The following is a 72089-nucleotide window of genomic DNA, read 5'->3' as shown; positions in this document are numbered from 1 at the left end:
AATAATTTATTCGTGATTTTGTAAATATGCTGATATTTTTTTATTAATTCATGATAGCTTTTATTCCTTTGATTTTTTTTGTTTTCAAACGTATTGTTACTTAAAACATTTTATTCAAAAACCATGAATATTTTAAAATTGAACACTATAAACTTTTGAAAATCTTACTAAATAGATTTGAATAACTTAAAATTGAACACTTTTGACTTTTGAAAATCTTACTAAATATATTCACATAGCTTAATTTATTCATTCTTATTATCAATATTGTATTATTATTATGCTTGTCTATATTTTTATGTTTTAATATCTCATTCGATTTATTTATATTTACAAATAGAGCGTGTATTTAAATTAGTTCCTCGAAAAATACTTTAAACTGAACATTTCACACATCGTCCTTCAAATAATACAAACATAATTTTGACTAACCTCAATCTGGCCGAACCCTTTTGTATGTACACTTGATTGTGAAATTGTATATTGTGTGTATACTTATACAATTAAAAATCAACTTAACTTAGCCAATTCACAGCAATAAAAACTTTTACAGATATGCTGGAGTTCATCTAATGTACTCAATAATAATGACCACACCCTTTCTCACATTTCAACATCGTTATTAAGCGCTAAATGAAAAACAAATGCAACACAGCGTCTTGATTGGGGAAAAGAGAAAATTCGGTTATATGAGGAAGAGTAACGCCGAGTAAAATATTGATCTTTCGTTGCGTTTTTGTTAGGGTCAAGGACAAAAATGGTGCTACTTTGTCCAGATTGGATCCGGTAATGACAGGATATTATAATAACGAAATCAATATTTTTGAAATATTTTCGAGTAATGTTCGAGTAATTTTCCCTTTGTAGAGTGTCCTTAAACTAACAAATATAAAAAATAAAGCTTCATTATCGACATAGTTGCTAATGGAAAAACAAAGGATATAATATTTAAACATGAGAACATTCACGCTTATTGAGATGTGAATTAATAAACAACACTCTTGAATTTACTTTTATAGTAATTGTCAACACACGCGTCTGCCGCTCTTTTTTCTTTATTTTTTCTAGAAGATCCAGACAGTATCGCAAATAACAACATACATTTTGCTTCTTTTATAATATGTTTATACTTCACCAATTAGTGAAATGGCACTGAACTCAAATGCATGGTTACAAGTACTTTTTGTTTTGACCTGAGACTGGTGTTTATTTGTCTGAAAGGCTTTTTTTAAATTGTAGCTCGGTACTCTATTATATGAAACGCTTGATTAGATAGTCCTTTTAACGTTCTTGAAAGGAACTATTTACAAACGAGTTCACGGCACTTTTTAAATGAATTTACGTTATAGAAACTACACTGTGTTAGTGCGCCATAAAACCAAACACACCAGACTGACAGATTATAAATCAAAAGAATATTGTCCAAAATATGTTTCATTGTGAATGAATAATCGTTAAGAAAAATGAGCATTGAAGTCACTATTTTTGTTACTTAAATATTACGTTGAGTTGAAGTGAAATGTTGCTGACTGATGTATCTTCTAAGTTTAATTTTCTTAAAGTTTAGTAAAACTCCCGATTAAAGATGATATTATTTTAAATCATTATTATATCTTTTACCTAGTTTTGATTAAGATGCGTTTCTTTTACGGAAAACAACGCATTTTAGTACCTGTTCGGCCATTGTACTCATCACCCAAAACAACTTTTTCGACTTTCAGGCCTAAACAGAGAGAGAGCTACAAAGTAACCAATAACAGAACAGTACGTGGTTTTTATACAGGGGTTTCGTGCGGCCTAGTTTTACATATAAATTTAACGTTAACTGTATGCTTACCTCAATTTCACTGCTTTTCCCGAGCGTTTAAGCCGCCATTTTATGAGTCAATTGTACGATCTTGGTCACGTCATCATCCGCATTGATAACTATAATTTGAAGAAATGCCCTGACCTGGGGCATTTAAGCTTTAGCTTAAACAGGGCCAATCAAATTAATAAGAGCAAACTTGATAAAAGACTACCTTAGAATGCTACAGACAAAGTTTGGTGATCATCCATCAATAAGTTCTGTAGAAGAAGATGTCTCAGGGTGTTTTTTTTCCAATTTTTAGCCCTAGAGACCCCTAAAAGTGGCCAATCAAATTAATATGAGCACACTTGATAAACGACTACCTAAGAATGCTACAGACAAAGTTTGGTGGTCATCCACTAATTAGTGCTGTAGAAGAAGACATTTAAGTTATTTCTATTTTTAGCTTAAGCGGCCCCTACAAGGGACCAATGAAATTAATATGAGCAAACTTGATAAAAGACTACCCAAGAATGTTACAGACAAAATTTGGTGATCATCCATCCATTACTTCTGTAGAAAGAGACGTTTAAAGGTATTTCTATTTTAAGCTTAAGCTGCCTCTAAAAGGGGCTAATCAAATAAATATGAGCAAACTTGATAAAAGACTACAAAAGAACGCTACAAACAAAGTTTAGTGATTTCAGTGATGATGTTTAAAGTTTTTTTCTATTTTTAACTGTGGAGGCCCCTAAAAGGGCAAACTTGATAAAAGACTACCTAAGACTGCTACAGACAAAGTTTGGTGAATTCAGTAAGAAATGATGTTCAAATCTTTTCCTATTTTTAGCTTTGGAGGCCCCTAAAAGGGGCCAATCAAATTAATATGAGCACACTTGATAAAAGACTACCTAAGAATGCTACATACAAAGTTTGGTGATCATCCATCTATTAGTTCTGTAGCAGAAGATGACTTAAGGTGTTTTTTTTTTCTATTTGTAGTCATAGAGACCCCTAAAAGGGGCCAATCAAATTAATATGAGCACAATTGATAAAGGACTACCTATTAATGCTACAGACAAAGTTTGGTGATCATCCACCAATTAGTGCTGTAGAAGAAGGCATGTAAAGGTGTTTTTTTTTCTATTTTTAGCATTAGCGGCCCCTAGAAGGGGCAAATGAAATTAATATGAGCAAACTTGATAAAAGACTACCCAAGAATGCTACAGACAAAGTTCGGTGATCATCCATCAATTAGTTCTGTAGAAGAACATGTCTAAATATTTTTCTATTTTTAGCTCTAGAGACCCCCAAAAGGGGCCAATGAAATTAATATGAGCAAATTTGATTAAAAAAGCTACCCAAGAAACTAACATTTGGTGATCATCCATCAATGAGTTTTGTAGAAGCAGATGTTTAAAAGTATTTCTATTATTAGCTATAGCGGCCCCTTAATATTAGCCAACGTGATAAAAGACTACCCAAGAATGTACAGACACAGTTTGGTGATCATCCATCAATTAGTTCTGTAGAAGATGTCTAAACGTTTTTTTTTTCTATTTTTAGCTCTGTTGATCCCTAAAAGGGGCCAATTGAAATGACATGAGCAAATTTAAGTGTGACTGCCACAGGGATGCTACAGACCAAATTTTAGGTAAATCTGCCCAGAAGTTTCAGAGAAGAAGACGATTGTTGACGCATGACAACGGACGAAGGACGCCGGGATATCCTTCTTTAAATTTACATTTAATCTTATAGGTTTGTGTTCTTACTTACCTATAATAATGTCAGTGACCGTTTAAATAATAAAATTCCAATTTGTAGGGATGACGTTAGCAGTCAAAGAAATAAGTCGTATGACTGCCTGAATGGACACTGTTATATTTATAATACCACTAAAATAAAGGGGTGTGTAACCGCTAAGTATTTTTACTAAAGGCCTGCATTATTTATGGTGACTTCTTAACATTATTAAAAACGTAATTTCTTGCTACTTTTTATGCCTAGTAAAAAGTACGGTAAAATTTCAAACAACAATTTTACATTTTTCAATTCAAACTGATTACTATGTAATGTAGCCACACATGGCAGGATCTAATTGGAGATTTCGTTCCGAGTATGTTTCTTTAATTTTCTGGCTAATCCTTGTTCTGACATTCATTTATGTTTCTACCATAATGTAAGACAAATAGTAAAGGCATCAGAACAAAGAGATCCGTCGGAAACACAGACATAGCAGCAAATATTTAAGACATATATATATATATATATATATATATATATATATATATATATATATATATATATATATATATATATATATATATATATATATATATATATATATATATATATGTTGTTATATCGACCATTACTCCCCTGTTGCGTACACATGTTTATGTGGTTTACTCGTACGTAATGAGTACAAACAATTACAATACTCAGTAACGCTTGGCCTTTAAGTCAATTTTAACTATATATTATAATATATAGGTCAAGAAGCAGGAGGCGTACATTTAAATTATGTTCATAATGAATTTGTACTGACTTTAGTTTAGTTGGAAAACTTTTTTGATAACGCCATTGTAATCATAAGAAACTTGCTGATCATTAGAAACTGAATATGTTGTTGTAATAAAAACTTCCAGTTACTTAACATAAACGTCTGTAACAATCAGTAAGAGAAACAAGAAAATATCCAAGATATTCGTTTCAAGTCAAAACAATTAAATAAAAAATGAGTGCCAGAAAATAATCTATATATCACAAATGTTTATTGAACTATATCATAATCTTTTTACAATGCAAAATGATACTCATATAGAGCGAATAGAGCGATTACAAGGAAACACGCTTGAGTTATCGATAAACCTACGAAATATTCTTGCCTGTGCCGTTTACTAAATATTTAATGAATTTTAGTTGTCTTAAATCTTTTTGTTTTCAGAATACTTTTACTTAATCATAAATAACCAGTTCCTGCTGATGTGTGAACTAAAATGTTAAGCCGAGAATAGAAAACATGTTGTTAACCACTATAAACATCAAATACAATTACTAAATTTATATGTACAGCTTTAAAACTATTTCACATGGCTTATTACTATATGTTTATCCTAAAATTAACTGTAACAATTATAACCAAGACGTAAACAAATAAAATATTATTACTCAAACAGCGTGCTGCTAAAAGAGTTATACTTTTTCCAAAATGTACTTTGTGATGCTGAGGTAACACAAGAAAATTAGATTATCTTGTTTATACAATTATATAATAAAGAAAAACTAACTTTTTAAAGAACGCCAAAACGGCAAAAGAAAATGTTGCAGGCTCAGTTTCACTGAGCATGTTCATGGACGGTATTGGAAATGCAAGTTACTGTCCACGCCCCCTAGCGCAAAGAAGGGTTGGCGATGAGGCCGGCAAAGTAATATACATATGTCTTGATGCACGTTAAATCTTTTAATAACACAGCAACTGGTGTTAACCGTAAAATGCACTGTAATATGAACATGTGTGCAATGAAATAAGGATTGATAAAGGTTATGATTTACATATCTGAATCATGGAAAGAACAAAACAATTACATACATCTATGAGTACAAAACGATTCATATGCAATAATATCGACTAGGTGCGAGTTTAAAAGCGATATAAATAAACACATAATTTTATTATATACACTTTCTATTTATTCATAGTTTGTGCATTGTGTCTATGGAAGTCATGCTCGGGTCGCTTTCGAAAAAAACCCAAAATAAACGTTTCTACGCTTCTTATTTAGGTTATTCATCACTATAAAATGATTATTCTATAAAAAAAAGCTAAGGAAAGACCTAAAATATTATTCAAGTGAAGACCTTTATGAAACAAGATATCTCTTAAAATCTTTTTCAAGTTCCTGGCCCTTCAATTGTTTGACGTCATTTAACTCCGATTACGATTAGAAAATAAATACATCAAGAATGTATCTATACTTGCAGCTCATTTGAACTTGTTCCATTTAGGGGATAACATTTCTAGGAAATTAGATACAGTCATATAAAAAAGAAAAACTAACTTTTTAAAAAAGGCCAAAAACGGCAGAAATGAAAATGTTGCAGGCTCAGTTTCAATGTGCACGGACGGTATTCGTTTATTCTATAGACATCAGATATATGCTTTGTTAATTATCCTTCAAATAATTTATCTGTCTAGTAGGAATTGCTGTGAGCTAGATGTGTAAAAATTGAAATAAATGTTACATTAAACAAGACTACACTTTGGTATTAAGATAAAGCATTATGTATCTATCTATGATCTTACGTTAATGAACACTGAGAAAAACTACTACTGGTGCTGAATTGGAGTAATTACATAATGATGTAATATTTCTTACGTAAATGTATTATGATGGCTTATCAACTCTTAAAAGATTTAAGATAGCGAAATATAAGTACGTCGTTACTGTTCGTACCCTTTATATCCATTCAGTATAATTTTTTGAGAGATTTGAGTAAAGACTTTGAGATAGAGAAAACACCAGGAAACAATTTCAGAAAAAAACTTAATACACGATCATTTAGAACAAAATTATGAATAAGATGATTTTTTATGAAAGTAACAAAATAAAATGTTCACCTTTTAGGACATGTTTTGTTGCTTTGTTTTTGTTGTTACAATTACCCGTCGCTTTTAATTGATTTTGAAAACATTAAGGTTCTCTAATGTAAAAGTCAGTTTCCTTATGTAATAGTGTTTGTTACCTTAAAATTCATTTCTGTTAAGTTCATCCGTTTTTTTTTTCTTGTTGAGGGCACTTTTTGAAAATTGAAGATTCAATGAAGACCGCCGTATTTTTTGGGGGGATTTTGAAAAAAAAATAAAAATGTCATTTTATTCACGTTTATATGCTGAATTCTGTTTTAGCTGGTGCTAGCGGGAGGGACGTAGCCTGCACTTACCAATACCGTCAATGAACAGGCTTGAGCAAACCGAATCTGCAATATTTTCAATTTTGTCGTTCTTGACGTTCTTTAAGGATTCTGTTTTTTTTCTCAATTTTATGTATTTTATGTATTTTTGTAAATTGTCTATGTACCAGTTTTAATAGTAATTGTTATATTGTTGAATTCTGGTCTGTCAGTAGATACGTGCCAAATAACACGGAAAACAATGATGTATTATCACATATTCTCTTATAGATAAACAACCCCTGAGAAGTCTCTGGAACAAAATGGCCTAATTTAAAATACAAGATCAAATGCTTCCTTCTTTTTAGGAAGGTTATATACCACTTAGAAACAACGGTATGAACTGATGTATCACACTTGTTGTAATAGTTTGTATTGCGAGAATATAGACTAAAATACATTTTCTGTAACATTTTATTGGTTTGAAAATAATTGCATTTCTCTTCTGTCACGTATGCCTATCGTCTTACAGCCCTCAACGCATCTAATAACATAAACAAGGTGAGAGATAGAAAAAGAATACACTTGTTTTAACTTGACAGGTTATGTGTAATTACAATTGCAATTGTGCAAAGCAAAGCATTTACATGGAATGAACGGAAATGTGCTATCATTTATTTATCATTTTATATAGTTTCTAGTTGACAATGATTACGCATTCTTTCAAGCGATCCTTGTTTTGTGACACTCTTTTACAAAAAGAAAACCAACATTTTTATTGAAATTTATGCAACATTTTTCATTAATATTTCTAATCGTAAGTACCTTTTGGATACAACAATATTGACTTCACAAAGTTAAACATATAGTTAGTCTAATTGAATAAATTTGACAAAGCATAATATGTTGTTATATATATTGTTCATTGACCAGTATTTAAGGGCAAGCTTCTGACGATAGATTTCTGGTCGAAGTAGACGCAGAATTTTACAGTCAATTTCAGATAAATTTTGTTATACTTTTGATGGCTAAGAAATTATTGATTTTGAAGCAAACGTTTTGTCAACTCAAAGTTTATTTGAAGTATTTAATATTTTCGTTATTGAGTATTATTGACATTCGTGGTAACTATCATTCGTAAATCGAAGCAACTGTCATTGTAGACATCAATGAATGTCAACGATGCTCGTGCTTATTATTCTATTTTGGTCAAAATTGTATAAATCTTTCACTTTGAAGAGTTGTTTGACATAACAACATGCTAACAACAATGTTGTGAAGTTTTATTCCATAAAATTTCTTCATAAAAATAACCGATCTGTTACATGTACACATTTAAAAAATAGTGGAATTTTACAAATTATCTTTTTTCAATGTTTATATTATAATATGTTATAGTTCTAAATGGAAAATACATTAATTAAGTCAGGTGTCGTTTCATGCTGATCAAAACAACTTAATTAACATCCCAAAATGGAGACGTTTTCATTTGCATATTTTTATAAAAATGACCCATGGATACATTTAGTCTAACAACTGCTGCATTACATGTTGTTGATAAGATACATTCCCTGTTAATTAATATTGAAGCAAATAAAATCGACAAAACACAACAAACAACTCTTCAACAAAATCAACAAGAAGATGTTCAGATATCAAGTATGTCAGGATTTGACTTTTTTTCCTGAACTCAAATGTAGTTCTATTATCATTGCACATAAGACAGTCATACAAAATCGTATTTCGTTGTGCACAATTTGTTTTCTTCATTTGTCCCCGAAAAACAAAGTATTGTGATTTTCGTGATTCATTCTTTGTTATATGAGTATTTCTGTCACGCACTTTTCTGACTTTCAATATTTTTATAATATTCATCACTATAAAATGATTATTCTATAAAAAAAAAGCTAAGGAAAGACCTAAAATATTATTCAAGTGAAGACCTTTATGAAACAAGATATCTCTTAAAATCTTTTTCAAGTTCCTGGCCCTTCAATTGTTTGACGTCATTTAACTCCGATTACGATTAGAAAATAAATACATCAAGAATGTATCTATACTTGCAGCTCATTTGAAACTTGTTCCATTTAGGGATAACATTTCTAGGAAATTAGATACAGTCATATAAAAAAGAAAAACTAACTTTTTAAAAAAGGCCAAAAACGGCAGAAATGAAAATGTTGCAGGCTCAGTTTCAATGTGCACGGACGGTATTTCGTTTATTCTATAGACATCAGATATATGCTTTGTTAATTATCCTTCAAATAATTTATCTGTCTAGTAGGAATTGCTGTGAGCTAGATGTGTAAAAATTGAAATAAATGTTACATTAAACAAGACTACACTTTGGTATTAAGATAAAGCATTATGTATCTATCTATGATCTTACGTTAATGAACACTGAGAAAAACTACTACTGGTGCTGAATTGGAGTAATTACATAATGATGTAATATTTCTTACGTAAATGTATTATGATGGCTTATCAACTCTTAAAAGATTTAAGATAGCGAAATATACTGTTACTGTTCGTATCCTTTATATCCATTCAGTATAATTTTTTGAGAGATTTGAGTAAAGACTTTGAGATAGAGAAAACACCAGGAAACAATTTCAGAAAAAAACTTAATACACGATCATTTAGAACAAAATTATGAATAAGATGATTTTTTATGAAAGTAACAAAATAAAATGTTCACCTTTTAGGACATGTTTTGTTGCTTTGTTTCTGTTGTTACAATTACCCGTCGCTTTTAATTGATTTTGAAAACATTAAGGTTCTCTAATGTAAAAGTCAGTTTCCTTATGTAATAGTGTTTGTTACCTTTAAAATTCATTTCTGTTAAGTTCATCCGTTTTTTTTTCTTGTTGAGGGCACTTTTTGAAAAATTGAAGATTCAATGAAGACCGCCGTATTTTTTTGGGGGGATTTTGAAAAAAAAATAAAAATGTCATTTTATTCACGTTTATATGCTGAATTCTGTTTTAGCTGGTGCTAGCGGGAGGGACGTAGCCTGCACTTACCAATACCGTCAATGAACAGGCTTGAGCAAACCGAATCTGCAATATTTTTCAATTTTGTCGTTCTTTGACGTTCTTTAAGGATTCTGTTTTTTTTCTCAATTTTATGTATTTTATGTATTTTGTAAATTGTCTATGTACCAGTTTTAATAGTAATTGTTTATATTGTTGAATTCTGGTCTGTCAGTAGATACGTGCCAAATAACACGGAAAACAATGATGTATTATCACATATTCTCTTATAGATAAACAACCCCTGAGAAGTCTCTGGAACAAAATGGCCTAATTTAAAATACAAGATCAAATGCTTCCTTCTTTTTAGGAAGGTTATATACCACTTAGAAACAACGGTATGAACTGATGTATCACACTTGTTGTAATAGTTTGTATTGCGAGAATATAGACTAAAATACATTTTCTGTAACATTTTATTGGTTTGAAAATAATTGCATTTCTCTTCTGTCACGTATGCCTAACGTCTTACAGCCCTCAACGCATCTAATAACATAAACAAGGTGAGAGATAGAAAAAGAATACACTTGTTTTAACTTGACAGGTTATGTGTAATTACAATTGCAATTGTGCAAAGCAAAGCATTTACATGGAATGAACGGAAATGTGCTATCATTTATTTATCATTTTATATAGTTTCTAGTTGACAATGATTACGCATTCTTTCAAGCGATCCTTGTTTTGTGACACTCTTTTACAAAAAGAAAACCAAGTTGCCTTTTTATTGAAATTTATGCAACATTTTTCATTAATATTTCTAATCGTAAGTACCTTTTGGATACAACAATATTGACTTCACAAAGTTAAACATATAGTTAGTCTAATTGAATAAATTTGACAAAGCATAATATGTTGTTATATATATTGTTCATTGACCAGTATTTAAGGGCAAGCTTCTGACGATAGATTTCTGGTCGAAGTAGGCGCAGAATTTTACAGTCAATTTCAGATAAATTTTGTTATACTTTTGATGGCTAAGAAATTATCGATTTTGAAGCAAACGTTTTGTCAACTCAAAGTTTATTTGAAGTATTTATTAATATTTTCTTTATTGAGTATTATTGACATTCGTGGTAACTATCATTCGTAAATCGAAGCAACTGTCATTGTAGACATCAATGAATGTCAACGATGCTCGTGCTTATTATTCTATTTTGGTCAAAATTGTATAAATCTTTCACTTTGAAGAGTTGTTTGACATAAAAACATGCTAACAACAATGTTGTGAAGTTTTATTCCATAAAATTTCTTCATAAAAATAACCGATCTGTTACATGTACACATTTAAAAAATAGTGGAATTTTACAAATTATCTTTTTTCAATGTTTATATTATAATATGTTAAAGTTCTAAATGGAAAATACATTAATTAAGTCAGGTGTCGTTTCATGCTGATCAAACAACTTAATTAACATCCCAAAATGGAGACGTTTTCATTTGCATATTTTTATAAAAATGACCCATGGATACATTTAGTCTAACAACTGCTGCATTACATGTAGTTGATAAGATACATTCCCTGTTAATTAATATTGAAGCAAATAAAATCGACAAAACACAACAAACAACTCTTCAACAAAATCAACAAGAAGATGTTCAGATATCAAGTATGTCAGGATTTGACTTTTTTTCCTGAACTCAAATGTAGTTCTATTATCATTGCACATAAGACAGTCATACAAAATCGTATTTCGTTGTGCACAATTTGTTTTCTTCATTTGTCCCCGAAAAACAAAGTATTGTGATTTTCGTGATTCATTCTTTGTTATATGAGTATTTCTGTCACGCACTTTTCTGACTTTGAATATTTTTATAATCTTTACAAAGGTCTTTAACGTGTACATACACTGTATCATAAAAAGGCTGGTATGTCAGTAAATCACGATATTGCACTAATTTACACATTTCTTCCAAACGAATTAAAACACTTCTTCATATTATATAAATGGTACATATTTGCTAGTTGGTTTAAAACATTACCAAGTTCTTGACATATAATGTCGAATGAAGTTGAAACTATGTTATATTTAAGTTTATATTTTCAGGTTCTGATAGCGATTTACAGAACCGTATGGTAATAAGCTTACTTTAAAGACAACAATATCTATTTTCTTATAGATAAATCGAGAACATCTATATTGATGTTAAAAACATAAAATAGGTAAAATGCTTTTATTACTCTCGTGAACTGGTCATTTATTAGGGTTTGTAATTCTTAATTTTGAATAATCAATGAAAAGTTTTTCATGAATGTTTCAATCTTTCAAAAGAAATGTTGAAAGTTTTTTTAGTATGGAATTTATAATTTAATTTATACTTGAAGACCAAGAATTATCAAATTTTCAATAGACATTAAACCATCAGATTTCTTTTCCTAAGCTATGCATAACGTTAACGTAAATAAAATACCTCTGACTTTTCCTTAAGAATACGTTTGATTGATACGTATAAAAACATATTATTGTTAATTTGCTTCAAAATGAAACACATTAAGACGTCTTGGCAGATTTAGGAAATCCACGAATTTCAAAGTATATTTAAATTTCCTTCATTTGCTTTAGATAAAATAAAGTGTAGTCATAGAAGCATTTTGTGCATGATAAAGAGAGATATTTGTATTATTGATTTTAACAATTTTGAAAAGTGTTCTATAAAATTCTATATTGTCTTTCTAGTTCGGGTTATTTTATCCTCACGAAAAAAAAAAACAAAAAAAAAAACTTAAATTATTAAAAAGAATTATTCAACTCATTTGACCTTTTCAACAGAAACTGTTTGCTTTTTAAAGTTTAATGTAAGATATTTAATTAGATATTATTAAGTACTTAAACATTATACGTTTTACGAGTTACTGTAACAAAAGATAAATTATAGCGAACTAAAGATTCAAACACATTATTTTTATAGTGTGTTTCAATCCGTTTCTATTTAGCTTTTAAAAAAGTCATAGTCACAAATTTGATGAGATAATTCTGTCCGATTATTGCATGATTAATAAAGATCACGAACATATAGACCATATGCAAGTATAACATTTGGCATGCAACAAGTTTTCGTCGTAAATGCTAGATAAATATTATAATAATTACATCAAATTAAACTGCGGTTATACAAATATAAACATCTGGTTTATGGGGAAATGCGGAAACAATATCACAGTATATCCTATGTGTTGATTTTATTTATCTGTTTAATTTACTTAATGAGTACATCAAACCACCTGAGTAAGTAAGCCGAGGAATGTTTTTCACGTTCAATAGGATCTTCCTTAAACATTAGGTTGTTGCAAACTAGACAAAACAACAACAACAAAACAAAGCAAAATAAAAACAAGAAAAAATTAACAACTAAAAAACAACGTTATCGTTATAACGATATGGAATAGACGATAATTTTTGGAAACGTTGGTTGATGTAAGTAATATTTATGCAAAAACTGCGATTTATTTTGATAATTTACGTTTGAAAAATATATTTATAAATATGAGTTTTGACTCCGCCCACTTTCATATTTATATTTCATATTTATTTTTAAAAAATATGAAATATATTTGACTGATATAGCACCATATTTCATGGGTAAAATTAAATAAATTTTAAAACTTATAATCAGATCATGTGCTGAGCTGAGATATTCTGTTTTGTAAATGCTACAAATTATGATGATTTCAAATTATTTTTACTTTAAAGTAATCATTTTGTTTGTCAAAATGTACATTTTCTGTCAATTAGAAAAAGAATTTGTCTGAATTGTCTTCTTTATACAAGTCGCTTAAATGTTATGAAACTATAAATCAAATAATTATGAAAAGCGAATTATGTGTTTGAAATTTGAAACACAGAACAACTGCTTACAATATAATAAATAGTTATATTGTTCTGATTCATTTGAATGAATCAACAATCCGAAACCAGTCTCAAAACATCAACCAGCAAGCAGCTAAGGATGTCTGAAAACGGATATTTTCTGTTAAATTGTTAAAATGGAAAACAAATATGATAAAAATGGTTGTTTAAAGAAGTTATGTTGTTATTGAAATTTGTTATATTAATATATGTGCGTATTTCAAATATTGCGATACAGTCATTGATTACAACTACAGATCTAATAAAATAATGGAACAAATAAATATGTTGTTTTCCTTCAGAATGTATCTGAATTAAACAAAAGACAAAGGTTCAAATAATATCAGAACAGAACAGAACAGAGTTCATTTCATAACTTGTACACACATAGGTACATCGTTATTACAAGCATTTTAAATATAATTATAGGTCACATATTTTACAATTACACATAAAGAAAAAACAAATCAATACAATACTGAGCAATGGGATATTTAATACATACAATGTGATACATTACATACACTGACAAAACTCCATTAATCAATTATATATTCATTTCTTTAAATTACTTCTGTAAATGAATAATGAAGAGTACTAAATTTAAGCGGAGAACAAACTATAACTTCGCTTTTAATCGAATTTGTTTGATAAATTATTTATATAATAATATACTGAAAGAACATCAAGGTATATATAATCAAAACTGCATCATAATACTATAATTGAAGATTTCTGAAGTAATCATTTCGTTTGATGTTTGCCTTTTTTAAATAATAACATAAGTTTGTAAGTACTTTATGACTTTTAGATTGTAGTAGTTCTATTAATTTGGCCATACTAGGCCTAATATCATCAATCACCCAAAACAGAAACAATCAAAAAGTTATGACTAATTGAATTTGTAAAATGTTTCATAAATCCAATTTGAAGTTCAAAATTCAATTCAGTCGTATTTGCCTTTTTTTTAGAAAATTATCTGACAAATTAAATACTGAAATCTTCAACAGGCAAGCTTTATAGTACTATTTATTCTATTTAAACTTGTTTTGTATTTCTCATTGTATTATGAATAGTTTAAACCAATAAAGGGAAGAACCGTTTGCTGACGTTGTAAGAACTCGTGGTTCAACCCTTTTGCTACATTTGCATTTATATTATGATAATATTGTGCTATAAATGTGTAAAAGAAGAGCAATAAAATATGTTTAAATCACATAAAGCAAATTAAAATGTATGATCTTTATTTATGGAAAAAAATATACTGACAAATAGAATAATTTTAATGAAATACATGTCAAACGTAGTTTGCAATAATTATAGATTTGTTAAATATTTTCGTTTAACGAATGAAATACATGTACCATTTATAGCTGCTGGTGTGTTAAAATGTTCTTGACAATTACATGTATTATATATTCGTGATTTTGTCACTATACACAAAGAAGAATTAAAACGGTGTTAAACTGCCAAAAATCACAGGCTAGGGACTAATTGTATATGCGGCTGCTATGTTTTCTCCCTCAATTGTCGTTTTGATTTGGTCAATTCTTACGCATCAAAACTTTAAACCGGTGTTAAATAGCCGATAAACACCGCTAAGACCGATATTATTTCTTAAATAAAATACTAAAATAGTACAAATTTAACATTTTGTATAATTATATAATATCTTCAAATGAAAGGTTAGCATCAAATTGCATTGTTTGTAAACGTTTACCTGTATGCATCAATACTAAGTATTTATAATGCTGTTATATTTTACCATTGCATCTTCAAAAATAATGACATGTTATTGATTTCAATTTATTTGATTTGTTCATTGATTGTTTTCTTTTCTTTGTCTTGTCAAAAGAGTACCTAACGAAACGGCTTCCAAAAACAAATAGACAGCGGCTTACGTCAAGGGCAAGTACTAACCGTTTATCAGACAAGCTGATAGAATATCCATTTTAACAAAGCTAATATTTTGTTTCTGGTTTCTTTGAAAACATACTTTTTTCAAACACTGATGATTATACAGTAGGATGAACGTTTCAGTTTACACACAAACGCACGTTTTGGAAAAAACGCACGCACGTTACACGCTATACGAACGAACGTTATACGCACGCTATACGAAAAGAAATACGCAGACGCAAGCAAAACGATATACGCTAAACGAAATACGCTAAACGATATACGCACGCTAAAACGCAGCAAAATGAAAACGTTTCTAAACATTTATTAAAATATCGTAATCATATTTTAAGTTTTTAACAACTTTAGCTACATGTAGATCGTTTAGCGATTAATTTTGATTAAATGATAGCTAGAAATGTATTTTAAACGGGTTTCATATGGGGGTTGCGTTCATTGAACGCCGCCTTTCCTTGTTGATCTTCTTTATCATATTTTATGTTAGAGCTGAAATGCACTCAACCTAGCACCAAAATCAATTTTTGTCACAGCCTTTAAAAATATAAGCTATCATGCGCTAATATCGAAAGTAAAATAATTAAACGTGTTCCTTTTTATGCGCAATCGGATAAAAAACTATCCCTTGCATTCACTACGTAACTTCTACGTAATAGTCCAACATGGCCGACATGGAAAAATGCATTGCAAATTATCATAAATATACAGTGCTAACAATTAAATTCAGATGGATTTATGAGGCAAATCTATATATTAAGTGAGGCTGCATCATAAACAATCGACCATTAAAATCTTGAGTGTAAAATAAAGGAATTAACTATTTTGACAGAAGTCACGAAACAGATTAAAAGCACAGGATTCTACCGCGGATAACATTAAGGGAAATGTATAACATTAAGGGAAATGTATAACATTAAGGGATTAGCTTCCAGAATAAGGCAGGATTAAATTGCTGGCACAATACGTAGATTTAAGTTGATGTCCTGTATGTTTTATTAGGACACCGCATGATTTACTGTGTTGTCGCCAGTAAAAGCTTCTCAAAACGAAAGTGAAAGTAGAAAAAAATAAACTGAAATCCAGTGAAATCACAAAAAGGTAAAAGTTCTAGGGCACTACAAAATATATGAGTATATATAAATATTAAGATTGCACTTTTATTTTGGGTCTGAAACTGTAATTGAGAGAAAAAAAAATGAGAAAAATAAAGAATCAAGTCAACCTCATGCACCTCCATTAGTGCAAGATGGGGAAGAGTCAAGTGTGGGAATCCAAATTTGTGAATCATGTGTAAAAAATGTAAAGTTATTGGATTTACAAAGACAGCGCGACAGAAAATATTTTTCATATCAGTCACTTAAAATTGAAATTTATTGACATGCGCTTAATATGTATTTATATGTTATATTATTACTAAGCAACATTAAATGCCTATAGTGCCTTCCTTTTTATGTTACTGTCACAAGTTTAAAATAAAATGCTGCCTTACCGACTGGCGAGACTTGCACCCCGGACCCTTGGAAACTATTCTGCAGCTCAACCAACTGAACTATCAGGCTGCTAACACATCACCTCCCTAAATAGTGGACAGTTTGGAACCATGACATATATCCCTGCTTAATTAAAATTCGTCCTTGAATAAGTACAATTTAAATAGGACTTTTATACCGTCGTTTTATACCATCACAGTCCCCTGTGGAATAGGTGATAGTATAAAACTCCAAGTAAATTTCACATTGTTGTTGGAGAACTCTATATAGTTTCTGATTACACCCAGTAGAGGAAAATACCCCTGTGGTATTATAATAATCTAAATGATTAATCCTTACAGGCTATCCGAAAAAAGGCTTGCATGAACACTTTGAATACCATTCCGAAGCTCTACCAACTGAGCTATAAAGTTTTTTTTATTATAAATAGATATAGAATGGAATAATGGATATTTTGTGTGACTGGCTGTATAATATACTTTAGAGTTGATTTCAATTAGTCCATACCTAAAGATATCCTGCAACAGGATTCGTCCAATAATTTTTTTTTTTTTTATATTCAGATTGCTAATAAAATAAGCTATGGTGATAGACCGTAGCGTCACGTCCTCATGCTGATAACAGGCAATTTAAAGAACTTGAAGTGCTACTTTGGATAACTTTGTTAAGTGAAAACCAAGAATGGCCATTCATTGCTATTTCTTCTGAGGCGAGCTTTCCTGACTGCCCTCAACCTCTGTAGGCATTGTATGCACAGTTTTCCCAACTTCCTTCCCCTTTCCTTTCTATTGCAGTCCTCCCTCTTTTTACCAAATGACTGATGTAAATGTTGATAAGCAGTTTTATTGTGTCGCCTTGAAAAAGGCATCATATAGGGGTTACTTTTGTCGGCGTCGGCGTCGTTGTTGGCGTCCGTGTCGGCGTCGGCGTCCCCTTAAGCTTGTCCGGAGCAGAAGTCAGTCATTATATGTTGGATTGACTTGAAACAAGGTATGCATGCAACATTTTCAATTTTGCCGTGTTGGGCTTTCTTTAGGGATTCTATATTTATCTATTTTATGATCACATCCGTGTTATTTGTGCCGTGTGGCGGCTGTAAAAAGTCTCCCCGTACATTTAATCAATGATGTTATATTTTCGATCCTTGAAGATCGTTCAGCACGACATTATTGTTGTGCTTGTGGTATTTTTAGTTTCAACTTTTCGGCATTTTCTATATGGGTGGTTCCAATATTCCTACTTGAATAATGTTGAATCACCCTAAGGATATGTTGCCTGCTTTTTAAATTTGTCTTTTGACGTCTTATCTGTGATACGCAGGCTTCATAACCTCTGATCCCCTTTCAAAATTCCATTTTATTTAGTTCCGCCCATTGTTTTCTCGTTTAGGGCACACGCTTTTTATTACTTGGGACCATACGCCGCTTTTCATGGAATGGCACGGAAGTGTCACATTGAAGGTTCCATGATTACCGCCGTATGAAACATCTGCGGATGTTTCTAAATTCAAAATTTTACTATTTCACGTTTAAATGTTGAATTCTGCTTAAGCCGGTGCTAGGGGGCGTGGACGGTAATTTGCACTTTCCAGTACCGTCCATGAACAGGCTCAATCAAACCGAGCCTGCAACATTTTCAATTTTGCCGTGTTGGGCTTTCTTTAGGGATTCTATATTTATCTATTTTCTTATAATGACCCGAAGTGCAGTGCACAAGAACTGCACTTCTTAATTTTTGAGTTATTGCCCTTTGTTAATTTTCATACTTTATTTTTGTCCGGGTTATTTCTCCTAATATATAAAAGCTTTGGACTTGAAACTTCATAGGATGATAGATCTCATTAAGAAGAAGTGCAGTGCCTAAAAACCGGTACTCTGCATTTCTTATTTTTGAGTTATTGCCCTTTGTTAATTTTCATACTTTACTTTTGTCCGGGCTATTTCTCCTAAAGTATAAAAGCTATGGACTTGAAACTTCATAGGATGATAGATCTCATTAAGAAAAAGTGCAGTGTACAAAAACCGGTACTCTGCACTTCTTTCTTTTAAGTTATTACCCTTTATTAATTTTCATACTTTATTTTTGTCAAGGCCATTTCTCATAAATTATAAAAGCTATGGACTTGAAACTTCATAGGATGATAGATCTTATTGATAACAAGTGCAGTGCACAGAAACTGCTGTTCTGCACTCCTTTTTTTTGAGTTATTGCCATTTGTTAATTTTCATATTTCATTTTTGTCCTAGCCATTTCTCCTAAACTATATTGTTCACAAGGCGACACATCCGACTCGCGGAGTTCTAGTTTTAATAAACTTGAACAGGGACGCTTTGGCTCATTACCGGGGCGTCCCCGGGACAATACCGGCATCACCCGTAGCTCAACCGTGGTGAAATCAGTGATAGTCAGGTTGGAGGACGGTGATGAAAACTGTGTGTAGACGGGTCTCCAAGGGATCAACCGGAATACACCTGGTTAGCATCAGCAATTACCCGTATATAGCTGGTTGTTATATTGGGTACTAAAAACAGGAATGCACCTGGCCTGGGCTTTGTCGGAGATGTGTAAACGCAATTTGATTTTTCAGAAAAACACCACAGAACACTCCGGTTCAACGGTTTAAGACACCGTAGCAATACTGTGGCCATTACTGGGACAAGTAAATGGAGCTTTAATGGCTTAATTTGACAGCCAAATTATAAGTTTAAACCAAGTCTGAACTGGCTTATATTTTTTCTATTATAGAGTAATGAGAATATTGTTAAGGTTGGCTAAGCCTGTATGTTGTGATTAAATGTCTAACTTTGGGACGGATTTACTTAATGAATTTATTTATGTCTTAATTATATAATATTAGAGCGACACTGGTGTCAATGTTCAGTTCTAGAATTAATCCCACTACAGACTTTTAATAGAGTAGGTGTTTCCTTGCACTCTTGAATAAGTTTACTTAATTTTATTGTGGCTGAGCTGGTAATGGGACATTTTAGACAATAGACATTTCTTACCAGACAAATCAAACCAGATTTTGGGACACTTCAGAACAGTTTTCGGGACATTTCGAACCGGATATTTGGACACTTCAGCCCATACATTGGACACTTTCGACCAATCATTTAGACACTTTAAACCTTTCTATGGGATGTATCGGGCCAGTTTAAAATTTATATTTTTGTTATATTCATGTATATCATTATTTTTGTGAAGACATGGAAAAACAACAAAGTGCCATGGGCGCCGGGCAAAAATACAACCAAACTACTTAAATTTTTTGAGTTTTTGTCTGGTGCCTACCAAAGCAAAAGTACAACATGGCACAAATCAGCCACCGTAGAATTATGTACTATTTTATTTGTACAAAAATATAGAAATGGTACAATGTATTCGTTAAGTTTTAACTATACATGTATAAATAATGGAACTGTCAATAAACGTCTCATCCCATTTCGGTTAAAAATTATATATTATATAATACTCGTAATATAATTGTAATTGTAAATTTTGTCAAAAGAATGTGTGCATGTAAATTGTTTTGTTTTTTTAAATGCGTGTTAATTGAGAATTAATTTACCTCTTTTGTAAAGCTATCATGGGTAAGAGGTGTTCACTTTTAAGCACATAAAAGGTGTAAGCGGCCGGACAGCTCAGTCGGTAGAGACGCGGTACAGTAATCTGAGGGTCACGAGTTCGGGTCCCTTTGACTGCCATGTATATGGCCCAGAGTTTAATTCACATTGCTCTGTAACCCTGGGAAATTCAAGAAAATATTTGCATGAGGGAAGTATTTTACGGTTTAGAACTGTTCAGTATTTAGGGGATTAAAGTGTAAGCGGCCGAACACCTCAGCGGGAAGAGCCGCGGAATGGCAAATGTACATGTATTCCGAGTGTCAGGGCTTCGAGTCCCTGCCAGGCTGTTACATATAAATAAAAATTTGTAAATAGGAAAAAGAAACATGAAAAATGGTAAGGAATTGTCTTAATTTAATATCACTCTAAATAGGATTTGGATCAACTGTGAAAAAAAAAATCAGAAGATGAACTGGTAAAGGGGGAAGGGCGCGGACTAGTCTGATTACCATCATATAATGTCTGATGAACCTGATATCGGATATATTGGTACGCATATAGACACATGTTTGCTGAATTGAACATCAAACATGTTGCAATTAAATAGTGATTAAATCCTAAGCGTATGTAAAATAGGATTTAAACTAAACTTCGGCGTAAATTTACGCACGTCGAAATCCGGTATTCACCATGAGGTCACAAACTTTTAAAAATGAAAATATCACCATTTCTCTATATAATATTTTTATTCTTCGAAAGAGACACTGAACATCTTTTAGAAACCCGAAATTTACAAAACAGATCTGTTTAAGATATTTTTTAAGTTCTGAATAGTAACAGATACAAAACACTTTTTAATTGGTTGTATCTGGTGATCGGTGGCTCTTAAAATAGGTTTACTTAGTACGTTATTCAAAAACAAATTGAAATGGAACACTTTTATCAAGCTTTTAACATCTGTTTAAGACATGGTAATTGTTTCTCCTGAATTTGACATATATTTAACATGTACATTAATTCGGTAAAGAAGAACTTATTATGTATAACAACACAGGACCGTTGTGTCTTTCTATGAGAAACAAAATAGAGAAAAACAGAATCTCTAAAGAAAGCCCAACACGACAAAATTGAAAATGTTGCAGGCGACATTATTGTTGTGCTTGTGATAATTTAGTTCTTTCTATTCGGCTATTTTCTTGTTGGGTGGTTCCAGTATTCCTCACTTGAATACTGTTAAATCACCCTTAGGATATGTGGCCTGCTTTTTAGTCCCCTACCGGACTGGAGGGGACTTTAGGTTTACCCTCCGTCCGTCTGTCCGTCCGTCCGTCTGTCCATCCGTCAGTCCGTCCGTCCACAAAACTGGATCCCGCGATAACGCATAAAGTACTGAAAATATTTTTATGAAACTTGATACATGGATAGATGGCAGTATGGAAATTATGCACGTCTTTTTCTTTTCTTCCTATGTTGAAAATTCTGGTTGCTATGGCATCAAATAGACTGAAAATATGGCAAATTTTACACATAACATGGATCTAGTGATAATGCAAACAGTACTGAAAATATTTTTATGAAACTTGACATATCATATGGGTAGATGGCAGTATGGAAATTATGCACATCCTTTTCTTATCTTCCTATGTTGAAAATTCTGGTTGCTATGGCAACAAATAGACTGAATGTCAAGATTTCTGATTCTAGTTTTTAAGTTTTTTCACTATAAGTTCTTTATTTCTTAAGGTATTTTCTTCAAACTTTACATATAAGTTGCTTGTCATCAACCACATCATATGTGACAAGGTTTACAACTCTAGCACAAAATTTATCAGAATTACCTCCCTTGAACTTAAAATTTTCATGAAAAAAACATTGTTTTTTTTAATAACTTCTTTTTCTGAATGTATCTACTTCAAACTTCATAGAAATGTTTTTTATTATCACTCAACATTTGTGATTGTTCAATACTCTAGCAAGACTATTTCCAGAATTATGCCCCTTTTGAACTTAGACTTTTTTTTTGAGAAATTGGTAATTTTTACTCCAACTTCTTCAATCATAATAGGATTTTAAAAATGTTATATTTTGATAACAGGGATGTTTAAAAAATAACTTAAGAGTGTCCTTCAGTCCGTCTGTCTGTCTGTACATAAAAACTGTTTCCTGTGATCACTTTTAAAGAACTTTTTCAACAAATTTACTTAAAATATGAACATAAGTGAATGGCCAATGGCCCTTCAGAATGTTGCTTGGGCTCTTACCGGTAGGGGACTTATGGATTGCTTGCAATACTATGATAATTGCTTGTTAAATGTGTCTCTTGACTTCTTATCTGTGATATGCAGGCTTCATAACCTCTGATCCCCTATCAAAATTCCATTTTATTTAGTTCTGCCCACTGTTTTCTCGTTGAGGGCTCATGCATTATTTTACTTGGGGACCACATGCCGCTTTTCATAGAATGGCACTTGCGTGTCACATTGAAGGTTCCATGATAACCGCCATATGAACACATCTGCGGATGTTTCAAAATTCAAAATTGTACCAGCTCATGTTAAATGTTGAATTCTGCTTAAGCCAGTGCTAGGGGGCGTGGACGATAACTTGCACTTTCCATTACCGTCCATGAACAGGCTCAATCAAACCGAACCTGCAACTTTTTCAATTTTGTCTTGTTGGGCTTTCTTTAGGGATTCTTATTTTCTCTATTGGTTTGATTGAGCCTGTTCATTGACGATACTGTCAAATGCATACAACCGTCCACGCCCCCTAGCACCGGCGTATGTATCTAGTTGATCATACGTTATTGAGTAAAAGTCCAGTCTGATTATCAACTCTTCGAAATGCATTAATGCTTTGGAAGTATAAATCAAATTATCCTTTTTCAAGGCCGCTTTGCTTTTCGAAAAAGAAAACTTTTTTAAAAATATAAACCGTATTGCAAGACAACATACAAACAAACCATTTTCGCAATTTGATGTAAAAATAAAAATCATTTCTTGAGCACAATGGGATAGATTAATATGAAAACTTGAACTGTAAAAGAACAAATACTTTTTCAGAAAACGCTTTTTGCGAACTCACGATACTACTCGAAATTAGCTTAAATAATACAATATCGATTTTGCATGTTAACTTGACTGATTTGTGGAAAATTTGTCTTCCTCTCTGACAGTTTCTTTATCTTCGTTGAAATGCGAAACAATACTCAATTGATTTACACTTAATCTGTATCTAATATCAACAAGAAAAGGGTGAAGTGTTTACTAGATATAGCATTTATTAAACAAAACACAAATGATTAAAACACAAATGATGACACAAAATTGATTTTTTGCATTGATCATAGATATTATTTACAAACTATTGTCACATATCTGAAAAGAAATTAAAATTTAGTCAAAATGTTTAATTATGAATCATTTAGCAAAATATCGAAGACATTTATTTTCATTGTATGTATTTTATTTATTTATTCATGTATTTATTTTGGATAAAATTACTAGTCATATGATTATTTCTTTCTATTCTGCTTGAAAAATATTTTAACTTACTTTTGTAACACACAACAAATGCATATTAAAGGCTTATTCAAATACAAAATATGAAATTCTAATTTATGTACTCCTATGATACGCATTAATAACATATAAGCAACTACACTGAGTCATTCGTTTTGTCACTTGATATTATAATCTTATTCGAGGTAATAGTTTAGTGACTGTGAATAAAATGATAATAATGAATTAATTCAATTTGAGTAAGTATTACATGACAGGAAACGTGTAATTAGAATCAAGCTTTATTTTTTGTATATCCAAAATGTACTGGTTAATTAAATGACAGTGTCAAACACTATTTAGAACTATTTGACTCAATATTAAGAATTTTTTTTTTTTTTTTTTTTTTTTAAGAAAAATAATGGCTTACTGGCTTGTGGTGTAAATACGTTGTTTTCATTTTTTTCAGAAATCAGTCCTGCGTGCAAAATCAGGCTTAGACTTTTATCAGTTCTGCTTTTCTTAATATGCATCTGCGATTATAAAACCATGGTGTTGTTTATTTTTCATTGCACTTCATTACACGCACATATTTCCAAGGCCCTCTATTTCATATGTGCAAAACATATTAAGTGATTATTGATAGAAATGTAACGGTTTTATCTTGAATATCAAACATCTAAAGAGCATCTTAAAACCTACCGCATTTCATAAAATATAAAAAATAAATAGTCTCTATATAATGGTCTACCCATTTGAGGTTTATATTGAAACACTGTATGAATCGTTTGTTTGTTATTAATATGATTAATGAAATTACAATAAACTATAATATGTTACGAGTTTTAACATGATAGAGAAACGTGATTAAGTTTGCTTTATATCGTGAAATTTGGTGCATTCTTAAAAAAACTTCCGACTAAATTTATGTTGTTGTTGTTGTCAGGGTTTTCTTTTTTTAGGGGTTATAATCAGTTGTCGATTTGATCTCTTAAGATTACATTATACGTATATACATATTTTAGCTTTATAATTAACAAATTAATGATAAAGGCTTTAATCATTTTTTAAATGTTTATTATAAAATGTAATAGTTAAAGACAAGTAATGATGTTCGAAGTTGTTTTCTAACATAATGTAGTGCAACTGATTAATACAAGATAAATACATTAGCCTTATCTTTAAATGTACTTTTATCACTTTATATTCACCGTTAGAAGAATCTTTACAACTGCAAAACAAAAGAAAACGCAATAATCACAGCGGCTTTAGCTAAAAAATCATCTTCATGCATTAAATCATTATACTTTCTCATCAGTTTGTATCATAAAACATGTTTTATTATCTATGCTATTTATTCAAGATATTTAAGAGAGCATTTTCATCAAGGAAATGTTGCAGAACTATCAAATATTTCTTAAATAATTATCTAATAGTATGTTTGGCTTGCAGGTCTTTCATTTTGATATCATTATTTTTAGAAATGTACATCTCAGTAACTTTTAATATAAAAATGTTTTTATTATTTTTATTTTATTTTATTATTATTTAGTATTAAATTATAGTTTCCTGGTTCAAATACTGTCAGGTACTTTCGCTTCTTTCATATTAGAAGCAGAGTTGCCAGATTATGGAATGGCGGTGATTCTGCACATACCTTAAGTGATGCACGAATGTACTGTAAGTTACACATCTCCTGCAAAGCTGAACAATCGCTCTACGACCTTAACTGTGTAGGTTTTGACCTTAAAAGTAAAAGAAACAAAAATGTTTATGATTTAAAGATATCAATCTTATATAAATTATGGTTATTTTTTCTTCTTTTATTAAGCAGGAGTTGTTTGTATCATACAGTTTGAATTTTAAAGTGCTTCTGAAAAAGAAAATCACTGTTGCGGCTAAGATTTATTTAAATTAATTTTATATTTATGATTTACATAGCGTATAAAATGTCATATTACAAAACATTCACACAAAGTACAGTCAATTGTAAAAGGAAGTTAAATAAATAAAGGAACATTTGTAAGCCATACAAACGAATATAATATTCAAACACTAATTTTAAAACAAAGTACATAAAATATTTTAATTATTTGTGAGGATCACGTGAATTACAAAATAGACTAAACTTAATTTATTTAGGCTTCAAACAGACTTTTTGGAATTCCTTACTATTTCTCGGGAAGATTTATAATGAACGATTTTTGCTCCTGTCACCAATATTTTGTTAACATTATATTGATCTATATTATTACCCCTCACTTTTTTCGTAATGTTAATTTCCCGTAGGCCTCTGGAAGTTTTTCTTACTGTTAATGCAAGTGTACCACGTGACTAAGAATTTTGTACTGTTACATAGGTAACAGTTTTGTTTAACAGTATAAAATCTGGTCAGGTGGTCTATTTTCTAAATAAAATGGAATAAAATGGCCGCCATTTTTCTCTCGATTCATTCTTATTTTCGACGAAAGGGCCTAGGGCATCACCAAAGTAACTAGGACTTTCATGAAATTTAGTTTTTTGCACCCTACTGTAGAGTTCTTTTCGCGTATAAAATATCTTTTTGTTGAATAGTCATAAAGCAAACATCCGTTTTCAACGGAAGTAATTGTAATGTGAATAATTTGAACATGAAGACGATAAAAGCATGCAACAAAGGATTATTGAACAATTTTAACCAGTGAAACGTTACAGAGTTTGTGGACAGATATCTGTAGATTATCATCGTTATTTTGTAAATGCACTTTGTCAAAAACCATGCGAAGAATATTCTGGATACAGAAGGATCAGATTTCACAGATCATAACCTTATAAATGGGTTAGTGTTTTGTTTTCTAAATAAAACACAGCTTGTTGTATGTTAATGACTGGTAGATATCATCACTTGCTTAAAGAATTAAAGAAAACAGCTTCTTAGTACACTTAAAACTTGCAAGGTAAGGACAGTTTTGTTATTGCTTTTCTTGATTTATTTTTATAGATTTAGTTAACAAATTCAAATCATCACAGTATTTGTTCTGGGTGATAAAATAAATAACACATGGGTTTGCTACGCCTCGGTTAGCAGTCTTTCCCTCGGGATGATATTTTTACTGTTACCCACAAACCCATGTGTTATTTATATAAAAATACCGTGTTTTGTCTAGTACAGTACTCGTTTCTTATTAACAAGTGAAATCAGTCTTCTGCCAAGAAAACAGTAACGTGTTTAGAAACTATTTTATGCCAAAAAGAGTAAACAGATGAGAGACAAAAATAGTTATGTTTGTTTGTTTGGTTTTACGGCGAACCTACACAATGTAGCTCATATGGCGCCGAAACAGGAATAATGATTTTGGCTTACATCTTGTGTTACAAACTAAGCAATACTAGGGGTCAAAACCACCTCACCTGCTGGTGATAGGAGATGCATAGACTCCAGTAAAGTTATGTGGTGCAAGAAGTCATATCTTATTTATTTATTTATTTATTTATTTATTTATTGCATATTTGTTCCATTTGTCAACACCATTGAAACTATTTACCTGAATATTACATATGTCTCATGAGCATGATCAATGCATATGCAACAATGAATCACAATAACATATTTTATAATATCAAATTTAATTTAGCAACCTAATTTTATACCAATGTTTTACTATAGATAGATAAATATAGACCCTTCAATGTATCTACACTTCTACTAAACATTTTGAAATACGTTTAAAGATAACTCAAAGATTATTAAAATTACTAACGATATATGTTGTATAATGGTGCAACATGTTCATTATTAAGAAAAAAAAATGTTTTCTTGCAATCAATGTCATGATTGTTTACCTATCACACCTTTCCGATACAATGTATATTTTTGTTTGTATTAAAGTCGCACAGAGTACTAAGCAACTTGCAGTGCCATGACAATTATGTTAGATACCTAGACACGGTCTCTACAAATTTTCTGAATACAAAAATATCATAAGACATGCGTCCGCATTCGTCGTACGCCTTCTTGACAAGATGTTAATATGCGGAATGGTAACGCCGAGTACAATATTGAACTTTAGTGGCGTTTTTGTTAGCGTCTAGGAAAAAATGGCGCTATTTTGTCTAAATTGGATCCAGTAATGACAGGACATTATAATAACAAAATTCCGAAATATTTTCGAGAAGTGTTCTTTCTGAAAACTGAAATTTTGTCAAAATATTTTAATTAGTAGAATGTTTGCAACCAAACAAATATACAAAGATAAAACTTCATTATCGGTATAGTTGCTAATGGTAAAACAAATAATACAATATTTGAACAGTCGAACATTCACCCTTATTGAGATGTGAATTAATAAACAACACTCTTGAATTTATTTTTATAGTGATTGCCCTTAACTGACGTATTTGTTGCTCTTATTTCTTTTTCTTTTCTAGAAGATATACTTTTATAATCCAGACAGTATCGCAAAGAACAACATATATTTTGCTTCTTTAATAATATGTTTATATTTCTCCAATTAGAGAAGTGGCACGGAACTAAAATGCAAGGTAACACTTACATTAAGAGGAGTGTGCTTTGACCTGACACTGATGTTTATTTGTCTGAAATGGTCTTTTTTAAATTGTAGCTCGGTACTCTATAATATAAAACGCTTGATTAGATAGTCCTTTTAACGTTCTTGCAAAGAAGGAAAAAATACCAAAACTCTTTACAAACGGGTAAATGGCACTTGTTACAATCGTCAGATTTATTAATGCAACTGAAAAAAAAAATTTAATATCATTTCTGTAGATGCTTCGCTTTTTGAGAAAGGTTTTGGCTGGACTGAAAGAAGACTTCATTTGAATAAATTCTACACGTTTTTTTCCCCCGGTCAATATCAAAATTTTACTTCAAAATGAATTTACGTTATAGAACCTACACTGTGTAAGTGCGCCTTAAAACCAAACAAACCAGACTAAACGATTATAAACCAAAGAATATTGTCCAAAATATGTTTCGTTGTGAATGAATAATCGTTAAGAAAAATGAGTATTGAAGTCACTTTTTTAACTTAAATATTACGTTGTGTTTAATTTAAATATTGCTGACTGTTGTATCATCTAAGTTTACTTGTCATAAAAGTTAATAAAACTCACGGTTAAAGATGATATTATTTTAAAGCATATCTTTTACCCAGTTTTCATCAATATATATTACATATTATAGAACTTCTCAACCTGTGTTTGCCTAGATAATTTTAAAATGAATACTATTAGACATGACAACAAATTACCAATTTATTCAGAATTTAAGCGATAACGATACAATATATAATTATTAATACAGTATAGCTAATTAAATCATTTGATCACTTGTCCTAAAACTAAATTGGAATATCTAAATATTGAACTGTCACAAAAAATAACCGTTTGTAATAATATCTGAATAAATCTGCAGGGTTTTTCCAGTTATAGATATAATGTTCTATTAACCTCAATAGAAAACTTGTAAAATACCGTTGAAACAAAATCAGCGGAAAAACAAGTTCGAACACAGTTCGAACAACTAGAACACGTATTGCAATGAAATATATTAACCTAAAACAAAATTGCATCGGATGATCAATTTTTCTATATTATTGCCAGTAATGATTTTAATCTATACGAATCGTCATTTAATCTAAAAATTGACAAGGAGAATATTTAGCGTCACTGGTCTTATAAAAATATGTAAATATTGATGATGGTCTCGGTGGCGCCGGGTTAAACAAATGCGAAGATAACGGTTGCTTGAATGGTTTCATTATGCTTCAGTTAGCATTGTATTGGAAAGTTGTTTGACGCATGATGGTAAATATTCTTAAAACAACAATGTTTTAACTAATACTTTTGTCTATGCATCATCTATGATGTACGGTTGCTTGTTATTATATATAACATATTTTTTTTACTTTCTTAACTTCAATTTGTCGTTAAACACAAACTTTTTTTTCTATTTTTGATTCAGATGACAAGAAATGAACTTTTGATTTATACAATTTAATCAGTCATCTGGATAAAATTATTTTATTCAACACACACATTTCATTTTAACATTCAAAAATAAAGACATTTCAGGTTTTGTGATTTACTTATTTTCTTGGCAATAAAACAACTCACAATAGAGACGGACCTACAATTATTACAATTACCCAATTATACTGGTACTTTATGATTGATTTCAGAATACATCAATACCAGGTGGATTTAATCATGTCCAAATATCCATTTCCCTAATTTTCGAAACAGCGAAAAACAGAAATAGTGCGTCCCAAAAACGATAATAGCAACAGTTTATATTTTGTTAACTTGCATCTACAGCCGAATTGAATAGTTCATTAGAATTCCATTCTGTTCGTGGAATAAAAGCAATGTTTGTTTTGTTTTATAGTTGAACTGACAGCAAAACCTCATTTAACATCATATGCTAATATTTCAGACTACGTTAAGTGAAGTATAATCAAAGAAATGGAAATGCCAAATTAGTATCGCTTGTATTATGTTTAACCTAATCTAAACTGAGTGACACATATCTTTTTTGATAAACAAGATCTTGCTCAAATATGCAAGTCATCTGGTTGACAGGTGTTTGGGTGGTATATCAAGATGCTTATCTATCTAAGTAAAGCATCAATTGCACTTGCTCGAAACCAGAAATTAAAATAATCTTTTATAATAAAAAGACTATTCTGTATAACTGAATTATACATCTTTCAATGATGGACTAGCAATGAAAATTGATATCGTACGGTGGACAGATGTAACCTATAATTAAATAACCATAAAACCTACTAAAAATGCATGTTTTATGCAATTGTATGTCATGTTACAAAAGGACAACCAGCAGTTAATTTGTTGATGAGAAGTAATGCTCCATAATATTAAGTAAATAAACGGTCAACAATTTATCTTAACATTCCATGAACGGTGAAACTTGTATCGACTTAAAGTAATTTGTAACAAGTATGCAATTGAATATTAAACCTGATAGGTTTCTGTTTCTACTAACCTATGTTAATGTCAGTGACCGTTTAAATAATACAATTCCAAGGATTTTAATGATGACGTCAGCGGTCAAAGAAATAAGTATAATGGCTGTCTAAATGAACACTGTTATATTTATCATACCACTAAAATAAAGGAGTGTATAACTGCTAAGAATTTTTACTAAAAGCCTGCCTTATTTATGGTGACTACTGAACATTCTTAAAATGATCCTGATTAAGAAAAATATTTTTGCTATTATTTATGCCTAGTAAAACGTACGGAAGAATTACGAAGAACAATATTAAATTAGTCAATTCAAATATATAAATGTGTCATAAAGTCAGGCATGGCAGGACCAAATTGGAGATTTCGTTCTTTTCCTTCTCCTCACATACATAATGTTTTCAATTAAATGGTAAGACATATTCATGAAAAATCAGAGCAAAAGAGACTCCCTCGGAAGCAACAAAAAAAAAAAAAAAAAAAAACGGCAGTAAACCTTTAAGACTTGTATCGCAAAAGAAAGAGAAAGGTGCAGCATATATCACGCCTTTGAGTAAGTATTTTGTTTCATATTTATGTAGTTATATCGACCATTACTGCTCTGTTGCGTACACATGTTTATGTAGTATACTCGTACGTAAATGATTACTAACAAATAACAATACTCATTAACGCTTGGCCTATAAGTCATTTTTTAATTTTATATGTATAATATATAAGTCAAAAAGTAGAAAGCGTACATTTAAATTATGTTCATAATGAATTTGTACTGACTTTGACACCGTGTTGTTTGTGCCGTGTGGCGGCTGTAAAAAGTCTCCCCGTACATGCAATCAATGTTGTTATATTTTTATCCTCAAGGGATTGTTCGGCGTTCAGTGTCGGTGTCCCCCTCCATGTCCAGCCTTCATACACTAATGGTTTATATTTATTTGGTTCTTGTTGCTGGGTCATATGGGGGTTGCGTTCATTGAACGCCGCCTTTCCTTGTTGATTTCCTTGTATTTTTCGTTTTATTTTCCTACATTATTATAAGTTTCCTACATTATTATTATATTTTGTTCTTTACATATAAACGAATAAGTAAATCAATCATGTCTTGTAAGCTGAAGAGAACCTGCATTTCTTTTCAATCCTAATATACTAATCCTGTCTGTTTCATGGCTTTACCATTTCATGTTAAATATTGAATACTGCTTTAGCAGGTGCTGTGGGGGCGGGGGCGTGTGGGCAGAGACGGTAGTTTGAACTTTTCGGTACTGTACAATAACAAGCGGAAGTTCTTTCAAGAAGCTTTGTAGGTTAATGTCCGTAAGTTTACGTAATCGAAAAGTATTTAACAGGGTTTAATAATTTGAAATTAACAAAAAAGTTTAATGCTTTTTTTTTCATGAAAATGAAATGGCTCAAGTTTTAAAAAGACTATTAATTGAACATCAGGCATATGACGTATTGCCAATTCTTTTCCTGTTGAAAGGTAGATTGAACCATAAGAAGAGTTCTTTCTTATTTTGATGATAATCAATGCATCTATGAAATTTACTTGAACGGGTATTCGATGAAAAATATTATTTATAAGTGTGATGATAGATCGATTACCAAGTATAAACGAATAAGGTGTTTACCATACTATTTTATCATATTTTTTCCGTAAGCCGACGAAGTATATTCTTGTCTGTGCCGTTTACTAAACATCTTATGAACAGTAGTTGTCTAAAATAATCTCGATTTCAGAATAATGTTATTGCCTCATAAATAACATGCTAATGTGAGAACTAGAATGTTAAGCCGAGGCTAGAAAACATGCTGAATTTTAGTAAGTGTATTTTGATGTTTAGATCAGGTATTTCAGTGAACGCAACATGTTTTAAATCACCATAAACATAAAAAATAATTAGATTTATATGTATGGTCTTAAAACTATTTAAAGAAAAAAAAAGGATACATTGTTTATACAGTCATAGACTAACGAAAAAAACTGAATCTCTTCAGAACGCCCAAAACAACAAAATTGAAAATGTTACAGGCTCGGTTTCATTCAGCCTGTTCGTGGACGGTACTGGAAAATGCAATTTACTGTCCACGCCCCCCCCCCCCCGAAGGGGTAGTGATATGAGGCTGGCGAAGTGATGTACATAAACCTTGATGCATGCTAAATCTATTAATAACAGCAACTGCTGCGTCGACAGTAAAATGCACTGTAATAAGCGCATGTGTGCAAACCACTATCCCGGACATTCGTTAAATAACTGAGGCCTGGTATTCAAGATAATTATGTCTTAAATACAATGAAATAAATTGCTATTATAAATGGATAATGAAATAAGGATTGGTAAATGTTGTGATTTATATATCTGGATCATGGAAATAACGAAACAATTACACGAGATGTACAAAATTCATATACAATTATATCGACTAGATGAGAGTTTAAAAACGATTTACATTCAAAAAATACATACAATGTCTATTTATTATTTTTTGTGCATGGTGTCTTTTACGCTTTTTACTTAGCTATTCAACACTATAAAATGGTTATTCTATAAACAAAAGCTAGGGAAAGGTCTGAAATATTATTCAAGTGAATACCTTTATGAAGTAAGATATCTCGAAAAAACTTTTTCAAGTTCCTGGCTAAACCACTAAATTCAGCCCCTTCATTTTGTGACACCATTTAACTCCGTTATTCATGTTTATTGTTGTTTACATTTCTAGTAAATGACCACTCCTACAAGTTTGTTTCATTTAATAGACTTTGTACGCATGCTTGCATGCTTTATTTAATATCCTTTAAATGGTTGACCTGTCTAGGCATTGATGTGAGCTAGATGTGTACATAATAAAATAAATGTTATATTAAACTGGATTACCTTTGGTATTAAGATAATGCATTATGTATCTATCTATGATCTTATAATTACGCCAATGAACAAGAAAAATACTACCGCTGTTAATTTAAAGTAATTACATAATGATGTAATATTTAACGTAAATGCGTTATGATGGCTTATCAACTGTTAAAAGATTTAAGATACCGAAATATAAGTACGTCATTACTGTTCGTTCCCTAAAATAACCATCAGTATTATTCTCTGAGATATATGAGTAAATACCATGAGATCAACAACATCAGGAAACAATTTCAAAAAGGCTTAATTAACGATTATTTAGTCTAACAACAAAATGACGAATGGGGTTATTATGAATGAAAGAAACAACGGAAAAAATGTTCAACGTTAAGTACATCATTTTGTCCTTTCTGTGTTGTTGTTGTTACTGATCCTGTAGATTTTAAAGTTACTCATTTTAGAACATCAAAGTTCTCTTATGTGAAAATCAGTTCTCTTATGCAATAGTGTATGTAACTTTAAAATTCATTTCTATTTATTTCAGCCCATTATTATTTTCAGGGCACTTGGGGACTAACGGCGCTCATCGTGGACTGGTTCCTTTTTTTATTAAACATGCCACAATTTTCATGTTTAAATTGGGAATTCTGCCTGGGACATAGACGGTAGCTTGCACTTTCCAATACCGTCCATGAACAGGCTAAATCAAACCGAGTCGGGACGTCCTTTAACGATGCTGTTTCCCTCTATTATATGTATATTTGTAAATTGTCTATGTACCAGTTTTAAATTAATTGTTCGATTTTTTGAGGATGAATTGAACTTAGGCTATATGGTATGCGATTATATAAAATTGTATTCCTATTTACGATAGGAATGCAAACAATTACTCGTGTACATCAATATTACTCTTAAATATTAAATACTTGTTGACAAGCTATTTCTGTTTTATCACCATTACATTGAGTAGGGAATTCTGGTCTATCAGTAGATACGTGCCAAATGACACGTTAATCAACGATGTATTATCAAAGGATCTCTTATTGATAGACAACCCTTGAGAAGTCTCTGACACAAAGTGGTCTTATTAAAAATACCAGATAAAATGCTTCCTTCTTTGCCGACAAGTTATATTCCGCTAAGAAACAATGGTATAAAATGATGTATCACAATTAATGTAATTGTTTGTATTGCGAAAATATAGACATCTTGTGTTACAGTTATTGGTCTGGAAGTTAACTATATTACTCTTGTGTCACAGATGTATAATGTCTAATTGCCCCTTCATACCTTCTTGCATCTATGATAAACATACTATTTGCAACCCGAAGTAGACATGCATTTATAACCAACTGAGAAGCTAAATTAAATCGTAGTGACAACTCTGTGTCAGTCAGCGTCGAAACGATTATTCTTATTTTTAACACAATTCAGCTAATTCAAAAAATAAAGGTAACTTACAGTGCCAAGTTTCTTTCGAATAGTGCCGTTTTATTTTTTCATATCTAGCTAAATCTGTCCCAACAATCTTTTTTTCTTTCTTTTTTATGTGTGTTTTGCAAAAACAACTCGAGTAAGATACTGTACAATTAATTAACAATAATTATAAATGGTGTAAAACATTTTTTTATTATTTGATTATTTATTCTTTCCGCGTTCCTCGATGTATGTAAAAATCCACCAAGGTTTAACTGTAACGTTATTTACAAAATTATTGGATCTTTTTTTATAATTTAGGCAGATAATTATTTTATTCTGAACATTTTCGAATATTAACTGTAGATCAATCACCGTTTAAACAGTCATTCTTATTTTTTGAAATGTACCAAGCAGGGTAATGCCAAGACATATCAACATTAGAAAAAATATCTTATAGTTGTATTTCTCAATAAAAGGAACATATATTTATACCATAGCTTTAAACTGATCACACGCACACAAAATACCAGGTGGTGTGTTAATTTCACGTGATAGTCGTTTAATATTCGAATAGCGGGCTTTTGAAACAACAAATGCCCATCTGTTTTTGTAAGGAGATAAATTTTCAAAATAAATGATGAAGGGAAAGAAAATCAATTAAAAAACAATCAGTTGCATGTTATTTAAGGGAAAATGTTTCTAAAGTAATGGTTTAAATTAACTGTTCTTCAGGTTCCCTTTTTTATTCTAGTTATGCCTTTCGTAAATGGTCGAGGATTTTATACAAACGTATGAAAAAACAACACGTTTTCATGAAAATGTAATCTATTTGTTAGTGCCCAAGAAATAAATTTCTAGCCACCTACTCCTTTCTTGGTCCCATGGATTAGACTTCCGAACGAAAATAACCGTTAAAAACAATAATTAGTTTTTTGTTCGTATAGCGGGAACAAGTTAATTATTTGAAAGACCATAAATCTTTAATGATTATATTATAGATTTTGTCAACACAATTCGCTTTAGATCTTTAATTGATATTATCTTTTTGTGTGACAATTCTTTTACGCGTACTTATAATTGAAATGCCAAATGTATAAAGTATGCAGTTTGAAGAATTACCGATTGATGTTTGTAAAATATAAACCTGGAAGATAAAGTTTCGGAAGATATGCCTTTATAGGCTTTTTATCTGTGTTATTTGTGCCGTGTGGCGGCTGTAAAAAGTCTCCCCGTACATTTAATCAATGATGTTATATTTTTCGATCCTTGTAGATCGTTCAGCACGACATTATTGTTGTGTATACCATGTGTGATTGTGGGTACTTTTAGTTTTTTCTATTTGGCCTTTTTTTAACTTGGGTGGTTTCCAGTTTTTCCTACTTGAATACTGTATAATCACCCTGTAGGATATGTTGCCTGCCCCTTTTTAAATTTGTCTTTTTTGACGAGTTGGTCTGTGATACGCAGGGCTTCATAACCTCAGATCCCCTTTCAAAATTCGCATTTTATTTAGTTTCCGCCCATTGTTTGCCTGGTTTTAGGGCACACTCATTCTTTTACTTGGGAAACCATACGCCGCTTTTCATGGAAATGACAACTACTGTGTCACAATTTAAGGTTCCATGATAATCGCCGTATGAAGCACAAAATCTGGCGGATGTCTTTAATTGCAAAATTTTTCACCATTTTTTCGTGTTTAAATGTTGAATTCTGCTTAAGCCGGTGTGCTTACGGGCGTGGAAACGGTAACTTGCACTTTACAGTACCGTCCTTATGAACAGGCTCAATCAAACCGAGCCTGCAACATTTTAAATTTTGTCGTGTTTTGGGGGCCTTTCTTTAGGTATTCTGTATTGCTCTAATTTTATGACCCAGACATGAATGAAATTACATAATATTTGTTAGGGAACAGTATTTGAAATAGTAGTTTTAAAAATATTGGTTTGTCCGGAAGTGTAATTCTGATTACTTACAATGCGCACGTGGGTGTGTAAAATGATCGCAAACATTGTTTGTTTAAACTTGTTTAAGTATAAAGCAATATTAAATTAATCTTTAAAGGATATAGCTTTAAAACGAAATTATCTGAAACCGGAGGCCTGTGATGCATAAATAATTATGTTGTAGTTGTGAGATACACGATATATTTGTTAAATACATACAGTACAATCCAAAAGTCTGGAAAGAGTCTCAAAAGTAATATATATTTTTTCAGTAAAAAAGGTAGATATCATAATTCTTTTGAGTGTTTTCTTTTAAGTTAACTTTATTAGGTATTTATTACGTATGGTTTATTGGTGTTATTTAAAAGTTTTGACGAATGAATTAATATTATTTACAAATATTTATTGAAAAGACGTTTTCACCTGATACAAATGGTAAAAGTAACTGTGTCAAAATGTCTGAGTGTAACAAACAATATCAATCTTTTTACAGTAATAATGTTCTATATACATTGCTTAAACCCGCATAAATGAAAGAGCATATCCTATCTTGTGTTATTTGGTCGAATATTATACGTTTGCCTTAGGCAGAAAATAAGCCGTTCCTAACAAAATTTAGTGAAACTATACAATATTGAATTAGATTGGAATCTACAAGGCTTGGTATTACCATGTGCTTAACTAAGTTACGGAAACCTTATCTCAAATCATTACAAGATAAATAAAGAATTGCTGAGGTTTCATGAATGGACAATTAGATATAAAAGATATTGATGAAATTTGTAGCATAACACAAACAACTTCCTTAGATGGGATTATTTATCTGCTTTTAGAAAATAAAAAAGCACAAAGTGTAAAATTAAATGAACATGTTGAACGGCTGAAACAGGCGTTAAAACATAAGTTTTTGTTTTTGGCGTCACTTAGGGGGATTTTGTTTATCCTTTGTTTTAAAAGTTTGCATGAACATGTTGTATTATTCCGGGCCTGGATTATTTTCAATATTGCTGTGTTTGGATTTTTTACTTTTCTATTTCCTCTATTGTACAATTTTTACGTAAGCATACTATCTGCCTGGCAGTTTTAACTTTGTGCTTTGTGATTAAAGCAAACATCGAAATCCTTTCATATTTAGAAGCCTTGCGGTTGTGCCCTGTTTTATATCGTCCTGCTTGGCTCATTGCCGGTTGTCTAGTATTGCTGGGTGGTGTTGGGGGATGCATCATTCCTTGTTGACTTTTGTTTTTATATTGTATGTTTTCTTTCCTGACATAACTAAAGAGGAATATATTTTGCATAAAAGATGTCAATATAACAAAAACAGAAAAAGCATACGACACTGAAAATCTGCAAGAGTCGCTTTTCTTTAAACACCAAATATAAAAGTAAAATTGAACTTATATTTAGGTTTTAATTCGAAGTTTTGCAAGAAGCGAAGAACAACTATAAGTCAACAAGCGGGTGGTGGGTGAACTATAATTTAGAATAAAGACCCCGCACAGTGAACAACGATATAGTACATTGATTATAATTTCATGCTCTCGTGAATTTAAACTTTAATCAATTAATATGCCTCAAGATCGATGCGTTGCTAAAATCAAACGCGATTGCCATTTTAAATAGAATATGTTTGATAAATAAAACAACATTATCCTGGCTCGATCAACAGGAAAAGGCGTAGTATCTCCGTACAAGCTGAGTCTAATCGTCATTATTTTTGTCTCACATCGCCGATTTGGTATCGCTGTCTTAGGCTCCCAGTAGTATACACTTCCCTGGGACTAGGGAGCAAAACATCAAGATTTTCTTTTACTTCCTCCATGATTTCTGGTTATCTAGTGGGATGGTTTACATACGCTCTTAAGATAAGTAACGTCTCCTCTACTTATCTTGACAGATTTCCTTTTCTCTGAAGCAAACTACCTGAAATATGTGCGTAATTTGTGATAATAAGTTTTTTACCTTGTTTGCTTTGCTAGTGTATAATATACGAGTAATTGTATGGGAATACCCAAACCAAACAGCCTGTGGAAGGACAAATCTAAAGGCAGTGCTAACAAAACACAGTAAAGAATAATTTAATTAAACACACTGAAAGGTAAGCATTTTAGTACATCGAATTTTATTTAAACAAACTTACCTTTTTTGTTGTTATCCATTTTTATTCTCAAAGATATATAATTCTTTAAAAATGTAGCGTAAAATATTAGTGTAATGTACGGGCATTGCACGAAAACCACGTGCTCAATGTTTATGTTACCACGATATATGCAGGGGCGGACCTTGTCTTGGTAATTGCTTTGCTTTGGTAGCTCAAACATTTTCATTATGAACCACAATTTTTATGTGGTTGCTGATTTGGAACACTTTGTGCGTCGTGTTGTCGCTAACGACAGCACATCTTGTCGTTAACATAGCACAATAAACGGCGCGATGTCGTGCGACGTGTTGTCGCCATGTTACATTGTCGCTAGGCTCAAATCGAAGGATTGGCTATTTCTATATCGACAACGCAACACAGTGTACCAAATCAGACATCAAACTTGTGGCACATAAGCCAATAAACGATTTCAGTATTCGTTCGTGGCATTCGGTTTTGTCTACTTTTGTTCATCAATATTTCTTCTTTTTTTCTTTTTGCAGCAATGATAGGTGCATACTGTGTTTTTTACCAGCATTGGTGCAGCCACACGCGGTTCCAGTGAATTCGTTGATTTATTACGTATCATTTTCATTCTCTTACGATTGCCACCTGACCCTCTTTTAGACATTAGGCATCGCTTGTTCGGATCAGATGACGATATATATGGTGGCCGAAATCTCTTTCGTTCCTTTGCGCAGCATCGTTGGTGACATGCGAAACACCGGAGACGAGTTTGGATCTAATCGAACAGCTTGATATTGTATTCGATTGTTACTTCGTATACCGAAGTTCAGTTACGACTGATGAACGCATGACAATAGTTAAACAATAGTGAAAAAATGTCGAAAATTAAACAGGTATATTCGACAGTATCGTGTATGTGTTGAGCATGCCATTGCTAAAATTAAGAGTTACAAGTCAGTCGGAACGATATGGAGACATCGTCGAAAGGTTTTACCACGTGTTGTAACGATTTTTATTAATTTTTATTAAAATGTACAAAACAAAGTTACATTATTGCTCACGAAGTTAAAATCAAAACAACAACAACAACAAAAAATGGCCAGGAATTTTAAAATTCATTAGAGAAGTTCAGGCAATTACAACTTGATGTTTTCTACCTTTCATTCGTTTTGTTTTTACAATACTTGTGAAATACTCATACGAGTTTATACTTTATGTTCTTTAAAAACTTAAGTCATTATTAAATTGTAAGACAAAATAATTTACTTGAAACATAAACACATTTTTTTCTCTCTTTTTTTTTGCAATTTGTTGAATTTAACAAGTTGACTGCCAAACCCTAAGTTATTTTTTTTGCTAGTATATTCATTTCAAATTAATCAAATTTGAATAATTTAAGTGTTCATTTTATTATGCATTCTTTTTTATTATCTTTACTTTACCCGTCATGAAGTTTTTTTTTGTATCGTCAATGTACCATTTAATCATAGATTATATGATGTATTCACTGATTGTTTTTTTATGTCGTCAAAGGTGTGCGAGGACAAAAACAAAACATGTTTTAGACAAATGAACATAAGCCGTCACTAGAAAATAGTTCACAGTTTATGAGACAAACTGATGAAATATCCAATAAAGAAAATCTAATATCGCGTCTATGATCTACAAAATCAATCTTATTTATTAACTTGAAGGGTTGTTTTTGCTTCCTTTAACATTTTCATTGAATTGTAGATATAAATGTGTATAGCTCACTTATATACAACTTATTTACACATATTCCCTATTATAAGTTTATGTAACCTTTTTCATAATTGTCAGTGTATTTGATAAAACAGATGAATTTTAACATTGAACAGAAATTTTAAAGAACGGCAAGAACTTTGAATACAATTAAGAATTAAAGAATGCATTATAGACATGTAACTGATAAACAAAAATATACAAAATAGATAGGTAGAAAATAATATATAATTGAATTAAAATCATATATTGCACTGCCGCCCGTGATTTAACTTATAACGTGTTTTAAACATTCTACTCGTTTGTATATAATTTCTTTAAGATGCGTTTATGAATGACTTAAAATTTAAATATCTACAATTTTTCAAATAACAACAATCATGAAAAGGTATGATTCTGTAAGCCAAGTCAAGTATTACAAGGATTCAATATTTCAACTTTTTGTGTTTTCCTTAATTTTCTGTGTGTCTGCTTGTCTTTCATACATATTTCCTTGTATTTTATTATAAGACAGGGTATATATCATTTGTTCATTACAGTACTGAGATTTATTGACGGAAGGTTTCATTCTGTAACCTACTAGTAAGCAGTCAATCGATAGTTTGTTTAATTATAAGTCAATATATATTGAAAAAAGGGATTTCAATGATAAATAATATATATAACCATCACAACATAGGTCAGAATACTGTATTGATTTTCCAATAGACTTACATTTAATTTATAAGAAATGACCACTTAAACAACGTTTAACTTGAGTATTTATGCTGAAGGTGTGCTTTTGTCTAGAAGAATGACATGCTTGACGCTTAAAAATGATTTTTATATGTTGTTGGCCGACCAAACTTTTCGCAAAATGTCCCGAAAGATCATAACCCTCCCAGAACAAGACTGACATATACCTTTTTAAAGTGCAAACATCCAAATGAAAATATATTCTAGACACTTTATGAAACAGTTCATTTTCTTAAAAAATCAATGCAGTGTTAGTTTCTTAATTATTCTTTAAACTTGTAAACATTACATGTCCATCCGATCAACTGATGTCCCCCATTCAATTTTACGGGTTTCCCGGCAATTTTTGCAGCCATTCGCTGACCAAATTACAATACAGTTAACTGACTATACTGTAAAACTGTCATGGGGATCTGCATTTAATACAAAACGGCGATTGATTAAATAATCCGTGAGTTTCTACGATCTGAAAAATAGTCTCTGGAGTCAATAAAATCAAACACTACCAACAAATTTTGCCTCTGAGCAATGAAATATTGCTGAATGTGTTTTGAGTAAATGTTATTGTTTAAAATAATACACTTTCTGTAACACCCAATGAAAACAATTGTTTCTTTAATACTATACTTGTATATGGTTCCATTAGTAAAATAATACTACCATTCAAAAACACAAATGCATGGTTACACTTACGTTAACAGGATTTGGACCTTAACCTGGCAATTTGGTTGTATTTTATTATTTGTCTGAAAGGTTCTTTTAGACTTGCCGTGATACACATTTAAATGTGACGCTTGATTGCAAGAGGCCATTTGATTTTTTTCAAGAAAGGATAAACCACTTACTGTTTGCATACGAATAAAAAATTTCTCACTCATCTAGATATCTTGGCAAAAAAATTGATATAAGTTACTATTATCATTGCGTTGTCACATATCTTTATATTATAGGCATATTCAAGTTGCAAATATATATCTTCAATTGCTTTGGTTGACTCTTGTTATAAAACTCTGAAACAATTTTGGAAAATTCAGTGTTGGTAATGTATTGAAGTACTCTATCTTACTAAGTGACACATAATGTAATGACAATGTTTGGTCTGTTTATTTGAATATATGGCAATTTAGATGCAGTAATAAACAACTTTTAATACAGAGCAAACACAGTAATGCAACCTTCACGTCGTCAGTGGCGGTTTTTCATTATTTACAAGACAAAATGTTCTGAAAAAAGGGAAAAAATGGTAATTTCAAATGCGACATCATACTATTATAAGGCCTTTAAACGTATTATTCAGATTATGTATGGATCTGCAATTTAGCGAAAACGGCTTTAACATGTCTTTATTTATGTTTAAGATAAGAGTCAATTCAAATTGAATGTGTTATTTATAGATTATAATTTTCTAAATAGATTGATGTTTGTATTATCTGATCGTCTCCATTGGAGTTCATCAAACAGCTATAGAATAATGATTTCCATGGCGCCAATGTTTTCAAAAAATAAATGAATAAATAAGTATGGAACTTATTACTAATTACTTGATATAAAGCTGGTTTTATTTATTAAACTTCTCCCAGTGTTATTCGCTTCATTTAGCAATTAAGAAAACAAAAGTTAATTATCGAAAAGACCGACTTAGAAAAACTTTAACAGAAATCGACTTCATTATGCATATCTGCAATCTTGATTACAATTCATTTCTAGGTTATGCTAAAGCACTTATTTGTTTATAAGATTTGTTCAAAACTGTCAGTGTTGATCATAATGTATATAGGAAAACGACGTTTACAAGTGAATATTAAGTGAGTCTGGTCTAATATAAAAATGTTAATACTGCAGACGATCTTGAGAATTGAGTACAACAACTGTCGAATAAATGACGTCATTACAAATTAAATTGTCAATCAGCTTAGAGTTATATAGATGATTAAAATCAATCACATTGTTTGACATTTCTTCAGAAAATTCAAATCGGTATATGTAATATATTTACAAGTGGCGTGAGGTTAGCGTTTAATTGGTAATATCTTAGTTGTATATTTTTCAGTTAGCAAGTTTATGATCGGAATGACCACTCTAACAGTATAACCATCTATCGCCTTGTATTGTTATTTCGTCCATCATTAGCATTTGTCATTTATGCCATTATTGTAGTAAAGTAATAAATAAATTCATTTGTATTTTAATTGACATTATACATTAAATAACAATTTTTATTGTTTTCTTCGTGAAATAAAATTCATATTTGTTTTCCAATTTCAGTGTCACTGAGTAAGTTTGTTAAAGATAAATGCTTAACTTGTGAAGTGTTATATTACCGTAGATGATATAAGATGATTGAATTGAACTGATAACGACTTTGTATGTTTGTTTAAAAGAAAACGAATATGTCGTTGTTATTATTTATAGGGGATTAATTTGAATGCTTGACACATCAAGCATTTATATTCATATATTTGTCGTGTTTATTTCAGTCTTAAAATCATGGAGAAAGGCAAATACTGTAATTTAGCCTTAATGACGTCTGTGGCGGTTTTTCATTATTTACAAGACATACTTTCAGAAAACAACTTGGTAATTGCAAATGCGACATCATCCTTTTCATTGGCCTTTAATTGTATTATTAAGATTATCTATGGATTTGCAATTTAGCGATAAGGTATTAACATTTTTTATTAATGTTAAAATTAGGTTTAGAGTCAATTCAAATTGGAATTTGTTATTTATGGAACACAATTTTCTAAATAGATTGATGTTTGTATTATCTGATCGTCTTCATTAGATTTTATCAAATTGCAATAGAATCATGACTACCTTGGTGCCGATGATTTAAAAAAATAAAATAAATAAGTATGAAAGTAACTACTTATTATTCGATATAAAGCTGGGGAGTTTTTGTATCTATTAAACTACTCCTAGCGTTATTCATTCATGTTACAATTACGAAAGTAAAAGTAAGTAATTGGAAAGACCGATTTAGAAAACAAAGAAATAAAACATAAACAAACATTCATTATGCTTATTTTTAACTTGATTACTATTCATTGCCCGGTAATCCAATGGTACTCATTAGTTGATAAGATTTGTATTAAACTGTCAATAATGATCATAATGTATACAAGTAAATGTCATTTAACAAAACAAACTGACAAGGGAATATTTAGCGTGTCTGGTCTAGTATAAATATGTAAATACTACAGACGTTCTAGAGAAATGTGATAAATAAATTCTAAAACAACTGTCGTTTAAATGACGTCATTACACATAAAATGGCATTGGTAAATCAGCTTCTAGTTATATAGATGATTCAAATCAATCACTTTGTTTCACATTATTTCTTCAGAATATTCAAATTGGCATATGTATTATTAATATAAAGGTTGCAAGGTTAGCATTAAATTGTTAATATCTTAACTGTATATTTTCCCGTTAGCAACTTTATATGAATGACCACTCTACCACTATAACCAATTTTCTCCTTACACCGTCCATCATTAGCATGTGTTAATCATGCAGTTTGAATCAATTAAACTGTATTTAAATTGTCAATACACATTAAATGACATTTTCTTTTGTATGTTAACCAGTCAAATACCAGGTTAGCTGAATAAGTTTTCCCGGACCTTTTCTCGGCACGCTTTTTATTTTGTACGATTCAATAATTCAGAAAATCAAATGAATACAAAACTTTTTGAAATATTTATTAATTACAATTACATCTTTAACTATTTTTTATAAGATATTTTATTCTATGCTAACCAGTGAAATACTGGGCTCGATCCGTGAAATCAAATCCATATCACTCAAATTGTGATTGATATAATTTTTGTTTACGTGCATATAATTTTTGTATCATTTAAAATTTTGCCTTCTTGTCGTTTAATTTAAGCGTGGTCACTACACGAAAAAACAAAGAATATCCTCTATTCATTAACATTGTGCTATTGATCTCGTGAGCGATGATTCATCCTTTAAATCATTGTCAACATGGACGTACTCATACGCTTTATCAATATGAATAAGTTCATCCAAATTGTAGTCAACCAGAATCACTATCATCTGAATTTGTATTAAATAAGCTATGCAAATGCGGAAAGCACGAAACTGTGATTGACACATTTAAATGGTTTAACGTTACTTACTGTAGGTAATAGGAGATAAATAAAAGAACAACATCAAATATCTAGAAAATCATTATGAATTGAGACAGTTTAACTCGATCTAAATACTTTAAAGTTTCTATATGGATACCTTGCATGGGAATGTTAATTTTGATTATGCAAAAATGCATCAAAATAAAGCATCTTAATACCATGATATCATATTTTAATTTTATTACAAGATTATATTGGCTAATATTGCAAAGGAAGCGATTTTCATTCAACCTTATCTTAATTGATATGATAATTTGTTTAGACATTATTTCCTATCTATAATTTACGACAATTAAATAAAGGTTTAATAATGTTTTATATTAGTTAATTATTGATAACACACAAAAAGCTTAATATAAAGAGATTATAACAACACTACACCATCTGCAGTGATTACAATCAATTTTGGCAAAATATATGAGTTAAAAATAAAATTAAATCAATGTTCAGGCCCAGCTTTACGGACTTTGATTTAGTATTAAGTTGTTTTCAACGAGTAAGGTTTTTAAACAAGATGATATATTAACTAAATCATATCTCATAATTATCCTTTTGTAATTGAATTAAAGGTTCTACTTGTTCTTGGATAAGGCATAACTACAGTTTCTGTTTTACAGCCACAATTTGGATCTTCTTTTCACAGTATGTGTAATTTTGGAATACATACATAATTATTTTATTAAATTTACTTGTAACGAGGTGATATATTTCTACTATATGCACATGCTACTGCTTTGATATATCCTATCAATAAGCAAAACTATACATCAAAGAGTGACCCTTTAATACATCAATATTGTGTTACATGTTTAAAATAGTCAAATATGTTTGTCTCAGAAGCTTGAAAGAAAATGTAATGTTACATTTTAGTTATGCTGGTGGTTATGTTTCAATATTTTAAAATCTAAATTATTTTTTTACACATTAACAAACAAGACATGGAATAATTAATTATTCAATGCAAACAGTTCGGTTTGAAGCCTTCGTCAGTGTATAATACATGTATTTATTTCATTTGCATTTATTTACTATTTTTTCTTATATTATTTCATTCATCCTATTTAAACATGATGTGTACATCTGTACATAATAACGTTCTACAACTACTACTACTACTGCTGCTACAGCTGCTGCATCTGATACTGCCTGCTGCTGCTTCTGCTATTGCTGCTACGGCTACTACTACTACTACTACTACTACTACTACTTCCACTACCACTTCCACTACCACTTCCACCACCACCACCACCCCCATCACCACCAGGACCACCAACACTACTACGCCGAAATCTAAGGCACTTTTTTTCGTAATAAATCTATATGGACAAAAATATTTTGATCTTTTTTCAGAGTTACTCCACAATGTTTCATAAAGGTAAGATGAATGTAAAGGATAATTTTATTATACGAGTACGAGTAATTTTCCGAAAGTTTAAAAAAATGGTAAGTTTGAGTTTTTGTTTCATGGAACATTTTGCAAATAATTATACTGATGGCGCTACTTTTTTCGGTACATTGCCCTGGTAACAACAACAGAGTAAATGAAATGACATCATTTCGAAAAAGAAAAGTTTTTACTGTGGTCCAGCGCTAACGCGTTATCCCCAAAATGCTTAATTGCTTACGTTATACCCTGTTGTTTAGAGTTATTACAATCTAGTACGCGAATCGCTTTATTTGGCCATTAAAATCAGAATATCGTACAAAGTTAAAAGCGGCGTTTTCTTCAAAACGTTTTATAACAAATACATGTAATAAGTACATTCAGTTTTCTATCTCAGATGACCACCCAGCAATTCAATGTTCCAAAGTCATGCTAATAAAACTGTTTTCCTTTTTGCAAACTTCCTTGTGATATTTATACCTGACAATACCTTAAGTTCAAAAACATCGGTCAATATGTCTGTTATTTGTTATTTAGTATCACAAGTTAGCAATTAGGGTCAGTGTACTTATATCTTACTTATATCTTACTTTTCCTTTTGGATACCATGTGAAACTTTAGAATTTATGTATACAAACAATGAGAGGTATTCGCCATAAAAATGTTTCAAATCATAAGACCTGTCATTAATAGAGTATGAACTGTACTGTTATTTCAAATAAAACATCAGACTTGTCATAAATTAAGTATCAATTGTATTGTTGTTTCAATTTAAACATCAATCTTAACGGTCATTTAGGATAAACTTTTAATGACCATCAACAATTAAATCGAGGTATTGTTTGAATACACTGCCACATATAATCCTGTTAAGGTAACACAATGGTGCATTTCGGAGCTGACACAAAGGTAAGAAAAAGATGAAGAACGAAAAATGTATGTATATCATAAAAAGTGTATTCTTATTGTCAATGTTTCATTTTGTGAGAAATGTAAACATGATCAATTAAAATATGATACAGTTTTCTTCAAATCTGCATGAGTCTCTTTTTTACCTCGTAGCTCGGATATCGTTTTGTAAGCCCAAAGATATATTGAACTCGCCAGAAATGCATCTTATTGTTATTGCTTTAAATACTTTACCAATTAATACTTATGTAAATCAAGACTGATAGAAAGTCGTTCTTACACCTTTCACATCTTTTTTTTATTTTAAGGTTGACAGTTTAAAATCCTATACTTATTTGTGACATAAGTGTTTAAAACTATTTATTTGACGTTCATAAAACATACTTCAATACATTTTGAAACGGCTTTCTCTCAGATGCAGATTTTCCGTTTTCCTCCAAACTTTTGTTTATGAAACTAAATGCATGTTTGTAAATTTTTAGTGAAGATCAGAAAGAAGGGGACTTGGACGATAAAATGGTGTGTCTGATTACAAATACAGTGATTTCGATTCCGAAGGAAAACGCAAACAATGAAAGAAATTGGATCAATGTAACACTCGATTATACATATAACACTTACATTTAATCGTCATTAATGAAACTGTTTCTGTTTTATTACCAATAATGTAGTTTGGAATTCTTATTTCTCAGCAGACACGTGCCAAATGACACGTTAATAAATGTAGTACAAATGTACTATCATGGAATCCCAGTTTGATTAAAAAAATTAAAGAAATTTCCGATACAAAATGGTATAATTTAACTATACTTAATAATGTGCTGTTTACATAATTGGACGTATTAATTCAATTTCGATAATCAAAATATTGATATAATATCAGGGGAAAAATAATGATTTAATAATTTTAATCACTTTTAGGAAAGTAATTTTTATCTTATTAAGACAGCTTTTTAAGGTTAGCTTTTCTGTTTACAATTTATCTAAGTCAATCCGATCAAAATTAGATTATGGTTCTGTAGTATATGGATCTGCAACAAAATCATATCTTCAAATGCTAGATACCATACATCACCAGGGTTTACGTTTAGCTTTAGGTGCTTTTCGCACCTCACCTGTAGAAAGTCTATATGCGGAAGCTGGGGAACCATCGCTTCATTTTCGTCGAAAAAATTTATCTCTTCAGTATGCAACTAGAATTTCATCTAATAGCAAAAATCCAGCTAAAAAATTTATTTTCAAACCAAGTGATACTGAAATATTTGTTAACAAACCAAAGGAAATTAAACTATTAGGCCTTCGTTTAAAAGATGATTTAGATAAACTTAAAATTAATTCAGACAGTATCCTTTTAATTCCCTAAAAATAAATATTAACCTTTCAAATATAAAAAAGTAATCAAATTCACCTGAACATTTCCAAGAGAAGTTTCTAGCGATTAAGGAAGAACATGAAGATTTTATACATATCTATACGGACGGTTCAAAAGAAGGTTGCAAGGTAGGTGCGGCTGTTTTTGAAAATTTTACATCTAGTATAAGGTTACCAGATAATGCATCAACTTTTACTGCTGAAGTAAAAGCTATAGATTTAGCATTGTCATTCATAGAACAGCATACCCGTGATAACTTTGTGACATTTCTGACTCGCTTTCTGTTTTAATATCTATCAAAAATAAAAAATCTGACAATAAAATGATAAAGAAACTTCTTTCACGATTTCATGATATACATAAAACAAAATCTGTTAAATTATATTGGATTCCAAGTCATGTAGGTATACGAGGAAATGAAAAAGTAGATGCTTTAGCTAAACAATCATTAAATTTTCAAAAAACTGACTTATAGTTACCTGTTCGGATTTTAGACCGGCTATAAATAAACTCGTATCATCTGAATGGTAAGCAAATTGGGACAACGCCGTTTTTAATAAACTTCACGATATAAACCCATCTCTAGATGTGTCACCAACTCTATTTCTGTCAAACCGCCATGATGAAACAGTTCTTCTTCGATGCCGAATTGGACACACTAAAATTACCCACTCTTATCTCCTCACGAATGACAATGCCCCTTTCTGTGTAGGTTGCAATGAAAATTTTACTGTCCAGCATTTTCTTCTTGAATGTCATGATTTTTCACAGGCCCGTAATAGATTTTATTCTGTAAATTCACTCAAAGAACTCTTTAATACAATTCCATCACAAAACATCATTGATTATTAGAAAGAGATAAACTTGTATTTTAGGATCTAATTGGCTCATTTTTATTGTCATTAACAAAGTTTTACATAACATTTTAAGCATATTATAGCATTCGGCACGATATGGCCAGTTATGTGTTGACGTGCCGTAAAAATCCAAACAAACAAAACAAAAAACAATCCGTTGGCCATATCAAACAAAAAAAGTAATACTTGTTCAAGTATTATGCTAATTAGGTTTAATATGATTAGATGTATGTGTTTAATATTTGAATCAGTTTTCTCCCCGACTTGTAAGCATCAATACGAATTGCTAAACTAAAATCACTTGTGTTAATCATCATCAGTGAAGATATTTGCCGGTTTAATCAATTTTCAATCTCATCAGGTATTCAAGCCAATCAGAGAAACGTGCTAATTTAAGTTTTATTACCATGATGTCTTGTGAAATAAACACTCATCTCAGAATCATTCTTGTTGTTCCAAGAACTAATGAATGCTAACAAGATAAGAGTCTTCCAAAATAACTTGGGAGTTAATTTCGTAATGTTCACACTCTCTCCTTCCGATGATCCAGATAATTAAGCTAGACGTTTTAGATTTTTTCATTCCTTCTTAAAACATGGTATTATTTGAAACTGGACAAATTATTTAACCTGGAATTCAAGTTTTTTCCCCTTTTCTTTCACTATAGTTCATATGTCTTACGTATAGCTCCCTCCAAGAACTCAAATTGGGTTCACTTAACAAGAATAAAATAGAGCATTTTTTACCAACTAAATTTAGTCCAATATAGTTCTATTACCATGTTCTGTGCAACACGTTTCTCTTATTGTTGATTGCAACCACTCGGTTTTGTCAAAAAAGTGTCACTAATCTAGGTATGTCAAACATGTTTCACTAATCTAAGTTAGTCAAAAAGGTTTCACTAATCTAAGTTAGTCAAACAGGTTTCACTAACTTAGGTTTGTCAAACATGTTTCACTAGTCTAAGTTAGTCCAACAGGTTTCACTAATCTAAGTTAGTCAAACATGTTTCACTAATCTAAGTTTGTCAAACATGTTTCACTAATCTAAGTTAGTCAAACATGTTTCACTAATCTAAGTTTGTCAAACATGTTTCACTTATTTAGGTTTGTCAAACACGTTTCACTTACTTAGGTTTGTCAAACAGGTTTCACTAATCTAAGTTTGTCAAACACGTTTCACTAACTTAGGTTTGTCAAACAGGTTTCAGTAATCTAAGTTTGTCAAACATGTTTCATTAACCTAAGTGAGTCAAACAGGTTTCACTGACTTAGGTTTGTCAAACACGTTTCACTAACCTCGATTTTTCAAAACACATTTCTATAACTTAAGTTTTTCAAACAGGTTTCACTAGCTTTAGACTTTAGTTTGACAAACATATTTCACTGTAAACTCTGATTCGTCAAACAATACAATACAATACTATTTCCATTTACATAATTATACTATTTCTTTGCCAACTTGAAATAAATGCTCAAATTTTTAGATTAATACTAAAATAGATTAATCTATAAAGAAATTAAGTAATTTTTTTCAGAGAAGTTTATGGTATATCATGATTTAAGTAATTATCCAATATTTTAACAGATAAAATGTCAGAGGAAAATCTTAATACGGTCTCGTGGGAAAACATACACACAAACTCCTTTTTTTAATTTATTCCATATGCATAAATACATTTCATTTCAAACATGCTTGTGACTTTGTTTCCAAATTGACTTAACATATTTTTTTCTATAAAATTGTTTATGCTTTCATTCATGCACAATTCATTTATCTTTTTATTACTGCACTGAACCCATTAAAAATTTGTCATATTGAAAATTTTTATCAGGCGATTAAAAATTGTCTTTTAGTTTTCATTTTATTAAGGCACTCCACTCAAATGTCAGATATCAAGTCTTTTTTACATTCATTGATACAGTTTAACTGCCTGTATTCTGTATGGCATAACTTTAATTAGAATTTAATGATTCTAACTATTGGAAATAATTTTTAAAAAATCAAGTGCTGTTGACAGTTCTTGCATTAGTGTTCTGATAAATATTCTTTCTTCAACATCTGTGTCGCTGCCATTGATTTTTCCTCCTCTTATTTAAAGTTGAATACATGTTTCTGTAAGTATACAAGATAATTTTTTTTAAAATAAACACATAAATGAACATAATTATTAAAATTCCAGTAAAATTCTCACGTCATAAACCTCAAATCACTCAAAATTGTTGAAAATATCCAGAATATTTAAGCATATTTAATCACATTTATAGTAATTTCCAAATGAGCTTTATAACCAAATTATATATGGAACATATATTAAATTTGTAAACCTTATTTAAAAAGCAATTCAAATACTAGTTAATGAAATATTATTTTTCTGTTTTTATTACATGTAATAGAATAACATTTAAATCTAAAAATTTCTGTTATATTTAAATTTTAAGTAATGTTGTAATAGAAACAAAATCGAAATGATTTTTTATTATTCTATTGAACCTTGAATAAACCTACTTTCAAACATATTTTTTTTAGTTTTAAATAGCTTTTTTTAATAATGTAACTTTGTAGCAATTAATATTTTTAGTTGATAATGCTCATAGAATCTGCTACACACAGGTTCTTAAATTTTCCTGGTTAATGAAGAAACAACCTTGCAAGTTACAGACCAATAATGTTAAATCTTATCTGATTACTTTGATTTTCGTTACTTAAATTGTGAAAAGTCCTGTTCATTTTTAAAACAGTTATCATTTACATTGCTGAATTGGATTTAAAATACAACTCTTGATGGGACAGCATGCTTGACTATTCTCAGTGCTTGATAATAAAATTAGCATTGACAATAAAAAAATGTAAGGACAAAAGGGCAGATATTTATTTCCAAATCCATGTTACAGTTATGTTATGACCTATTATTAATATGAGTCAAGAAAGGGGCATAATTCTGTCCATAATGCATGATAGGGCTCATTCTTCTTTCTGTCTACAGGTTGTGGGCACGTTTATTAACAATTCTGCAAAATTTCAAAGCTTTATGTCAATGGGCTTTAAAAATAATTTTGAGCTGTTATAGGAAATACATGGTGGATGCCGGGATGGAGAAGGTGATTTTAGAATAATTAAATTGTTTCATTTTTCTTTTTCCCCCGATAAAATAGCATCTGAATGCAATTTTGTTTTGCTGCTAAACATGTGACGTCATCGTGTGACGTAATGACTGGAGATAGATAAGTTTATACGGCAAGGCTTTTTGCAGCTGATGATATAGGCATTAGCAGGATAAAATTTTGTCTTAATGTTTGAGAGATTTATCTATTTCTGTCAATTGGTGGTTGGCATGATGGTGAACAAGTCTACAAAGTTTCAAAACCTTATGTCAATGGACTATGAAAATGTTTGATGTGTTACTTTAACAAGAATTCTATCTATAAGAAGGGTGATATTTCTGTCAAAATGCTTGATAGAGTTACCTCCTTCTGTCTTCAGGTTTGGTGCGTAATGGTAATCAAGTTTGCAAAGTTTCAAAGCTATAAGTTTATGGAGTTTGAAACGAAACATTAATATTAAGTCAAAAAGGGAATAATTTTGTCAAAATGTTTTTTTCCTCATACTCTCAACAAGAAGTGGCTAGTATGGTGAAAAGTTTACAAACTTTCAAAGACATAATATTATGTCATTGGACTTTGAAAATATTTGATGTGGTACGCTAACGTTAACGTAATTTCTACGTTGAAAAAAGGGCATAATTATGTCAAAATGCTTGATAGTTACCTCCTCCTGTCTACAGGCATAATGGTCAACTAATATGCAAAAACTGAAAGCCATATCTCAATGGACAATGAAAATATTTTTGACGTTATGACCAAAATTTAACATGAAATACAAGTCGAAAAATGGGGAATATTTTTTTCAAAATGATTTCATCCTGAACAAAAATCCATATATCAATGAACTATGAAAATATTTGAGCTGATACGCAATCTTTAAAGTAAATTATAACTCGAAAAGTGGCATAATTCTGTCTGAATGTTTCATAGTCTTACGTCCTTTTGTTGAATGCTTGTCTAATTTACCATAATAGCTCTACTTACTGACTGAAAGTCGACCGAAAAATGAATTGTATCTTCAGATAAACAAAGCAGTTGTAAGGAAAATTTCTATTAGGAACAGGCCTTTTTAGGGCTCTGTTATTTTGTATAAAGTGAAAAGTCAATGGATTGAGTGGATTCAGCAATCATTGACTAACGACCCCTAGACTCAATGTCTATTATTTGTATGCTCTATTGTTTTTGCCTTGCTCAAAGAGCGAAAACACTACAGTTGAATTTTAACATTAGGATATCCAGAAAGAAGCATTTATTGTAACAAACCTCAAGCTAATCCCCTATCAAGCAGATAGCGCTGTAAGGTGCTGTAAGGTGCATTATTATGTGATATATGCTAAGCACAATAAACATATATAATACATGGTTGATGTTTGAATACAGGAAGTTTATCCTAGCAAAATGGATAAACCTTCTCCATTTCGACATCAACCATGTTTATGACTTATCCCGGTTTTGTTTAGTTTAATGATAGATTTTTAGATTATCTAATTCAACTTTTCCACAATAAAAAAGCATGTACATCTAATTTTCATTGTAGCTAGCCTAACTTTGTGACATCATCAATTAAAGTTATGTAATATAAGGACTAGAGAGAGATAAGCAAGCATTTATCATAATCAAGATGATAATTGTTATAGACAATAGCAGGAAAATTACTTTTATGCTCAAAAACTTACTGTGTCAGAACATGCTGGTCCCTTTTCTGTCTTTAAATCTTATGTTTTTTGTTGTTGTTTTTTCTTCTGTCTGTAATCTGCATTCTGACAACCTGTAAATTAGAGAAAAAAAATGTCTCTTACAGTTAAGTGTAATGCATTAATTTAAACTTAAAATTGATTTTAGAGTTTTTCCTTCACTAAAGATTAATCATATTAATGTTAACTATAGTAATGTTTTTTACTAAAACCAAGACATTGTAATAAAGTTGTTGGTCAATGAAACTTAAACGACATCTCGTAGTGGGCATTTAATCTTATTAAATGTACTTTATATATATATATATATATATATATATATATATATATATATAACCAGTTGAAGTAAATAATAATTATTATTCAAGCATATTGAAAATTGGTTAATTCATTGAATTTAATTGATCAATAATCTCATATTTTGTACTGAATTTTTTCAATGTTACCTAAGTAAGCATTTATGTTATAATTCATATAGGAAACGTTGTTTTGAAAAATGACTTTTCTTAACAGTTTACCGTATTTATGTTATATGTGATAAAAAGAATATTGTATTAGCGTAGATTCAATAATAAATTTTTTGAACTTATCTAATATTCTCTATATCTGGCAAGAAAAATTGATATCTATTTCCATTCATGATTCTTATAACATGCCAAGAATGAAAGAGAATTTAAAAAGATATGTTGAATAACTTTAGGGGAAAGAAGTTATTTTACTAATGTCATTGGATTAATATAGCGCAATATCTGACGTCAAAGTAATGTGTATCATTTGCCTTTCTTTTTTATATACTAAGCATAAAGATTGCCATTACGCACTTGATCGTACAAGCCTGTACATTGAGGAATAGTTAATTTCATTTTTCGCTTGTTATCTATAGAGAGGAAAAAAATGGTAAGCACCTGGACAGTTATGAAGCTATAAGATTTACTCTAAAAGTTGGCAAAGAAGAAAAAACTTATTGCCAGTGTATCTAGTTGATTTAGGAATCAAAAATAATACCTTTATTACTTAAATTGATGGTACATCTTACAAAATTTTACTTCTGTTTCTGACATGTGCTTTCCTTGCCTGTACAACAGTCCTTGATGTTTTCTAAATACACACCTGAAATAGTAAAAAAATAAAACATCAATCACTGAAATATTACCTTCATATGTAGTGCGATGAATACTTTCACCATTTGAAGTTTAAAACTTTGAATGCCATTAAAAAGGTTTATCAACCACCCGTGCCGATTTTGCGACTCGGTAAATATGGTATTGCACGGCCGTGCATATATTTTGACGTGACGTCATTAGCGTTATACAAACATTGTGTAAAGACGCGCTAAATGTTAGCGTTATACTATAGGCGCGTCAATGAAAACTGACTCTTATTTCACTTGAAACGGTCTTTATTTTTGGTATTTGATAAATACAATATTAAATTCGTGTAAGACAAGTTCAATACTGAATTTATTGCACTCGTTGAATAAAATAATATTATTCTTGCCAGAGGCTCACATAATATAATTTTATTGAACTTACACTCATTCAATATCCTCTATATATGTTCGTCAAATTAGTTTAATTAAGTCATTGCTTAATTTTTTTTCTTTAGAACATTTAGATTTTTTTTAATTAAAATGTCTCCATATCTATAAGAAAACTCTATTTTCACAAATCAGGTTTCAGGTAGAGATATGTCCATTATATTTGATTAATACACTTGTTACTGTATAGAGTAACAAAATTGCCTCTGATTTCAACTGATTATGAGTGTCACCTGACCTATTATGAGTTTGCGGCCCGGGGCAGAGAACTAGTTAACAGCCCGTAGAACATGTGCACGTGCATAAACTGAAACAATGACGTCATATTTTATGTCATCAAATGGTTAACTGTAAAAATGAAGGTAGGTTGTCTGCACAAATCGCTTTATTTCATTATGTATATATAGCAACAAGTGTATTAAACATTTGGATACTGTTCTTCGGTATTCCGGTCACTCCCGGACTTAAATATTATGAAGTCAGTACTGGCTTGCCGGTCAGTGCTGGTCTTTGGATAAATATTTGCCAAAAAATGGGCAGATCTTTCAAGTGAAAAATGGTGTTAGTTTAAGGTTTAATAATTATTTTCATAATGTATTTGTTTAACAGTGATATAATCAGTCATTCTTTATTAATTGTCATTTCAGAGAGTTGTTTCCCCTGGACCATTGTTTTTCTATGGGTCAGTGTGTTTTTGAGAATCATGTTTTTTAATTATTGTCATTTAGTGGAATATTATTGTTATTAAAAATGTATTTTTTAATTCAAATTGCTTCCCCAGAGCCTTAAGCTTTGTTTAACCTAATTTTGTTTTTTAATGAATTATGATAGAGAATTTAATAAGTAATGTTAAATGGTGTCTGTTGTCGTATTTTTGGACCACTTTATGGATTTGGTTTGATATAGCAGTATAATATCGTTATTTTTCTTATTTAAATATAAACAAAATAATCTCACATTCTATTCAAAACTCTTTGTACATTATTCATTTGTAAATTTCCAGAAATAACAAAAATGTGTATAACTATTGTATTTATTGTGTTTGATGTAGAAGCACTTTAATGGTTCCATGAATTGGTAAGTCTGATATATTGTTGTAAATGTATAAGTTTTTTTTTATGATGTAATTACAATAATCGTGTGATAAAATGTTTAATTAAAAGAAACTGGAAAGATGTATGAATGAATTGTGCAATTCATGAAAGTTAAATCATAAAATGTACTATTTATTTAGAATGTTATAATTTAACTTAATTATGTATTTTCAGAGTGTGGGTTTTGGTGAGTACTGAAACTACAATACAAGATTGCTTGTCTATTGTTTGTCCTTTGAATTCATCTGAGATACATCCTGTGCCAACATAAATCCTTGATTTTTATTCACCCTTTTCATACCATTAATTTTCAAAGGACTTGCATTTTGTTAACTAATTAAACATTTTTGGTTTAATTTATTTTTGCTATTTCTATTTACTTATCTATGTACTGATAGACTGACACAAGACATACAATTTAGAAATGTGTTCTAGAATATATTATATTACTTATTCCTAAACCATTCAGTTTCATTTTGTTTCACTACTGGTTGGAGAGTTAACTCCGACACTAAATCACTATTTTCTTCAAATATCTTTATTCATTTTTGTATATATTATAAATTTTTACCCACCTAAAAAAAATTTGGTTCAAACATTTATAATTATATGCCTATTCATTTTTTGAAATGTAAACTGGTACTTCCTTAAGGTCCTGAATAAGGTAACTGAAACATGGTCTTTTTAACCCTGGACATTAGATAAAGTCGACACTTTAATTTTAACATAAAAGCTAACATGATTTTTAGAAGCAATCATTTATTTTTACATTTTATATGCTTTATCTATGCCTTATTGATAATTTAACAATTTTTAAAGAAATTTTCCCAAGTCAGAAGCATGTGTTCAAGACAATTCTAACTCCTGTCTGGAATTTAAGTAAAAAAAAAACGTTTGTGGCAGTTTTTGTGACAAAAAGTTGTGGTCTCCACAAACACATTTAAAAGTTTACCAAATTTAAAAAATTTCATCACAGTCTGTCTTTCTACTTTATTACTAGGTGACCATGTGTATGTTTTTTGACGAAAAAGGATAAATAAAAAAAATTAAATCAAGTGTCAGGGTTATCTATGTGTGGGAGTTATCTCTCCAACCAGTGTCTATTAATTGAATAAATCATTTTATCTTATTAACTTATGATAATTCAAGTTGTTAACGATCATGCATTATTCATAATAATAATAAATATGAAAAATGATCTGTTAATTATTGTCACCAAATTGACTATTGAGTGGTCAATTTTCAAGTCTCTATTTAATTGTAAGGAAATCAAATAAGATGTGCACTGTCAATGAAACCAGAAGAGACCTGTCAATGATGATGTGTTACCATTCCTACCATTCTGTATTTCCCAGAAATTCCTGTTCAAAATATACCTGGCTACACCAGGATTTACCGAATGGAGACCAGCAATTGACACATTCCATTGTATATTCATACAAATTAGCTCATTAACCAAATTTCTGGTCAATTTCAACAATTTTCTGAAACCAATCAAATAATTATTATACCCCTTTTGACATAATTACCTTAATAAGAACTACGGCAATCTCCTGGATTAGACCCCAATGTATTTTTTCAGGTCTAAAACTTGTATATTATACACTAAAGAAAACGGAATGAACCTTATATATACTCCTGGTTTAGACCCCGGGGTCTAATCCAGGATATAGCCGATTCTAGATCTATATAGATCTAGATTCTAAAAGATCAGTACTTAGATCTAGTTGGACATATTTTACTTTGTTTTACTTATGCTGCAATATGTATACCGACCTATATTGTCCTCCACAAATTTGATTTGTTTATTAGATCTGAATAAAAAAAAAAAAACATTGTAAAAACTTACCACCATTGTGTTTTATAAATTCCTAGTAGCACCACAGACGCTGGTCTCTGATGTCATGTCATAGTGATGTCATCTAAGTGCAACCCCGTGCTTTGACGTCATAATATTATGTGTAGAATATAATGGATGGGTCCATCATTAATTTTAATGCTTGATTTTTTTATTTTCAATATTTTTTTTTTTTTTTTGAATGTTTTAATGTCTGTGGATCCTAAACCTTTTGATACTAATTAACATTTAGACTATAAAGAATTATTCAATTTAACAAGACTTGCACCAGAACTTTACTTAAATTCAGAGTCAGAACTAAGTGTATATTTATTTTTTTCTTTTGTCGTGTCATCTTTATATTTCATGGACAGTATGCGCATAGAAATTCATGTAGATAAAAAACATATTTTTATTCCATATTTCCCATTTTTTATGTAGATTTATGTCTGATTTTTTTGTTACCCTTTCAGTTTTATACCTGTAAAATGTCCATTTTTTCTACTCGATTCATATCTCACGCGCACAAGTATCAGACTTGTAAGGCTATCTGATTTCTACAAGAAGGCGTTCCCTGTTGTCACAATATGAAACCCCGGAAAACGAGCATCTAAATTTGATATTTCTCTGGCTTTCACTTTCTCTGCTGTCACAATAAGTAAACCCCAATAAAAATTAGCCAATCAATTGGCATGCTTTGGATTGCGGGTAACTTATACCTGCACTCCAGTTAACGGATGGTGCATGTTTAACTCGGACGGTGCCCAAACATTCATACGAAAATTTCTATTTTAATATATTTTTTAATTCATAGTTTTAATACATTTTTCCTCGACTTTTGCAAGATTGAAACTTTGTGGAATTTATGAAAACACTAAGGACAATTAAAAATAATTATGCGCCTATAGTGCACCTGAAGACACCATTTAACACGTACATTTCATTATTTCTTGGAGAGGACCCCTAGACCACGAGCTCATTTTAGTATAAAATGTCAGCAAGTTTATGCTGAACTCTTATTCCCAAGTATCTATAACAAAACAAATTAAATTTCCACATTAATTTTATTCAAGCAAAATATTGTATTTTTTGTATGCAATTGTTAGATTCTAATTTCTGTCTTGTAAAATCATGTATGCAAAATAAAAGATGTGAAAATAGAGTCGTAGTCCACGAACCTCTTATACAAGTTATTCATTTTAAGATTCATTTCATTTCGTTTGGATTTCGACAAATAAATTTTACGTCTGACCATTAACAAATTTCCATGACTAATATTGTACAACCAATATATTTTGTATCATGTATCATATAATATGAAATATATCTAAGCAATGTACAATGTGAATTTTTTCTTTTGACCGTCCAACATGTTGATTCGGACTAAAATTTATTGTTTTCTGGACAGTTGGGAAAATGTGCAATAATCGATCGTGCATATATTTTGGAATGACGTCATTTGCCTTGTACACTGATTTATTACGTATGTCTCTAAAAAAATTTCAGATCGGTCAAAGGGTATAAATGATGATGGTGGCGGTGATTATAATGATGATGTTGATGACAGTAATAGTCTATTTGTTGACCATAATGATGATGTTGATGATGATATTGTTGGTTGTTGTTTTATTTCCTGGTAATGATGATGATATTTCAAATTAAACGATACATATATAATAAAAAGGTTAATATATTTTAATGTACAATACGGGAATATATTTGGATGTGTACACAGCTTGATAATAACTTATACATATTAACATGTACAAACATTACACACAATATATAACAGGAAGAATACAAGAATGAAACTAAGTTGCATTTATATTTCAAGAAACTGTGGTCTCAACAGGAATGCATCATGAACAAATTGAGCAAATTGATAATATCACTATTATTGGACAATATAGACGAGAATATAATTTGTATACTAGTATTAGGCCATCTTTGTTTACAACATATTTGTTTTTAACTATATACAAGGTATGTCACAATTTGACAGAAATTCATTATCCATATTTTTATATATATATATATATAAATTTGTTATAAATATTTCAGACAAATTATATGGCCTAGCGGCTCCGGCTCTATTTCCAAACGACCCTATATATAGGGCCATATAATTTGTCAAAAATCTTTATAACTGCTGTAATAATAATTTGTAATAAAATTGTTGATAGGGTAAAGCAGTTCTGATTATATTTAAAAATAGCCGTTTATACAGGGCCATATAACCTGTCAAAATTCTTTATAACTAAATTTAACTACTCCCCTTGAACATTTATGTTTATTGTACATATTAAGAGAAGTGTTTTAGCTCACCAAAAATAGTCATGCTGCAGTTTGATAGCTTAACATGGACACATTTTCCATTCACTCGTTTCATTGCGTTTCTAATTCCCCCTAGACATACATTGTGAAATAGATATGAAGAAAGCATCAATTAATTGCACTTAAGTACTAGCTTAGTTGAATAGAACTTTGTAAAATTAAAAGGTTTATGCCTTCGTGACTTTCTCTGCACTAGATATGTATACTATTGATTTAAAGTTAAATTACCAATGAATTTGAACAATGCTCGTAATTTCTAAACGGACCCCCTTTCTAAAACTCATGAACTAACGTTTACCTTCGTTTACTTTTAGGCTCCAGTAACTACAGTTGTTATGCAATGTTTTTTTTTTTTTTTTAATATTTGTAAGTATCCCGGTGATTTGCATCAAATAACAATTCTTAGCAAATAATATAATTATAAATGTAATATCATAGATCTAGTCAGAATTTATATCTTGTATTTGAAACATTTTTTAGATTCATAAAACCATGAAACATTAACACCCCTTGCTATATTTTGCTTTGCAATTTCACGGGGATAGAAACCCATATGTATCTAAAAAATGAGCATCGGCAAAATGTATATGTCAATTTCCTCTGCTCCAGATGTGCAACATAACACCAGACGTCAATCGCAAGTTAAGTTTTTTTATTTTTAGACAGTTCCTAGTATGTAAAATTGAATCATTTTTTTAAAGGAAATCGAGATGTCATATCCTACCCTCCTGACTCTCCTTTAAACAACATAACCCATTAGCTGATGTAGCACATTTCTTTAATTCTAATATTCTTTAAAGAGACGGCAGGGAAAATTGTTTGTTGAAAATTCTCTCAATTTATAAGTTGTCCTCGTACTTTCCTACTAGTTCTTTTATATTTTTAGGCAGATAGCCACTTTGTGTCAAATGGAACCCATGATGCCATATCACATTCTTATTGACTGCCATATATATTGGGCCCTTGTTTTTCCTGTATGCCGGAGTCCAGGTTGTTGTCTTTTTCCCCCAGTAAGGTTGCAACTTCAACCTGTTCTCTGGCAGAATTTCCACAACACGGGCTACTTGAGGCCAGTCCTCGGGTGACAGAGGTGTGTCTGTCAACACCAGGTCGCCTTCTTTGATTTCCTCATCAATAACAGTAGTCTTTTTTCCAATTACAACCTGTAAATTTTAATAAGAATAGTGCAGTTTATTTTTAAATAAAGTGACATATTGATTGTTGCCAAATCTGAAACAAGAAAAGGGGAAAAAACTTGAATTCCAGGTTAAATAATTTGTCCGGTTTCAAATAATACCCTGTTTTAAGTTAATTTTGCTTCATTTGTTCAATTACAGATTAAATATTAAATTGTTTTTTGATGAGTACTGTCAACGCTTCCGCACATATGGCCAAACAAAGGCTCATATCAGAGCAAACATAATCAACACCACTGTCAAGTGAGCTTATAAATGGAATATTACTAAATTTTATTCCATCAGCCGTTAATCATTTTCAGCTTAAACCGATACGACCTGCTTGTATTTTGCAACACGATTGACTTTTGGTTATTTTACTGGAATCGTTATATAATTATTGAATCGTACTTCCTTTTTAATTCTTAAATATTTCATTTGAAAAAAACTTATTGAAGATGACAAAAAAAAAATGCTTGGGCCATTTCCCCCATGATTTTGTAGCCCAACAAATTTTTCCCCCCCCCCCCCAAGCCTTTTCCATGTTTTCTGCATCTAATATTTTCCCTCAGCATTTTTAAATCATTTGCTCATCTACAATTCTTTAAAACAATAATGTGTTTACATGGGTTAGAGTAAGTCTAAATAATCTACTGCTTTTGATCATTTTGGGCAAATCTTAACAACACCACAATAATCTTAATCATCTAATAATTTAAGACTTCCAGTCCAGGAAAGGGAGTTTTATTATTTATCACTTGTAAAATTGATTTTAAATGGCAAAAATAATTATTTTGTTCTGAAATTTAAAACATTACATCGTTATAAAATTTAACAAAAATGAATTCAATGAGGTTGCCAAAAATTGATTTATAGTACATACCTTCAAAATTATTTATGTTTATATCTACCTTTCCTGAAAGCCTTATGTGAAATATACGAGAAGAATTATTTAAAAGGTGAATTTTTTGCTGGTGGGTATGTGTGAAATTTTTAATTCACCAAAATTCCCTTAGTTTTTTTCACTCCAATTTAATTTGTACTTTTAGCCTGTTAAACAAGTATATTTATATCAAAAAGCGCTGGTAAAGTGAGATGTTCATATTAAAACATTTTAAATAAGTTGCTGTTTAAAACTAAACAGAATACAGAAAACCGATGTTAATTAAGGTAAAAATGACCATTTTTTTTTTAACATTTTATAAATGTTTCTTTTTCTGTTTTTGTTTGTCCAATTTAGTTTTCAAATTTTTGTGTTATTGTTTATTGCGTATCTTTATATCTGAAAGTGTAATTGTTCAAAATTATATTTCGTTAACAAAAATTTGTTAATATTAAAATAATTATAGTATATGATTCAACAACAATGCTTTTTATTAATTTGTTGTAAAAATTTTAAAAACCAATTTTTAATCGTTTCTGTATTCTAAACAAATCCAGAAAAAAAAACCAAAGATGTTCCAAAATTTGAAGAAAAAACATTTTTAGATATTGTTTATCAATCTTCGAAACATAGACAATGTAAACAGAATGTTTTTTGCATGCCATTTAAATATATCCAAATGTTTCCAGACAGTTAAAAATATTCTAGTCTCAACCAAAATTAAATAACTTTTTAACGTTACGAATACGTGATAATTATGCAAACATCAATACGCAAACAAGTTATGATAACTAGAAACCAGAAAGTCTTGAGGTTAATTTAAATTCTGAAACTTTTTTGAATTTTAGATCCGAAAGCAAGACAAGTTATGTAAAGCAAATACTCTTTTTATCTATCGCATTTACAATTTGATTTCAAAACTGTGGTGATGAAAGAAAATCTAGCCAATAATTTAAGGGATAAATTGATAAAATTTGTATCCTTTGCTCGTGCTTTAAATCTTTTAGGATCATTTATAGCGAAAATAAAATAAACACCTTTTTTTTTTCATTAACTTTCAAATATTAATCAATAAGTTTCAAACTAAACATTAATGTAAATTTAAAGCTACCATTAAAATTTTGGAATTGAATTTAAGTAATAACCACAACTGACAAAATCTCCTAATAAGATTTTGGGCGACGCCCCGGGGAGCGGGCGTCGTCTTCTCTTATGGAATCCTTTTTATTTTGGCCTATTGGAAGGAGCTTGTTATTATTAGCATTAAGGTCATGTTATGTTAATTAGTTTTATTTTGTTGTTATATAACAGAGTTTCCTTAAAAACTCACACGGCGAAATTTGAAAATGTTAGGCAGGTTTCGGTTTGCATTTGTTTGCCATTATTGACAAGTATAGTTATTAACAAGCTACTTGTTCCACGCCCCTAGCCACCGTTTTAAGCAGAATTCAACGTTTTACATGAATTGGTAAAATCTGCAAATACAAATTTTAATAAAACATATTGCCAGTTATGTCTAAAATGCATTAGTGGGGAACAAAATACGGACCCGGGCATTCTATGTGGGTTTTTAAACAGATAAAAGTTTTGTTTTATTTTGTTATTATAGTGAACAAACTGCAGTACGTTTTTTGTTGTTTTTTTTTAATTATAGGTAACATAAATTAACGTGGGCGGGCAGCGAAAATTCCACAGTATTACCAGTCCCAATGTCAAATGTCATATGATTCAAGGTATTTCCTTTTGACAGTGATAACTACATTATATAGCAAAAAAGATTTTCTTCGTTCTTTACAGTTTTTTTTTATATTTGTTTAAAATTTTAAGGAAAAGACCACATTTCAATTTGATTAACCTGTGTATAACAAAAATATAATGTGTTTTAAGCTCCCCCTTATTGTTTTTTTTAAATGAAGGGAAATGTTAGGATTGGAAATATTATTTAAGAATGTAAAGACAGTTGTTTTATTATTTTATTAAGTAATCATTTAGAAAATACAATTCAATATCCTGTGTTTTACTTTATTTACTTTTCCACTGGTTAACGATGCATTTGCACGAAGATCGTTTTCATTTCTGTCCAAGAAATCTTTTTTTTTGCTGTACTTTTAATCTGTGCACGTAAAATCTAATCATTAAAGGTAGCTGATACATCGGATTAGTTCAAAAAAACGAAATATAGCACAGTTTCATATTTCTGCGGTTGAAAGTGTCATTATTAATTTTAAGACATTAATTACACTTTCCTTTATCCGTTTAGAAAACATTTCTACCCAATTATCAAGAAAATAAAAAAACTTTGGCATAGTATTTGCCAGCCTTTCTCGGTATCTCCGGCAGAATGCCCAAATATAATGCCTAAATCATTTTTAAAACTTTGATCATTCGATTACCCTGCTTCGCTGGGAAAACATTACTTATGATCTATTTTTATCCTTGCAACTAAAATATCGATAAAACACCATTGGAGTATCAAAAACAAACACTATTATCATTCCAGGCGCAGGCTGGTTTTTCATGAAAATATACTTTTTTTTCAAAAGCACAACAGAATATACGCACACATAAACATTAGCAGTTTTCTTTGTGTGCGAGTTTTGTGTGCGAGTTATTGTTTTGGTTCTTTCATAGGTTTAAACAAAAACACATCATGTGATTACAGGTTCATTGTTATTGGTGTTGTTAGCAGAAGAAATACAAAACAAAAAAAAAACATGATGGTTATTAGAATTTGGAATTATTGGAAAAAAATGTACAAGGGTTTAAACACATGGAAGGCTTAAGTTCCCGAGTTTTTTAAATATTTTGTGAAAAGCAGATTTTAAGATTTTGTTACCTGTTGTCAACGAAGTATTGAACACATGGGGCCGGAAATACAAAAAATATGCAGAACAGACAACTTAGGCTAAACACCATTATTTTAAATATTCGTTGTCTTTAGTTCTTCATTTTCTATATTCATTCTATAATTTGGTTGACATGTTAGGAAAAGATTCAGAAAACTTTGTCACTGAATAAAACGGGGAAAAACTCCCAACTTTTTTCCCCCAAAATAAAATTATGTGATTTTTCATGTAATAAAAAAGACATGAATTAAAAAAACCCCTTTAAAAAAAGGAAATTTTAGGATTAAAAAAGCGTTTGAAGTTTGTCATTAAACTATGTTATTTAATCTGAAAAGTTTCCTTATTTGGTGTCTAGAATTTAGATGAAAATCTAAAACTTAATTAAGATTGTGAGATAAGAGAAAAATTTAGATATTATATTCGATTTTTTATATAATGATATTGAGTGTATTTTTTGCGAATAAAATTTATTATAATAAATGCAATGCGTCGTTTCGAATCCGCCGCAAAATATCAGACTATTTTAACACACATGCCAAATGGAGGCAACTATCATTCATACGCTTAACTTATTACTTACAATGATATCTTGATACTATTAATACACTATTTTAGTATTTTAGAAAATTGTGCATTATTTTCAAGTCATTCTCTCATGAAAAATACGTTTTTTATAGTTTGCCTTTTATCCAAAATTGAGTTGGAATATTACAAATAACGCCATTTCAAAACTTGTTTGTATTGTTTAAAAGACGAATAAATATTATTGTGAATATTTCTTATATCATTAACTAAATATGAACTGTTATAACTGAAACGATTTAAAAAAAAGAAAACATCGAGTTCGTCAAAGGAAACAACCATACATGTTGACACTTAATTTTTATTCATTGACAGATGAATTAAAAAGTAATAACATTTATTTAAGGGTTTAAAAGTTTTGCTAGGAAGAACATTTAATAAGTATGAGATGAATTGATTTGTCAGAAATTGTAGGTTGTCTTCTTCAATTTGTGGACTGGGGGGTGCAATTAAGAAACAGTTTATTTAATGATTAGTCTTAATAATGCTCAGTACCAAACACTTTTAAAGCCTGATCTTGTTGAGGCTCAAGTCTCACGAGAATGATAGGGCACACTTGGCAAATTTATATCGAGAAAATGATTGGTAAAAACGGCAGTAAGACGACAGTACTTGAGTCTTAAAAACGATATACATATCAAATGATAGTAAAAATATATAAAATGTGCATGAACAATAAGAAAAGTTTATTGAAAGAATATGTCAGACAAACGTTGAATCTTATTTCAAGTAGTAAATAATTCAAACAATAAAAGAGTGGACTTTTTATCCACAGCATAAACCAATGTTAACATTTAAAGAAAAGGAAAAGTCAAATAATTATCGCTTTCAATTTAAACTATATTTTTGGATCAGGTAGAAAATTGCAAAAAAAATAGTTCATTGTATAAGTACAAACCTGTGAACAAAACTCAATTCTAACCTCACAACAAACATGTATTACATTGCAGTGTTGTATTTTGTAATTAAAATGAAAGTGATATGATTGTTTTATTATAATTCATATTTTGTCATTCGTTACTAACATTGAATATCAATTTACAAAGCGAGAATTTATATTTTCTTATGAGGGAAATTGATTATATTTAATAGGTTGAAATGTTAATTTAAGATCAAACAACGATTTATCAAATTAATGCAACAAAGAATATATCGTAATTTGTTACTTCAAACTATTTTCTCTGTAAAAAGATAGGGCATGGGCATCCCAGTTCCATGACCGAGCGTATTTAGTTAATGCAATAACATATTCAGACAACTGTGAAATATTAACGGCAGTTTGGATAACATGTTGGTTTGACCATGTGAATGAAAATACGAGCAATAGTCGTCCAGAGGGAGAACAATATTTTATTACTGGATCTTTCATTTCTTTTCGCGTATTGTATGTATATAAGTTGTGCCAAAATACCTTTGTAGGTTTCATTTGATATTGTGCGTGGGTTAATGGTATTGTAATGTTGTGCATCATTTTTCCGGCTAGGTCATCTGTATAAGGATGATATCACAGGAAAATGCCATTTATTTATTCAGTCTTCATCTCACATTTAAACACAATTTCGTAACAATGGATTGTTGCAGTGCAAACTCATGCTAGTTGTTTGAAAGTGATGGACTTAATTGACATTTTAAAATTTCAGTAAATTTTCCAAAATTAGCATGCGCTTGATCAAGTTCCTACAATGACAATATTCAACATAAACTAGTAATTGTCGTATTTGATTATTCTTTTCATAATCTAAAAAATATATATATATATTTGAATGTGCTTTTCATTGCGCTCATTTAAAGCAGCTATTTGTGTACAGAATTAAAGTCAGTTACAAGCGTGCAAATTTTTTTCAACTGTGTAACTGTTGATATTAAGCACTTAAGATTTAGATGTGGTAACACATTATTTTGTCACTAAAGGTTATTCTTTCTCATTGGTGGTTTAATACAAGAAAACAAGATATATGTAAGCCAGTTTGTCATAGGACCTGAATTTCATATTCTCAAGAGAAAAAAGGAATAAATAAAGTATGTTAGGTTTTTTTTTCTCTCTTTATATTTCTATGTTATTAGTTGCCGGGACTCGTTTATTATTTTCGAGGCAGTAATAATGGATATTTGTTTTATTACTGACAATTTAAGTTTTCTCCTCTCTTTAAATTAAAATTGTCTGTGAAACATAACAGAAATGAATAAAATTTCTTTATTATGACGTACATATAAACAACAAAAACTATAATATTATTCTTAAACTCATGAAAGAAATCGCACAAAATGGTTGCTGTTATATCAACTGTTTATTCTAAGGCTGTTTTATTGTATAATCACACCAATTAAATATTTAATATACACGAAATGAAATAGCAAGCAATTATTTCTATATTATTTTCCTTACATAAATATTTATATTTAAGTTTCACCAGACTTTTTTTTAAACAACTTTAACGCTTTGATACTGTTTTTTTGATAAGGAAAACTTTTCGAGTTCGTCTGAAATCAGCTTCAACGATAATATATACACTCGTAAATTATATCAGAATAGCACTTACTTGAGGAGAACTTTAATCAAGTGACCATAGTAATTGAATTCATAGCTTGTCTGTCTGTCTTTTATTCTTCTGCCTTATCTAATTATGGTGCACATGGAAGCTTATTGTTCGTTCATATGTATTTTATATGATAATATGTAATAAGAAAAATAAGAAATAGTCAATTATCTCCAAAAAGCAGATTCACTAAGCCCACAATGATTAAGTTGATAAACTGTTCGAGATGAAAACCTAAATATCACGAGTCATTAAAGTTCTCTTATTGACCCTAATATGCTGCATAAAATGCAAAATTAAGAACACGAATGAAATCAGCACTTACAAACCACATTATTTAAAGAAATCATTCCAAATGTAATTGCAAAGCCATCCCCCACCTCCGTTCACATCGCAGCACTTAGTAATACAATACCACAGATATATTTCTTAACTCGTCCGGTCTTCGTCTTTCGTCCAAGGCAGTTAATTACAGAATTGGCGAAACGTTATTTAAAAAGGAACTCAGTAAAGAAGATGTGGAAAAGTAAATGCGTTATTGCCGTTATTGTTATTATTGAATTAAGTAAGTTTTCTACTAATACTGTTTACTTGACAGCAGTACAAAAAAAATAATTCAGTTAATTGAATTTAAGAAATAATAATTGAGTTTTACATGTACGAGACAACTATTTTTTGTTATGTTTACCATAAGAATACATTGATATAATAAATATTGTACTATTAGTATTATATCATTTGTTTCTTATTCTGTATAGTAGATAAAATCAATACAACACTTTATTTGATATAGGTAAACCATGAACTTACTTATTAATAAATAATTTTTGTTTAATTGAATGTTGTTTCCTGTTTTAACCATTAAACTATCGCAATATAGGAAATAAAGTTACTTTGTGTCCGTGACAGTTCATTCAACATTTAGGGAACGTTAGTATTAGACATAAAAGCATGTTGTCTGAAACCATTTAACATGGCGCTTTTAAAAGGAAATATGTAATGCATATAGGTAAAGCATATTTGTTTTCTTGTTTAAAACCAAGAGAAACCCCAAAAAACAAGGCAGTACTAATAACAGATGGTGCATCTCGTTAAACTCTTAAGAATTTATAGCATACAAATTGTCAAGAATTTTTATGTGAGGCTACTTTTGGAATTGTTTGCTATTTCATAATATTCAAGGAAATTGTATCACGTGATACATATCGAAATTTAGGTAGGGAGGTTACTTAATATGCAAATGATACAATTAATTTTATGTACACATTTCTTTTGTTTTATTTCGAAGCATAGGAGGTATACAAATTGGCCGTAAGAAACAAAATACATGTATACGCAGTTTTACCCTCCATATATCAAATTGAATTGAGAATCAAGTTGTTTCCCAAACAAACATACTATAAACAACTGATATGAAAATGGAAAATAACTGTGTATATAACTATGATGTAACTGCGATGCAAAGAGCGACAGGCACGAAAACTATCGTGACAAACTCAATTTACAAAAGATAAATTATATCATATTTATTATATGACATCTTTCCCTGTAGTGTTGGTTTCCACATTGCCATTATCATCATACTAATATTGTCTTAATCATCTGACACCTTGTATAACATATGAATTCAGGAAGTACTTTTACTGATGATTTAATGACAGAAATAATACCGATTTGGCGTGGTTAATAATATGAGATTATCAAATATTTTGTTAAATATCACAGATGCATCAAACAAGCAAACATTATTAAGAGCTGCAAAAGTTCAATACAACATAAACATGGATTAATGTGAAATTACAAAAGCAACAAGGCAATGTCGTTTAATGTATTGCCCGTGTCAAACAAATTAAGCTTAGTATCTTTTTTTTTTATTTTGCGCTGTTAGGTTTCACTGTAAATTGTGCAAACAATACATGTATTGAGTTAAAGGATTGCTTATTAAAATAAAAGCAAAATATAACAGCAGATA

General features: G+C 30.4%; 1 long non-coding RNA gene across 1 annotated transcript; it reads right to left on the bottom strand.

Annotated features, from left to right (window-relative positions):
- Window positions 1–52138: 52138 nt before the first annotated feature.
- On the bottom strand, window positions 52139–56398 carry LOC132747239 (uncharacterized). The gene is made up of 3 exons (XR_009628100.1): window positions 56298–56398; window positions 55275–55366; window positions 52139–52609 (listed from the first exon to the last, which is right to left on the bottom strand). It is a non-coding gene; the product is annotated as an uncharacterized LOC132747239 (long non-coding RNA).
- Window positions 56399–72089: the final 15691 nt, after the last annotated feature.

This window comes from Ruditapes philippinarum, unplaced genomic scaffold (genome assembly GCF_026571515.1).
Source record: "Ruditapes philippinarum isolate M1 unplaced genomic scaffold, ASM2657151v2 ctg5806_1_1_1_1, whole genome shotgun sequence".
Lineage (NCBI taxonomy): Eukaryota > Metazoa > Mollusca > Bivalvia > Venerida > Veneridae > Ruditapes > Ruditapes philippinarum.
The sequence above is the reverse complement of the archived record's forward strand: the minus strand, read 5'-3'. Positions and strand labels throughout refer to the sequence as shown.